Source organism: Sinohyriopsis cumingii, chromosome 11 (genome assembly GCF_028554795.1).
Source record: "Sinohyriopsis cumingii isolate HCF-2022 chromosome 11, ASM2855479v2, whole genome shotgun sequence".
In the NCBI taxonomy this organism is placed as follows: domain Eukaryota; kingdom Metazoa; phylum Mollusca; class Bivalvia; order Unionida; family Unionidae; genus Sinohyriopsis; species Sinohyriopsis cumingii.
Genome location: NC_142971.1, coordinates 71001246 through 71073334, shown reverse-complemented (window position 1 = coordinate 71073334; position 72089 = coordinate 71001246). Strand labels below are relative to the sequence as shown.

The 72089-nt window shown below is 36.7% G+C and overlaps 1 long non-coding RNA gene across 1 annotated transcript; it reads left to right on the top strand.

Moving 5' to 3' along the window:
• The first annotated feature begins 47491 nt into the window (after positions 1 to 47491).
• On the top strand, positions 47492 to 48727 carry LOC149788689 (uncharacterized). The gene is made up of 2 exons (XR_016424419.1): positions 47492 to 47630; positions 48310 to 48727. It is a non-coding gene; the product is annotated as an uncharacterized LOC149788689 (long non-coding RNA).
• The last annotated feature ends 23362 nt before the right edge of the window (positions 48728 to 72089 follow it).

Here is a 72089-nt window from a genome sequence, read left to right as displayed (position 1 = left end):
CGATGCATATTGATTGATAAACTGAAACAAAATTGGATGGAAATGTTATGAAATTGTATCAGAGCTTCCTTTTGTTGTGATCGAAACTCTACATTTTTTGTGCTCACATTTAAAAATGTATAGCTGCTATTTATAGCTTGAATGCTAGTGCCGTACACAAAATTAGAAATTGAGGTTGTAGATTATCCGATAATCCTAATCATATTAACAGTGATCAGGATAACCTCTATCCGAGTTTTTATTTGAACTTTAAAATAACACATTAATCCGTGTGTCAGAGACACACTATAGGGTAGTGAAAGTGGTTTTACTTAAACAATTTGCCGCTTGTCTGAAGTTAAAATAATATTGGAAAATAAGTGCTGTTTGTATTATTCAATTTACGTATACCTCTAGGTGAAAACTTATCATTTTAATTTCGTGTTTCTGTTTACGAAATAAAACATCCTTGTATGTGTCATTTACGTGTGCTACTTCAGTTACCTTTCTTCACCGTGACTTTATCAAAGATAGCAGAATCACCTATGGTTATTTCAGCTCAGAATCGCGATTGATTTTCGCGTCTACAGCGCTGTGAACTTTTACGTTAGTGCCCATATTTTTGCACTTAACAGCGTGGTTATAGAACCGTCGCGTGCCACAGATAAACAGAGAGCTTGTGGGGTTTTAAAAAAAAAATCATTTTAACGTAACTTCAACAATTTTAGTTACATAACTACACTGTCTGCAGCAACGGGGCGTCATGCTGCACGCATACAGAATCATATCCAACCTAATCACGTTATCGTGATACCAGGCCGACCAATCCTAACACTAACCTCTGAATGCTGAGCGCCATGCACGGTAGTTCTTAGTACCATTTTTATAATTTTTTGTATGTGATATGACGGGTTTCGAACCCGCGACCGCCGGCATTCGAGGCGGACCTTCTAACGACATAGGCCACGGGAGCGGTCCGCCAGATATAAATAACCATCGTTTGCCTCAACTAGTTTTAATAATAATAATAATAATAATAATAATAAACAACTTTCTTTAACGAGGATCCCACATTTTGTCGTGACTGATCCATCTGCCCTGTGGTCCTCAATTTTTGTAATTGGTTACGTTACAAAAACAAAAATCAAATCTTACACATGATCAGGTATCATCGGACGCTCATTCATGTATAGTTAACATGAAAGACTCTGTGTGACTATATTTGGAAACACTTACAAATATGAACAATAATCTATACACATGTACATACATTTCAGCATGGCCTAAGTCGTACGTATATACGTATATTGAAAAATATTTGGATATGTTAGTCATGGTTATAATGATAAAGTTTCTATTCAGAACCTTTAAGATGCCATTCTAGCTGGTCAAGAAGGAATTGTATAACTGATATTTTAAACGAAACAAGGGAATTCGAATTACGTATCCCCAGGGTAAGGAATTCCATATAGTAGGTGCTGATACATCAATTCACCAAACTATGTTAAATTTCTGCTTAATGTATGTTTATGATATAAACTGTATAATGAGCAGACGATGTTTCATTACACGTGCACGCAGAACCCCGATAACCGCATCGTGCTAGTGTGATATATGGACGACTATTTGAGAGATCTAGGACCAACATAAGGAATGTGTGTATACATAACACTCTTATTTTGCATGTACCAAAGCAGTGGTATTGTTCCGTACGTTTTTATAAAATGGTGTTGACATCATTCATGGGATAAACGAATTCGGTAATGTTAACTACATTTCTTGACGCTCTCGTGAACATTAGCAGAGATACAAATGAAATAATGTGAAATATGTTCTATTTGAGATAGGTTTTGAAATAGCTGCCATTAAATTCTCTACATCGATTCTAATACCTTATTTACAGGCATTTTATGAGGAAGTAGCAGTCAAATAATTCAAATCGAAAGAAAATAGACAAATGATGCATTGCTACCGTTATCTGAGATAGAAGTTGGATTCTTTTCAAAGTTAAATCTATTAAACGGCTGTCTTTCCTTTAGATAAAAAAAAAAAGCATAAACGGAAAAGTGGCAATCAAAAGTCAGATATCATCGCACATTCGCTGAGAATATGCAGGCAAGTGAGATAACATTGTACATGCACGGAAGAGATGCCAGAAATATAAAATCGTACATACACGGAAGAAATGCAGGAAATATAACATCGTACATGCAAGGAAGGGATGCATGCAATATAACGTCGTACGTACACGGAGATGTATGCAATATTTATAGGTTACTGCATTTGTATGGGAAAATAGGAACGAGTTTTTCGGAATGAATACTGCACGAACTTGTGAGTGCAGTATATCCTTCCGACAAAACGAGTTCCTATTTTCCCATACAAATGCAATAACCTTTTTATTATATGCTAATTTTTTTATTCAACCTAAGGTTTAATTATATAAACAAAATACACTACAAGAAACAACGTAAATGAATGAATGCCGTATTTCAAACTAAATACACAAGCGCATATTTGACATTACAAAATGACATCATTATTAATGCGCGCATAGCTCCGCCCAGATAAATTTGAACTTAGTCGCGCGCTCGACATAACTTTCGAAAGAAAATGGCGTGTCTAGTTAAAATTGAAATTTGCAGTCATATTGTGAATGAATGCACATTGCAGCGACTTTTCCATTTGATCTGGAGTGAATTTAATTTGGTATTTTGTTTCGATTCGACGAAAGTTTGTGATTTTGGACTGGATTCATCTGTGCAAATTATACATGAAATACATCGGATTGAAGTGGCGCGGGAGAAGCGTGTTTACGTCTGCAAATGTGTTTTTGTTTCTGTCACTGAATGTTTGAAATCATAACTTGGGGAAAATATGAAATATTTCAATTGCAATTTTCAAAAAGACGCTATGGAATTTAATGTGTATTTCATTTTGAGTGCAGTAAGGAGGATGCAATTGCACTTATCATCGAAATTACAGCACACTTTCGAAATGTGTGATCCAGATTGAAAACCTATGACATGGCTCATGTAATTCGGATTTGCAGAATTAAGAAAAAACATTTTGAGGAAATTCAGGATGTAAAACTGTAAGTATATTTTATTTTGCCATTCTTATCACCAGCTAAAGAAAACAGTATATGCCTTGTTATTTGAAAGGACCAAATCCGTCATTTATACAAGGTAGCTAGCCTAAATCCGTAACATTGTATCAACGCAAAATGTCAAGACATCTGGGGTTTTTTGCAGTCCACGAAACATGTTTTAGTTCATTCAGAAACAAATAAACAACCACAACGTAAAGAGCCTCTTGCGCGAGTGTACATGATTTGTTTACAAATCAAAAGTGCTGGCCTCTGAGTCCATTGTTTATTTACAAAATAAAGTAGTTCGTTTATTCACGTGAATGCTATATGTGTATTGTCGCGCGCGTTTAGTATCGGGGAATATTGAACGATTCTGTCAATGTAACGTTAACGGGGGAAAAAAATGAGCATATAATAAAACGTCGTACATACACGGAGATGCATGCAATATAACGTCGTACATACACGGAGATGCATGCAATATAACGTCGTACATACATAGAAGAGATGCAGGAAATATAACATCGTACATACACGGAGATGTATGCAATATAACGTCGTACATACACGGAGATGAATGCAATATTTATAGGTTACTGCATTTGTATGGGAAAATAGGAACGAGTTTCGGAATGAATACTGCACGAACTTGTGAGTGCAGTATATCCTTCCGACAAAACGAGTTCATATTCTCCCATGCAAATGCAGTAACCTTTTAATTATATGCTCATTTTTTAAATATTTTACCTAAGGTTTAATATATAAACAAAATACACTACAAGAAACAACGTAAATGAATGAATGCCGTATTCCAAACTAAATACACAAGCGCAGATTTGACATTACAAAATGACATCATTATTAATGCGCACATAGCTCCGCCCAGATAAATTTGAACTTAGTCGCGCGCTCGACATAACTTTCGAAAGAAAATGGCGTGTCTAGTTAAAATTGAAATTTGCAGTCATATTGTGAATGAATGCGCATTGCAATGACTTTTCCATTTGATCTGGAGTGAATATATTTTGGTACTTTGTTTCGATTCGACGAAAGTTTGTGTTTTTGGACTGGATTCATCTGTGCAAATTATACAAGAAATACATCGGATTAAAGTGGCGCGGGAGAAGCTTGTTTACGTCTGCAAATGTGTTTCTGTCATTGAATGTTTGAAATCATAACGTGGGAAAATATGAAATCTTTCAATTGCACTTTTCAAAAAGACGCTATGGAATTTAATGTGTATTTCACTTTTGAGTGCAGTAAGGAGGATGCAATTGCACTTATCATCGAAATTACAGCACACTTTCGAAACGTGTAATCCAGATTGAAAACCTATGACATGGCTCATGTAATTCAGATTTGCAGAATTAAGAAAAACATTTTGAAGAAATTCAGGATGTAAAACTGTAAGTATATTTTATTTTGCCATTCTTATCACCAGATAAAGAATACAGCATATTTCTTGTCACTTGCGTGTTATTTGTAAGGACATAATCGTTCGTATTTTATATAATGTAGCTATTCTAAATCCGTAACATTGTATCAACGTGTAATGTGCCAAAACAGCTGTTTTTTTGTTGTTGTTTTTTTTTTTTGTTATTTTTTGCAGTCCACGAAACATGTTTTAGTTCATTTAGAAACAAATTTAAATAACCACAACGTAAAGAGCCTCTTACGCGAGTATATATGATTTGTTTGCATATCAAAAGTGCTGGTGTCTGCGTCATTGTTTGTTTGCAATAGAAAGTAGTTCCTTTATTCACGTGAATGCTATATGTGTATTGTCGCGAGCGTTCCGACAATGTAAAGTAAACAGGGAAAAAAATGAGCATATAATACAACGTCGTACATACACGAAGATGCATGCAATATAACGCCGTACATACACGGAGATGCATGCAATATAACATAGTACATACACGGAGTTATCGTGAAATATAACATCATACATACACGGAGATGCATGCAATATAACGTCATACATACACGGAGATGCATGAAATATAACATCGTACATACATGGAGATGCATGCTTTTCGTGGGTTTTTGCTTCTTTTCTTGATACTAGAAAAGGCATTTGATACCGTGTGGTACAAAGGACTGCTTTTTAAATTATTCACGTTGGGAAGTACGGGTAAATCCCTTTTGATATTTTATAACATGTATACAAATTTACAGAGTAAAGTTCTTGTAAATGGGCACTTTTTAGATTGGTTCTCAATTGGCCAAGGAGTGAGACAAGGAGGTGTTTTGTCAACCTTGATGTACCCAATATTTATAAATGACTTGCTGCTACAGTTAGGAAATAGTGGATTTGGAGCAAAGATTGGATCATTAGCTGTGGGAAATCCAACCCTAGCTGATGATATTTCACTTTTGGCTATATATCCTAGCAATCTACAAAAGCTGTTAGATATAGCATACGACTACAGTAATAAGTGGCGATTCGAGCTTAGTGCCACAAAGTCATACATTATCATTTTCGGTCCCCAATACAAGAATTATTTCAATATGAAATGGTATCTTGGCCCATCATCTTTGCCGGTTACTGATTCGGCAACACACCTGGGTCACCGGATTAACTCAAAGCTGACGTCGCATGACGCAATACTCGATGCATGCAGGAAAAGGAAAAAATCTTTTCACGGTCTGTTTGGTATTGGCATTAAACCGAATGGTTTAAATCCTTTGGTTGCTGCAGATGTAATTAAAAAAGTAATTTTCCCTACAATGTTTTATGGAAGTGAATTATGGTGCAACATTTCAAAAAGTGACCTCGCTTTATTGGATAAAGCTATGAGGGATTTGTCAAATATTTACAAGGTTTTCCAATACATACAAGATCAGACATTGCTCTGGGAATGCTAGGATGGACATCAGCGCACTCCGAAATTGATAGAAGAAAATTGATGTTTTTACACAGATTGTGTTTGATGCCTAACAATGTACATACTAAACATGTGTTTAACGTTGCGTTATTTCACTTCATTTTGAGCGGATGCATGTCAAGCTACGGGTTAATTTCAAATTTATATTATACCTCAAACAAGTTTGACTTGCTCGGGTATCTAACTGATTATTTGCATTATACTGAAATTCCAGATGAACATAATTGGAAAGAAATTGTAAGGTCAAAAATTTTTGGTCTTGAAAATAACCTCTGGAGAGTTCGTATGTCTAATCAAGCAGATTTTGATAGATCGATACACGAATACTTACGACCTGCCTCAGTGTGGCAGTCGGCTAAAACCAGACAACACACTAAGGTATTTACATATATAGCTAAACTATGGGCTGCTGTTCCACAAACACAGCTTGATATGTGCATTAGATGTGGGAATGTTTATACAGACTTGATACTTCATTGTTGTGTTAGCTGTCCTTATATGTCGAACTTTAGAAATTCATTCTGGGATTTTCTTCCTGATAAATTTTCCCTGCACATTACGTTATTTAATACAGAAGATGAGCTGCAACTACAATATCTTTTAGGTAAAAGGTTACCCTCAGGAGTAATCGACAAAGAAAACTCCAAGCTATTCGTCCTGTATGCAAGGTACTGAAACTTGCAACTTATGCAGTTGACGAACACTTTGTTGACTAATATTGTGTAAGAATTTGTATTCTAATATATATATATATATATATATATATATATATATATATATATATATATATATATATATATATATATTATTTTTTTTTTTTTGTTGTTTATTTTTTTTGTTCAGTATTTATTGATTGTATTCAAATGATTTATTCTTATATCATGTAATCTTCCATGGAAGGAAATAAAGATGATGATGAATTACGTATCCCCAGGGTAAGGAATTCCATATAGTAGGTGCTGATACATCAATTCACCAAACTATGTTAAATATCTGCTTAATGCATGTTTACGATATAATCCGTATAATGAGCAGACGATGCTTCATTACACGTGGCACGCAGAACCCCGATAACCGCATCGTGCTAGTGTAATATATGGATGACTATTTGAGAGATCTAGGACCAACATAAGGAATGTGTGTATACATAACACTCTTACTTTGCCTGTACCAAAGCAGTGGTGTTGCTCCGCACGTTTTTTATAAAATGGTGTTGACATCATTCATGGGATAAACAAATTCGGTAACGTTAACTACATTTCTTGACGCTCTCGTGAACATTGGCACACATGAAATAATGTGAAATATGTTTTATTGGAGATGGGTTTTGAAATAGCTGCCATTAAATTCTCTACATCGATACTAATACCTTATGTACAGGCATTTTATGAGGAAGTAGCAGTCAAATAATTCAAATCGAAAGAAAATAGACAAACGATCCATTGCTACCGTTATCTGAGATAGAAGCTGGATTCTTTTCAAAGCTAAATCTATTAAACGGCTGTCTTGCCTTTAGATAAAAAAAAAAAACGTAAACGGAAAAGTGGCAATCAAAAGTCAGATATCATCGCACATTCGCTGAGAATATGCAGACAACAGTGAGATAACATCGTACATGCACGGAAGAGATGCAGGAAATATAACATCGTACATGCTAAGAAGAGAATGCAGAAAATATAACATCGTACATGCACGGAAGAGATGCAAGAAATATAACATCATACATACACCGAAGAGATGCAGGAAATATAACATCATACATGCACGGAAGAGATGCAGGAAATATAACATCGTACATGCACGGAAGAGAATGCAGAAAATATAACATCGTACATGCACGGAAGAGATGCAAGAAATATAACATCATACATGCAAGGAAGAGATGCAGGAAATATAACATCGTACATGCACGGAGATACAGGAAACATATATAACATCATACATGCACGGAGATGCAGGAAACATAACATCATACATACACTGAAGAGATGCAGGAAACATAACATCACACATGCACGGAGATGCAGGAAATATAACATCATACATGCACGGAGATGCAGGAAATATAACATCGTACATGTACGGAGATGCAGGAAATATAACATCATACATGCACGGAGATGCAGGAAATATAACATCATACATGCACGGAGATGCAGGAAATATAACATCTTATTATATGATCATTTTATTCCCCGTTAACTTTACATTGTCGGAATCGTTCAGTATTCCACGATACTGAACGCGCGCCATAATACATATATAGCATTCACGTGAATAAAGGAACTACTTTCTGTTGTAAACAAGCAATGACGCAGACACCAGCACTTTTGATTTGTAAACAAACCATATTCACTCGCGTAAGAGGCTCTTTACCGTGTGGTTATTTAAATTTGTTTCTGAATGAACTAAAACATGTTTCGAAGACTGCAAATAAAATAAAAGAAAACCCAAGCTCTTTTGGCACTTTCCGCGTTGATACAATGTTACGGATTTAGGCTAGCTACATTATATAAAAGACGGACGATCATGTCCTTACAAATAATATACAACTGACAAGGACTATACTGTATTCTTTATCTGGTGATAAGAATGGAAAAAATAAAATATACTTGCAGTTTTACATCCTAAATTTCCTCAAAATTTTTTTTCTTAATTCTGCAAATCCGAATTACATGAGCCATGTCATAGGTTTTCAATCTGGATTACACATTTCGAAAGTGTGCTGTAATTTCTGTGACAAGTGAAATTGCATCCTCCTTACTGAACTCAAAATGAAATACACATTAAATTCCATAGCGTCGTTTTGAAAATTGTAATTGAAAGACTTCATATTTTCCCATGTAATGATTTCAAACATTCAATGACAAAAACAGAAACACGTTTGCAGACGTAAATACGCTTCTCCCGCGCCACTTCATCCAACTCCAACTTCAATCAAATTATATTGACAAAGCAAGATATATTTTATTTAAGACACCGATGAATCGATTGTTTGAATGTACGATTTAACCAAAAATATGAGTTAATCAATAGGAAGCATACATTAGTAAATATAAAGCACTAATTACCCAATATGAAGCACTAATTAGCCAATATAACACGTTTCTTGATTATTAGTAATATGCAGCTAGAAGTCTCATTTTTAAAAGAAATATAGGTAATACCCATGTGGAAGCTTGAAAACAGTGAAATGTTATGGCGTAGTAAAGCAAAGTCAAAGTGTTGTTTTGTAATGTCATAGAATACACGCCTACAGAAATTTCCAGAGAATCTCATATATACATTACCGCACATAACTAACAATAACCTGCGTGTTTAAATATCAACTCCCAGTTGTTAAAATTCTGTGTAATTATTACTTAAACATGACAACAAACGACATCTTTACGGGAATTGTCAAGTCAATGTTTTCTAAAGGATTTTGATATTACAATATTGACTACAATATGGATTTTGCTGATTCTTTCCAAACAGTTGGAGACATATTTGGTTTTTTGATATTCTTAATAGCTCAACTTGTACATTAATAGGAAAAACTGTTTTAAAAAACATAATGCTCGAATACATTTTTCTAAACAGATACGGTTGTCTAGAATCAAATTGATAGACGAGATGCATACTGGTGGACTACCAGATACAATACTATCTATGCTGTCAGTACAAATTGAATATCATCTTGTTTACGAATACCATAAGCGTATTCAACAAAACTGTCTTCAGTGCAACACTCTCACCAGTAAGAGAATTTTGGTATCTGTACAGAATCATAGGCTAGATGCCTGACGTTATCGGGGTGAAGCTACACTATCATTCCTCAGGTTTTCTCACAGGCATTTCAAAATTGGATTCTATCATCCCTATCTGATAAACACGAGAGATCAACATAATTGATTGATGACTAAATTAACATACTGACTGACAGTTTGATTGATTGATGTTTATGATACAGATTAAGGCCTTCCAGGGCCATACATGTGAGACTAAAAAAAAATATTAGAAACTGATAAGGTGGGAAAATACCAGCGTTGCCATCATTCCAAATGAAAATACTCGAACAAGCAAGTAGTGAATGGAGATACCATATAGACTATGGGACTTTAATGTTAAACTAGGGTGTTTGTACCCTAGGGACAAAGGGAATTGTACATGGAAAAGTTTAGCTATAGAGGGAAAAAAGTATTGGGACTGTCTAGGGACAATAGGAATGGAACAGGTAAGGTGACATCACAGTACTGACAATTTGCAGCAATGTAGCACGAAGCTGACCTCAATCGGAGCAAACAGCGGGGGGGGGGGGGGGCGGGATCCTAGAACGCTTGGCAGGGACGGGACTGACGGGAAATCGAGAGATAACACAGACAACAGACTTTATACAAACATGAATAACTATACATCTAACTAAACAAAAGTTTAGGCAAGAAAGCAAACCTTTCTGAGGCATATATACAACAAACAACATTCAAACAACTATACAACTAACTAAAAAATAACAATTATACAGGAAAGCAAATCTTTTCGAGGCATATGAATGGCCCTGAAAAGGGCCTTTTCGATTCTTCTATTTTCTCCACTTTTCCCACCATTTCCTCACTTTTCCAATCATTCCCTTTTTATTGTTTTTCTCTTTCTCTGGCATCTAGTCAAGATCACCAACCAATCCAAATTTTTCCTGCGCCTTCATATAGTCTTGATTTAGTCCCTCAAACTCCTCTTTTTCCTTTTTGTTTCCATTATTTTTGTTTCTTTAGACCACCTGTCTCACTTCTTATTCTTTAGACCACCTGTCTCACTTCTTATTCTTTAGACCACCTGTCTCACTTCTTGTTCCATCACTTTTCTCATTAGTTATTCTGCTTTCTTTAGCTGTTTCGGCACCCACTTCACAAAGGACCACTCTGTTCAATGCAGTGTGTCTTCTAGAAAGCACCTGACTCTCACGACAGCATCAAGGGCTTCCTTCAAGGTGCCCTCTCTTACATATGGAGGTTGAATTAACCTCATAACTTTTCTATTTCCTCTTTTATCATTCCTTGTAAAAGACCACTGGCTACTTCCAGGCTAGTCACAAAGTCTGGGCTCCCTGGATGCAGGGGCGTATTAACCAATAAGCAGACTAAGCACGTGCTTAGGGCACCAGGGCCAAAGGGGGCACCACAAAGTTGAGAAAAGGGTGAAAAGAAAAAAAACGAATGAAGATTTGTAAAAAAAAGTTGATAAAACTAGTGCAAATTGATCATAATGTTCTATTTCTTGATCATGGTGCACCCTAGGGTTATCTTCCCAGATGTACGTGGAAAGGAGGGTGGGGACACCATGATTTGTCAGTGCTTAGGGCACCAGTGAGCCTTAATCCACCCCTGCCTGGATGCTTCCATTCCTTCTCAAGCCTTTCCACTAATAGGCTGAATCCATGATCTAATAACAACAGTCCTTCAGTTTGTTGAATAAATCTAATGTCATCTTCGTTTATTCGATGTTGAATGGCGCGAGCGAGGAACGTTTTGACTTTATATTTGTGAAGCACGGACACGAAGGAAAACACCCCATACACTCACTTCACATATTATCTTCCATCCACACAGGAAAGAATATAAAACAAACCTTACTATACTATCCACAAAAGCAAACTATACTATCCACCCACATGAAAGAAAAACAAATCAATCGCAATTAGAAGAAAAAAAAAACCTTACTATACTATCAACAAACCCCAAATATACTATCCACACACAGGAAAGGAGAAAGAAAAAATATCCACCTTATTATCATATCAACAAAACCAAAATATACTAACCACGCACGTTAAGGAGAAAGAAACAATCACAATTTTAATATCCACAAACGGGAAAGAGAAAAACAAACCCTTACTATACTATCCACACAGAAGGGAAGGGAAAATAACCACGCATATCCCATAAAGCGGTCGTTCTGCTCAAAGTGTAACTGATGTCCTTTCCCACTTTAGGTAACAATTGCACGCGTCGCACGTAGAGCCTGGCTTCTTGGATAATGGTTTTGTAATCGGCAGTTGGAGCCATAAGATGGAAAGCGGCACTACTACGATTCAGTCCCAGGCGGATATCCACTCCGTTCAGCAAATATTTCTCATGCAGCCACATGTCCAAACGCAAACGATCCACTAGTTCTAAACTAGGGCTTAGTTTAATTTTCTCTTGACGTAAATTTGTTTAGGTAACAATTGCACGCGTCGCACGTAGAGCCTGGCTTTTTGGATAATGGTTTTGTAATTGGCAGTTGGAGCCATAAGATGGAAAGCGGCACTACTACGATTCAGTCCCAGGCGGATATCCACTCCGTTCAGCAAATATTTCTCATGCAGCCACATGTCCAAACGCAAACGATCCACTAGTTCTAAACTAGGGCTTAGTTTAAGTTTCTCTTGACGTAAATTTGTTTGCCGTGTCAGGTTTCCATATGTCAAGTGATTTTCCAGGTACGCTCGATAAAGGTACGTATCCATAACAAAATCTAATACCTACCACTTTGTCCTCCGCAAACTTCACCAGCAGGCGACGATCTACTTTATGGTACTCGAGAGTGACATTTTTTGTTTTTGTCAAAAAAATATTTACCAATTTGTGCATTGAATCTGGTAGCAATTGCGTTCACCAGATATGACCACTAAAATAAATACTTGCAGAAAAATGCAACCCATAGCTGTACCATTTAATTAGACTATTCGGTGGCATTGGCTTAGCGTCTGCTGAAGTTACAACAGCTGAGTGAGTGATGAAGTATTCTTGTACTTGGTCGTCATAAACTTCGACCACAAAAGTGTTGTGCTTTGAAGTAATGTTTTTGATTTGTGTAGGGTGACTGATTTCTGCTAAAGTCACTTCCCAATGGGCTTTATGAACAAATTGGATCGCCTGAGGTAACTTGGCCCTGTAACAACACAAAATGTTATGGGTGTCACGGAATTATGTAGGAGTTATATCAATATGTATATGTTGACAAAAATGTACTCCGGTTTCGTTGCCGCGTACAGCGTCACCCGAGGGTGGTATATTTTTGGGGCTCTAGTTATTTCGAAATACTGAGCGAAACTCAGATCATGCTGCACGTGCGAATTGCCTACAGAGGGAAAACCTAAGTACCTAGCTGCGCATATATCTGTCACAGCTAGTGTACAAATAAAGCAAATTCTCTATAACCAAATTACATTACGACGAGTCTTGTCAGAAAGCTTACCCCTTTACGGGAGCAAATCTCCAGCTGTAGAGGTAATGCAATTTAAGTATTCTTTATTACTATTCGTTTTATATGACAGAATTGTTTCATACTTTAAATGTTTTAGAATTTATTTTAAATTCTACAGAGAGTCAACACCTAGATTATACAACGCCATATTATAAATACTATTGTCTGGTTCAAGTTAGCTATTTGATGTAACTGAACAGACAAATTGAATTTAGTTATACGCTGCATGCTTTGAACGATTCATGTAATGGGTAACGAATTCATGTGAGCGCATGCGCAACATATATATAAATGCAGAAGTACTTAACCGTGTCATATGTACTACACGGTTTAGTTGTTATAATTTTAGCTGCCTTATACATGGTTTGATGTGAAGTCACAGAACACTGTGCGGTTTCGTGTGACGTATACGATGTGTCTAATGACTTTGGATCAGAAGAGTGTACTGGTGTTCTCGATGCGAGGGACCAGGGCTTCGCGACCATTGGGTCTGTGCTAAATGTCAGGGCTCTCGAGGGATCCTTCAACAGACTGAGAGGGGCATACCGTGCGTGGGCGCTTCTCTGGCCATTGACTAGAGCGAGTGGAACGGGAGTTACGTCTTGGACATCAAATGGGCGCCACGATAGTTATTTATATGTGTGTGTGTGTGTGTGTGTGTGTTCCATATTATTTTCACTATTGCTATCTGAGCAAATTTAAATGCATTTGAATATCGTTATTTGAACGATACATTCAATTTTACATGCATTTCAATATCGTTATTTGAACGATACATTCAAATTTGCATGCATATCCACATCGGTATGTGAATGATACATACAAGACTTGGTTTATATTGGGGTGTAGATCATATACTTTTGTTTTGTTGATCGGTGATAGGCCTTAATTCATGTTTGTGTGAAATTCCATTTGTTAAGGTTCATGTTTGAGTTTTTTCTAGTTGAGTTAATTGTTGTTGATAGTTCCATGTTAGGAACTTTATCATTTTCCACATCCTTTTGTTTATAATGGTGTCAGATTTGTTAATATTTAATTTGCGTTTATAAATAAACATCTTATAAACGCAGTTGCTTTTGGTGTCTTCGCTGATCCAGTCCCAACCCGGCTTCATCTTGTGACAGTGGGGAAACACCTACATGGAACTGTCACTGGGTAAGATTAAGTAAGATTATGTTGTTCATAATTCCAGAGTTCTGTTGTTGTCCGAGGGGATACTGGAAGTCAGAGGAGTATGTAGCAGAGGATTATTGTGATGATTGTTGGTGACTGCAGGTTGGACGCAAGACTCCCGTTGTTTTTCCAAAGGGTGACTGACGATTTGGTGAGTGGGTAAATGTACAATCTTATGTGGTTCGTAGGTGGTGACTCTAAAATTTCCATCCTGTCCAAGGCTTCTTTCAATACCCCCAAAGTTCAGTCATTTCAAACGCTTTATTCATTTGTCTCAGTGGCATGGCCAAGTAGCCCATCGAATCTTTATACTGTACTTGTCCCACTTGCATGGAAGTGATTTTAGATTCGTTCAGTCTTTTTCGGAGTTTCTGTGCCTTGTTCTGTATAGCATCTCAAAATAAACTCTCCATCGTATCCTGAGAAATTGTGATCCATCACCGTGGCATGGCGATGACAATCTCCGTAACGTTCGGTGTCATCTTGGCTACATGTTTGGTCGATTGGGTCGAAGATCCATTGGGCAAAATCGGCTAGCGTGTTCGGTGCCCGAAATATGTTTCACGTCATCTAGGAATCTTGCTGCAGTGAAGGCAATGACCTCATATAGCCTATTGGATGCACTTATCGCACGCGCAATGAATCACGCAGAAATTAGGAATGTAAATGCCGGTCTCATATATGCATTCGAGATCGTAAAGATGATATTCCTTTTCTTCTGGTCATCTGCCTCCTCTTGTTTAGAATGGTATTTTTGAATGTAGCATTGATGTTCCAAGTCCACGTTTTGGCAACAAATGTGACATCGTTTCCTTCCTGATCATACGTGTACCTTGGCACTATTGGTACGTAAGCCTTGTCCACAAGTAAACCACGATCTCAGGAGTTTACAAGCACGTTTCTGCTGTGAACCTTATGCTTTTAGATGTTGTTGGTAACAGGCTGGACTGAGTAAAGTGCGCTGACAAGCAGGTCAGTGCACTCGTTCTTGTCCGTCGTCCGAGTAGGTTTGAGAAGACAAACATCCCTCACATTTCGATCCACAATGCTTGTGTTGCTCTCTATTGTTGTGGCCATAGTCACATTTCTTACAGTAATAACCATATCCCAGGAATCCGGTGATACTAGTGATTGCATTGAAATGTTCATCGTGATAATAGATGTTAATGTATTTTCCGTCTTTGAAATATTTGCCTCGAAATAACATTGGTCCGCGTACTTCTTGAAGATGTTCTTTCAAGGTGTAGCGTGGAGCTAGGACATATTGTATCTTTTGCATTTCAGCAATACCACAGGGTGTGTCTATGGATAGTCCCGCTTGCTTTTGCAGGGGTTCTGCTTCTCTTCGTTGTTTGTCTCGATTCGATTTTGGAATGTTCTTCCAATCTCTTTTCCAATCTACCGTGTCGTTCTGGTTAGAATAGGATCGTCCCACCACGATGACCCTAGCTAATCACATTTTGTTTTGAGGGTTGTTAATTCGGGCGATGCTCATTTTGGTGCTACGAAGATCCTCAATCAGTAACACCTTTTTGCATTCTTTCCCTGGACGGGGGAAGGGGAAGAGACACCTGGTCATGAACAGTGTGGGTTTTCCATCGGTGATGTGAAACTTATCGTTGGACTGTTGCAAGTGTTGAAGCTTGTCGATGACTTTGGAAGGTGTTAATTCTGCAAGGTGGCTAAACTTGATCCTAACGGGGTACTTTAAATTGTCGTTATGAATGGTAAGTCTCAAGCGATCGTTTTCTTTGGCTTGACATTGTCGTTTCAGTGTAGTTAACATGGCTTGGTTAAATCCCATGCTTTCTTCAATGGTTCCTTAGGTCTTGACATCTTTAAACTTCACCGTGTAAGTGTAAGCCATTGTTTAAAATTTTCTAGAGGAACGCTTTTCCGTCTCTAGAATGTGGTAGTAATTTTCAGGGTTTACTAATGATGGTGAACTTTGGCTGCATGTACTCTCTCTGGGTCTGGATTCTGGTTCACTTATATCATCTTCAAAATCACTGGCATGAATTTGTGCCAAGACCTCAACTACTGTACGAGGCAATAAATCACGTTTCTGCCTGTCACTTTCTTCTTTTTCCGAGACTTGATGAGATCGTTTCATCTTGACTGCAAAACGTCAAATGACTACATTGTAGATCATATGGGTCACTTTATATCCATGCCAAACCAGTGTATATATAAAGGATGCGTGCCTTCCCTTCCAATATTCTTTTCACTCTCAAACCGAGCAGAACTATGGAACAGCCCACACAGATCGAACATCTGATCAGAGCTTTGTGAGGTGTCATAAGAACATTTTCTTCAGACATGCCGACGGACTGCTCCTTTCGAGATAAAAGTCAAGATGATTGCTATATCTGTAAGGCATTTAACTACAGAGTTTCTAGACCGTAAAAAAAGCAAAACAGGTGTCAGAAGAAAGGGCAAAAGTCAATATACCTATCATCATTTTCAAGAAAGGAACATTGGTCAGCATAATGCCCTTAGAAACAACAAGAGCAAGAGGAAGAGAGGGGTTCTGAATAGGAAGAATAGGTAACCTCCCCAAAAGAAAGACCTCAGACACGTGCAGAAGAAGGAAATAGAAAACGAGGAGAAAGTGGGGAAAAAGAAGAAGAAAACACTGTGAAAGTGAAAAAATTAAAAAAACAGAGATAGTGAACAAGAACGTATAATAAGTGTATGTACGTTTTAAAGTGTTCTGTTGTGTTGTGAATTAGACTGTAAAATTTTTGTCACAGAATAGACCCGGCAGAAAAAGTTAGTGTCTCTTGGTTTTTATATTTTCGAATATGGACCTACACGCACGCACTCACTCACTCACACGTGTACATCATGGGTAAAAAAAAAAGTGTTTTTGAGTTTTAATTGATTTTGACAATTTAAATACCATCTCTTTTCGAGAGATTTGGGTGGCCCTGAAAAGGACCTTTGGGTATTTGTTTGTTTTTATTTTTTAAAAACTCGGGAACCGGACGTAATCATCTATAACTGCCTTAGGCCTTTGCCACGGACAAGGCCTACTTCTGGACTGGCTCCTGTTGATGACGATTTGGTAGAAATCACTAGGGTTGGTATCGAAGGCGTAGTAACAGGGGTGGGTTGTTTGGCATGGGAAGGTCTTTTTCTCATGGGTCGTAATAAAAATGTCTGATACTTAACTCTGCTAAAATGTCTAAAAGTACCGTCACCGTTAGGCTTTCACTGTCCTCCTTCTCTCTTAGACCTTGTTCTTTTCAGATGCTTCTTCTTGTCGTTTCCTTTTTACCTCTTCTTCTCGATGTTGCTGTTGAGGCAAAAAAGCTTGTTCTGCTTTCTGCTGTTGTAAGCATTTCTCCAATTCTTCTCTCTGACTCAGTTTAAAATCATCGACATGTGGTAAAGAAGGAGAACGTGGCTAATTTACTGGTATCGGAACAAGTTTTTGCGAAGAAGAAAGAAAATCGAATTAATCGCAATTAAATCAATCGACCTCTTCGGTGTTGGCTTTAGTAGTCGCACAACTATACCATAGCTTCTCGTCTCAACGGCCGGTCCACCCTAATTCATCGTTTTCTTAGTTTCAGTCATGCTTGAAAACTGTGTCACATGAAATGACTGCGCACAGACGCATGTATATAGGGAATGTGACGTCACAGAGCACTCTCTTCGGATAGGATGACCGACTCCGTGTTGTGACTGAATTTTGTAACGCGTGTTTCGATTGGCGAATAAGCTCAATCCGTTTCGATCCGCTCTTCGACTACAAATAAGCTCGTTCACTGCATTCCCGTCACCTGTTTTCCTCACAAGATGTAGGCCAACGTCGAATCATCTAACTCTCTTTTCCTCGGAATTTTTAAATAAGAACAAGAAAAAGGCTCGTGACTGAATGTGTTTTTACAAACTTCAATCAGTTGGGTTTTTTTATCAAACTCGGTACATTATAAGCATTATGATGCTATAATACTACAACACGTAACACAAAACCAGTGAAGTGTAACTTGTAGAGTAGCTTTCAATTTTCCGAAACTATACCAACAAATCCTTTTCTTTGATCTTAAGAATACATAATTTTCAAATTGTTAATTGCTTAAAAGAACAACACTTCCTTTCAATTCACTATACCATGTATAACTTTCAATTTGCCGACACAAATAGTATCCAAACTCTGCACATAACAGCACTGACTGAAACTCTGATTCCAAATAATTTAAAAGAATAACTTGTTACTATAATTAATATCACTTTTAACCTCGTATACAGATATGATATTTTTCAATGACAAAAAACAATGATACACATTGGAATAAATTAAGATATTTTAATCAAGTTCGTGTGATGTTGATTTTCAATCTTGCATAAGTGCTTAGGTACTTACACAATAGAACTAAAAACTTAAACATACTACCTACGTGTTTTCTATCACGTTCGTGTGACAGAGATTTTCGATCCGTTTTAGGATGTTAAGGTATTCAAAAATAGCTATGAAATGACTTGAAATATTCACCTGAAAATTATATAACTTTACTAAGTCACAATTGTAACGTAACAAACGAATAACTCTTGATAATGATGTCATCATAAATGTGCACTCTAAAGAGAAATTACTTGAGAGAGATTTAAGACTAACATAGAAAAACGTCATTCCCTATATCAAGTGCTAAGGTACTTTTCAAGTAAACACTTAAAGCACAAAAACAATGCGTAATGGAAGATTTCAATCCTTTTTTTAGGCACTAATGTGCAACAATACAAAAGTAATTGGACAACAATATGCCATGGGATATAGAAAAACTAGATAACAAATAACAAAATGCAACTCATACACTCCTTTTACAAAAATAATACGCATATAGACTTGCAACGCATATATATTTCCGGAAACAATTCAAAATTATACGCAGGCAGTACTAGATAAGAAAACAAACCATATAAGATTTGACCTAGATACTGCCGTCCATGCATGAAAAAGGGGATGTAATACAACAGAACACATATAAGCACACAACACATTGGACTAAAATAACTCTGTCAGAGTCACTAATCAGTATTAAAACAACAGGGGAATGGAAAGGAAAACTATCCTGGGACTTAAACAGTCCCCAGGGTAGATAGTACAACCCTAGGTTCCAAGTAAGGAAGGATAGAAACAGGACCCAATGCCAGCCCAGGCATAGGGAAGGGAGTACAACCGACCAAACTTTAAACTCTATCATATGATGAACAAAACTTAGACTAACCCTGACTAATGTGTTATCCTTATTCTTCTTGTAGACAAACAAACTTGTAACACCTAATGGGTGGCCATTGATACACAAAGCACAAAGCATCATTAGATAACCAGGGTGTCATTTCTAAGTCTTAACCAATTAAATGTGTTGGGATGAGACAAAATGTGTCAACATTGTAGAATCATATACTCTCCTATCGTCAATGATGTTCCGTACGGACTTATTCATGTATGTGAAATCGTTATGGACACTTTTCAGGATCACCGATACGAGCGTTTGGAAAAGAAGAATTTTTGTGGAGAGACAAGGCTGTTTGAAGAGAGTCCTTATCTACGGACCAGAAGTCAGAAGAAGTTTGAGGAAGAGAAGACCTATGCGATGCCCTCTGTGTTAACGGAATGATGTTAACATAACCCAAAGCCCACTTTCAGGGCCACTCATATGCCTCGAAAAGATTTGCTTTCTTGCCTAAAATTTTGTTTAGTTGTATAGTTGTTTATCTTTGTATAAAGTATATTGTTGTGTTATCTCTCTCCGTCAGGTCAGTCCCGTTCCCGCCAAGCGTTCTAGGTTCTCAGATTAAGGTCAGTTCGTTGCTATATTGTTGCTAATCGTCAGTACTGTGACGTCACCTTACCTGTTCCATTCATATTGTCCCTAGACAGTCCCAATACTTTTCCCTCTATAGTCCCACCCATCTTAAATTCATATTGTTCCTAGGGTACAAACACCATAGTTTAACATTAAAGTCCCATAGTCCCTAGGGTATCCCCATTCACTACTCATGCAGATAGAAAAGGTCATATATAATTAATTCAATTGATCTGAATCTATCCTAGTGCCCCTGTTGGGCTGGTGTCAATTGCGATTCCATATAATGGTCCCTCCATAACATATAATTAGACTTGATTTCAATGCTATAGCTTTAAAACGAGCTAACTCATTCTAACATTCAGCGGCAACTTTCACAACGTCGTTTACATCGCTGCTGATATTTGTAAAACTGTACCTCAAACTTTTAATATTTGCACCATAATATCACGGAATGAACGTTTTGAATGTATGCTTTCTTGCAAGTTCAGAAATGACAAACACAGCTGGCGTCCGGAAAATGTCATTCGGCATATATCCGATTCCATTGTTGAGGAAGTTGATGGTTGTGATTTGCATTGGATCTACTGGCATCGATATTTTGCTTGCTGATTCCAAAATAAAACATAAATAGTATAACATTTGTTATCACAATCACAGGATTACTGGTTATCCCAATAGTTTTAGTCATTTATCTAGCTCTAATATGATACACCTTGATGAACTTCACTGCAATGCTGTGTTAAAATGGTGCTACATATAATTAGAGATACACTAGGAAGATATCTGATTAGAAATCGCGTTCTTTGTTTTATTAATCGGCCCATATCATATCATCTAATAGCAATATAGATCATTCTCGTAGAATCCCATTTGTCATTGACGTAGGTAAATTATGTCTACCTACAAATCATTTGCTGCAAATGTCATTCCTCCATACGTGCCTTTCATGTTGACAAATACTTAACATGTGTCATTATTTTGATGTGTCCAACCAGTAAGACTCCAATAAATCCATCATAAACACGACTTTTCTTGGCTTCTGTTTGCCTCAACAGAATGTCATAGCTGGTTGGTTAATATCCCAACACATTATCTAATTTTTCGTTCATTTTTTTTCTTTTTGAAGGAGCAGATTTTGATGAAACTTTTATCTCATGATTTCATTTTACAAAGTCGAGAAACGTTTGAAATCCGACGTTCTCATCTCCTTGATTAAGATTATTTTGATCTATATGGTAATTTCCAAAGTAAATATATGTACTACCTTAAAGATTTATTTCAGAATGTTCAAATAGTGCACGCAATGACGCATTTTAAACGGTCATGTGGTTCTCATCTATTCAGTGAATGTTAACGAAGAAAACGTAAAGGATATCCTTTACAGACAGGAGAGTAAGCCTCCATTTTGTATGCTACGGCTATATTTTCTTCAGGAATTTCAAGAGTATACAGAAGAGAAACTATGGTGACTTTTATTCCACCGTGTACAAAAGCTATATACAAAGCAATACCTACGAAACTCTAACTTCCACTGTGTACAACAGATTATACAGAACAGTTACTATGCTGACGTGAATAAAATATTATTCTACCGTGAACAACAACTTTTACGGAATAATAAATATGCTTATCTAAGTTCCACTGTGCACAACAGATTATTCTAAACAATAATTATATTGATATAAATTCCACCGTATATATCAGCCTGTACACAAAAATAACTATAGTGATGTAGCTTCTACTGTGTACAACAACTCATAAAGAATAATAACTGTCATGATTTAAATTCCACGGTGAACAACAACTTTTGCAGAACAATAAATATGATCCTCTGAAATCCACTGTGTACAACAGAGTATACTGAACAATAATTATATTGATCTAAATTTCAACGCATACAACAGCTTGCATAGAACAGTAAGTATGCTGGTATATATTTCACCGTGTACAACAGAATATACAGAACATTCTATGGTTATCATAAACAAACATAATGCTGATCTAACTTTGACAGTCTACAACGGCTTATGTATACTAATAACTATGGTGATGTAAATTTCACTGTGTGCAACAGCTTCTATAAAACAGCAACAATAGCGGTGGTGAAATCCACTGCGTGCAACAGCTATTTAGAAAACATATGCAACGAGCAACACTAACGATTGTGAAATCCACGGTGTGCAGCAGCCATTTTTAGAAGAAAAAAAAAACAATGCAACGGTAAACACTTATTTTGTGGCCGATGTACCAATGTCTGGAAAAAATATTAGGAATGATATGCACTGTCTAGATTGTAGACAGGTTTAATGAAAAATTAATTTAGTTCACGATAACGGAATACTCGCAATAGTTGCTCTGTGATACGATATCTCATTATTATACGATCTCTCATTATGATACGATATCTCATTAAGATACGATCTCTCATTAGCATTCTGTTTGAAATTGAAGTTTTAATTTTCGTGAATATGTTTATAATTTTAAAGTAGATGGTTGTATGAGGTATTTAGTACTGGCTGGTAATTAAACAAAAACACATTACGTATTACGTTTTAATTATGTATATACATCTGAGTCTACAATGAAATCGGTCACGAAATACGGAGCTAGGGTTCCTAAACTTTGAAACGAATTGTATACACTTGCTGGATCTGGATGAAAAGACCCCAAGATATCTCCAGTCAGGTAGATTCCATTTTGGTTTCAATGTGGCAGTGTCCTTTTGTGTTATAATCAGTTGAACAGAACTGTATGGGTACAACCGAGTCCGGGTTTAAGGTGGAGCAAAATAAAGCAGTTCCTCCAGGACCCCGCCCAACGGAGGGCCATGCAGCACAGGGAAATATTAATTTGGGGAAGGGGGGATTTGCTACAAGGTATTAAACGCCGTAATCCGGCATTGTTTACAACGTTAAGTCATTGATTTGTATCGTCAAGTCGTGGATTAATTGAATCTGACAACGAATGAATCATGCGATCGCAAATTATACAAATTTGTCAGTTTCGTAAATGTAAATTGGATAAATATTATATAACAAGATCAATACAAGGAGCTGAAACGAAGTCAAACTGCCACTGCGTTCCTGATCTCTAACCGTGTATCCAAATACTTGTCAATCGGAAAGGCATTGGTGAATTAATTCTCACCCAAATTCAACTGGAAAATAACCAGTAATCCCTTTTAGAAGAAATCAGACCAAATTTCTGCTTGCCCGGGTTTTAATTTTCACACAAATCAGTGTCAGACTACTTCATGATTTTGCACATTCTTAACTTCTTGTAAACGTTAATGTTTCATTGGAATGTAACACATAGCGTGCAACTGAAGTGTCTTACTTCTTATAAAGTAGAGTTGAAGTGCAAATTAAATAGACCCCGAATTATTACCTTCGCATATCAGGGTGTGTATTGTTTGCTCTACTTGTTATTTTTTAAAAAATGAATATACCTGAAACTGTCGGAGCAAAATGTATATAGCTGTTACTGGAAAGTAAAATGAATAATCAAAAACATTTGAACAGCTTCATTTAATTTCCACCTTCACACATTTCTCCAATTTATGGGAAAATGTACTTTTCAAAAGCATGCTTCTCTTTCATCACCACTGAGGACTCAGTTTAATAACTGCAATGATTAACACTGTATCGATAATTCTGCACAAACTACGTTATATAAAGTCCATCCGTCTTTCAATTTAATTGTCATCGAATATGACTTTTCTGAAAAATGATAGCATTTTGTCATGTTAGTCTAATGTTACGAGCACAATCTCTTAAAATAAATAACAGAAAAGAGTGAAAAGCAGCAAGCTTTGTAAAATTCAACAAATGGTTTATTTCCCTAGAATGTAAAGGAAAAATGAGAAAATATAACTTACGGTATTGCGAATTAAATTTCAAAATAATCCAACATTCACAGACACAAGTCGTAATAATTTAAAATCCTGAATAAAATTCTGCAGAAATCCAAAATAAATCAAAAGCAAATCAATAGCTTGTAGAGTACTGAAGTGCCGATAGTCTTTTATATGAACTCGTTTTGTCGGATGGATATACTGTACTCCCAAGGTCGTGCAGTATTTCCATCCGAAAAGCGCGTTCATATTTTCCAGTACAAATGCAGTAAAACCTTTTATTATATGCTCATTTTCTTATTCTATCTAAAGCGTAGTTATGTAAACAAAAACACGCTACACGAAACAATTGCAATTATTAAAAAGACACTATGGAATTTAATGCTTATTTCATGTTGGGTGCACTAAGGAGGATGTAATTGCACTTATATCCGAAATTACAGTACAATTTTGAAATGTGTAATCAAAATTGAGAACCTATGACATGTAAGTCGGATTTGCAGAACTAAGAAAGTACATTTTTAGGAAATTCAGGATGTAAAACTGTAAGTATATTTTTCCATTCTTATTACCAGCTAAAGAAGACAGTTTATGCCTTGTCACTTGTAGATTATTTGTAAGGACCCTGTTTAGCGTCTTCTGTATAGCTAGCCTAAATCCGAAACTTTGTATCAAAAAAGTTAACGCGGAATGTGCCAAAGCAAGATAAACAGTTAATATACCAAAGCAACTCGTATGTGGCAGTCCACGACACATCTGCTTTACTTCATTTAGAAATAAATTTAATCAACCAAAACGTATATGGACCAATCAGAATCACATAAATTGATATGCTCACATGTTATAATATCAAAAATATGAAACTACACATATAATAGGAAATCTTAGCTACTATGTGATAAAGTATTTATATAGTATAGATATTGTGTGGATATTGTATGGATATATTATGAATATAGTATGGATATTGCGTGGGTATTATATGGTATGGTACGGATGTAGTACGGATATTGTATGGATAAGGTATGGTTAAAGTATGGGCATTGTATATGTATAGTATGGATCTTGCATGATTATAGCATGGGTGATGTATGGGTATGGATGGGTATGGTATGGATATAGTACGGATATTGTATGGATAAGGTATGGTTAAAGTATGGGCATTGTATATGTATAGTATGGATCTTGCATGATTATAACATGGGTGTTGTATGGGTATGGATGGGTATGGTATGTATATAGTATGGTTATTGTATGGATATTTTATGTGTATATTATGTATATTTGATTGATATATGTGTTTATTTATTTATTTATTTATTCTCTTTGGGAAAAATATATTTCATTGAAAAAATGGAGAGGAGTAAACAAATGAGAATTTATTTGTCATCGATAATTATAATATATAATCTTGAACATATATCGATAACTAAAATGTACTTAACCTTAAAAACATATCGATACTAATAATGTACCTTACCTTTAACACATATCTATAACTAAAACGTATCTCACCTTGAACACATATCGATTATTGTACTGTTCCTAACCTTGAACACACATCGATAATGACAACGTACCTAACCTTGATCACATATCGATAATGACAACGTACCTAACCTTGATCACATATCGATAATGACAACGTACCTAACCTTGATCACATATCGATAATGACAACGTACCTAACCTTGATCACATATCGATAATGACAACGTACCTAACCTTGACCACATATCGATAATGACAACGTACCTAACCTTGATCACACATCGATAATGACAACGTACCTAACCTTGATCACGCATCGATAATGACAACGTACCTAACCTTGATCACATATCGATAATGACAACGTACCTAACCTTGACCACATATCGATAATGACAACGTACCTAACCTTGACCACATATCGATAATGACAACGTACCTAACCTTGACCACATATCGATGACCACATAATGACCACATATCGATGATTGCAATGGATCTATCATTCATCATGTATGCAGAATACCGTTTTTGACCATACTTATCCCACCAAAAGAGTGAACATCATATTGCTTTTTGAGTGCTTCTATTGTTTGTATAAAATTTCAAAACTATCTTCGGCAGACTTAAACTTATAACCTTTCAATGGACAAAAGCAGGTTTTTGAAGTTCTCTTTGTTGGGGAAGCATCTTTTTTGCTGAATTTATACTTTGAGCTAAAATCCTCATGTGATGTGATGTGAATTTGATTTTTAACGTAGCTTTAACAATTTTTCAGTCATTTCGCTACGATGTCTGCAATGTGGCAGTTTATAGTGATGTCTAGCACTGGGGCATCATGCCGCAGACATGTAGCATGATGTCCCACCCAGTCACATTATCCTGACACCAGGCCGACCAGTCCTAACACTAACCTCTTAATGCTGAACGCCAAGCGAGGCAGCTGTTAGTACCATTTTTTAAGTCTCTGGTATGACTCGGCTGGGGATCGAACCCACGACCTCCCGCATCCGAGAAGGACGCTCTAACCACTAGGCCACCGGAGCGGTAGCTAAAATCCTACTTTTTAATTCAGTTGTTAGCTGTGTCCGTCGTAAGAACGTTTATGGATGTGTATATATTTGTACATTTGTTGCACATTTAACATTGCCATTAACCCTTTAAAAACGATCACGTCGTCAAGTTTACTTGGTCAAAAGAATTGTGGACAAAACCCTTGAAAAATATATCAGAGCAAAGATATATATCAAATATGAAAACGATGCAATGAAGTATATGTATTGTCCTGAGAGAAGTGTAGATATATTATTCAGTATTAAGACGATGATGATCCTTGGTGAAGATAAACTTATAAAAATGTCCGTGTGATTTAGGATTGTGAAACACATTGATTACAAATGTACCGTGCATTTAAGGTTTCTACCTGTAGACAAACTTAAGAATACTCAAGGGCATTATATACAAATGAAAGCGACGATTCCAGACAATGCCATATCTCTTCTAAATTTGTTGGGGGGGGGGGGCACCAGACAGATGTCCCCCCTACTTAACCAAAAAGTAATAAAGTTGTTTTATGTATGTGTGTTAACCCCCTGATATGTTGTTTGTATTCTTTAGAAAAGGATTCCGATCAAAATATGTTTTGGAGTAATTTTGTCGGGGTATTTGTTCTTTAGCCCTAGTGTTTTCTACAGGTTAGATTTTCCGAATCGGTTTCATTCACCGTCTTCGAAATTTCATCCCTGATTTTCTAGTTGACCTTGGCTGGAGGTCTCCTACATCCCGTGTATGCTATTGTGTATGATGCTATATTGTTTGTATGCTATATGGTATATTTGTTGGGATAGCCTTCTATTCCAAATTTTGACCAATTTTTTTTTCTCCCTTTTTCTTTCTCTTTTTGTTAATTTTTTTAAAAAAATAGTTATTTTGTTTTTGTTTTGAATTTTGCTAATGAAACGGTGCACTATTTTTAAAGAAAAAGCACATCCTATTGTTTTAAATGCGTGTTCAAGTGTGTCGTTTCATCGTTATAACGTATTACAAGCAGTTTGGTAGTTTGTATTCGAGTCAGGATCCACACTCTTTTTATTTAGCTGTGTTTTACATGGATCGAACTAGACCTCCCTTTATTTATTTAATATTGTCCAGAAAGTCTAAAGATTTTTGTTACTTGCCACTTATAGCGTGGACTAGTTCCCCATACAGTTGGAGCTGTATGGATTTTTAGATAGAGAGACATAGTTAAAGATTTTGATAATAGTGTTTGTTTTTTTGTATATGTGTTTGGTCTGCTTATGTACTACATGGGGTATTTCCAAGACTCTTTCCTGAGCCTTTCCACTTCGCGTAGCGCCATGTGATATAGCCCCAGGAATTCCTCGTCTTGTAATTTCCCATGTAGTTAATATGTATAGTGACGTTCTATTGTTGTGCTACTAAGAGGTGCAGAGAGAGAAAGAGATGTTAATTGAAAAAAAAAAAAAAAGAAGAAGAAAAAGGAAAACAAAAAGGACTCTCAATGGGGGAAGAAACTTTTAGGAGACTCGCTGTCCTTTTAAGGTATTATCCCAACGGGATATAATCATAGCTTCACCTCCTTTTACTTCTCTTACTATCTCCCTATTGTTATAATTTTTGCACATTCTCTCATTGTTGCTGCGATGTAGCTTGTTATCATATAAGGGTATTTTTGGTAAAGTTTCCATCAAGAAACAAAATGTTTTCTTTCTTATAGCTATCGTTTTTGCATATTTCTTGTATGATTTTCAACCTATTTCCTTTCGATTTTTCGTATCTCTTCTAAAGGTCCATGTTTTCCTTAAAAATATCTGGATCTCACCAAACAACAAAATATTTTGGTAACGTTCACATCGATGCTGCAAACACCTGGCAAACATGTCTTGTTAAATACTGAGCAAATACACAAAAATACATGAACACCACCTGGAAAATAAATTCACTCTTGACTTTAGTATATACAGAGATTTTACTCAAGCCAATTAACTATATATCTTTACCTGAGTATACATCAATTAACTGTATGCTTTTGCGCGAGTATATGACATTGATTTCACTGAAAACTATTTACGTTCTATTATTACCTCAGTATATACAGTGATTTCAATGAAGCCAATTAAGTTTCTATCTTGACATTAGTGTATACAGTGATTTTACTCTAGCCAATTGACTTTCTATCTTTACCTGTGTATATACCAATTAACTTTATGTCTTGTATATGTATATGGCGATGATTTCACTGAAAACTATTAACATTATATTAGTACCTGAGTATATACAGTGATTTCACTGAAAATCATAAACTTTCTATCTTAATCTTAGTATATACAGTGTTTTTACTCCAGCCAATTAACTTTCTATCTTGACCTTAGTAGACCTATATTCAGTGTTTTTACTCAGACCAGTAGACCTATATTCAGTGTTTTTACTCAGACCAGTTAACTTTCTACCTTGACCTTAATGTATGCAAAACATTTACTCAAGCCAATTATTTCTGTCTTGATCTTAGCATATCAGTGTTTTTACTCCAGCCAATTAACTTTCTATCTTGACCTGAGCATATGCAGTGTGTTTACCCAAGTCAATTAAATTTCTATCTTGACCTTAGTATATAGTGTTTTTACTCATGCCAGTACACTTTCTATGTTGACTGAGTATGTGCAGTGAATTTACTCAAGCCAATACACTTTCTATCTTGACCTTTGTATAAGCAGTACTTACACCTAGGCCAATTAATAGTCTGTCTTGACCTTAGTATAAGCAGTGATTTTACTCAAGCCAATTAACTTTCCATCTTTACCCGAGTATATACAGTGCTTTTGCTCCAGCGAATTACCTTTCTATCTTGACCATAGTGCATACAGTGATTTTACTCAAGCCAATTAAGTTTATATCTTTACATGAGTAAGTATACACCAATTAACTTCATGCTTTTGCGTGCGTATATGGCGGTGATTTCACAGAAAACTATTAACTTTATATCTTTATAATTATAATATGGCAATAATTTTACCGAAACCAATTACATTTTTAACTTTACCTGATTATACCGCAGTAATGTCACTGAAAACAATTAACTTTCTATCTTGACGTGGTTATATGGCAGTGATATTATTGAAACGAATTAGCTTTCTATCTTTACCTGATTATATGGCATGGATTTCACTTAAACATGTTAAAGTTCTATCTTTACCAGAGTATGTGCAGTGAATTAACTGAATTAACTAATTTTCTATATTTACCTGATTATATGGCAGTAATTTCACTGAAACCAATTAACTTTCTTTCTTTCTGTACCTGATTATATTTTATCAGATTTGGAGCATGCGCATTTGGTTATAGCGCCCCGTTTTAAGGAATTTTTAGATTTTTGTGATTACTTGTTTATTGTAACTCGGTGCAGTGGAAATATTCCTAAACCCGAAATAATTAAATAATTAGGCAATTACTAGGAGTCAACGTCACGGATTGAAGTGTTAATGAGTTTCCATGATACCATGGTTTACTTTTAGTGAATTAAGGTCAGAGCCGCATGAGTGTCCCTGGCATACCATAGTCCCTAATCAAATCTAGTGACGTACAGTGGTCGTGTGACGCCAGGTGCAGTATTTGAGGTAGGAGATTAGTGAATTACACAATGGAATAAATAAGAAGGGACTCCGCAGATCCCGTTGATGTTGCCATAGTGGCAAATACGATGCAGTTTTACAGGCGAAATGTAGCCAGAAACCATGATTTGACTGGCCTATGGTGGCGTTGTAAAAATTGTTCCCTGTGCTAGGGGATAGTTCTTTAATTTCTACGGCGTGAACTGCAGACGATTCGAAAAGCTGATGAAGAGAAACTATGCAGATGTGCGGTTGATAGACAATTGGAGAGATGTGAGATATGTGGTGCTGCACATATTAGAGTAAAATTTATGTATAGAATGGACACGTTGGGCTTTCTAATCTATAAGTGAAGTCGTATGGAAGTCTTTGGAAATTTTGGGTAAACTTATGACTTCTAGCGGAATCGCGCCAGGGTTTGACACCTCTCGGTCCAGTAAATACCCCTGGCTTGTCACAATATGGCAGTGATTTCAGTGAAACCAGATAACGTTCTATCTTTTCCTGAATGTATACATTGGTTTCACTGACGGTAATTAACTTTCTATATTCACCTGAGTATATGGCAGTGATTTCACTAAAAACGGTTAGCGTTCTATCTTTACCTGAGTTTATACAGTGATTTCACTGAAGCTAATTAAATTTCAATTTGTACCTGACTATATGGCAGTGATTTCACTGAAACAGGTTAGTTGTCTTTATTATTAGTGTTTTCGCACAAATCTCCCGCCTGTTCCATCCAGCGAGAGTTGTTGTTTTGCCATTTTTCAGCGCTTGATTTACTATCTATAGCGGACACGATAACTGACGGACTAAGAACCCGTGGAAAACATCCAGAAGAACCAACAACCCACGGGAAACTTACTGGCAAGCTTTCTCATATACCCACAATGGCCGAGCCCGAGACTCGATCCCACGCTGAAAGAGGTGAGACGGCATTGATTGCTAAACGCGATCTCTTTATATCACTCGAACACAGGTCTATGGCACCTTTTATAGATATATTGTAAACCATAAACATTCAAAAATCATTTAAAGATTATTTGAATGACTCAGCAAAATTGATATAGCTATGAAATACACTCCGCACAATTGATACAGTCATGAAATACAATCAGAACAATCGATGTAGTCATGAAATACACTCAGTACAATTTATACAGTCATGAAATACACTCAGTACAAATGATAGTCATGAAATACACTCAGTACAATTGATAGTCATGATATACACTCAGAACAATCGATGTAGTAATGAAATACACTCAGTACAATTGATACAGTCATGAAATACACTCAGTACAATTGATACAGTCGTGAAATACACTCCGCACAAGTGATACAGTCATGAAATACACTCAGAACAATCAATATAGTCATGAAATACACTCCGCATAATTGATACAGTCATGAAATACACTCAGCACAATTGATGCAGTCATGAAATACACTCAGAACAATCGATGTAGTCATGAAATACACTCAGTACAATTGTCACAGTCGTGAAATACACTCCGCACAAGTGATACAGTCATGAAATACACTCAGAACAATCAATATAGTCATGAAATACACTCCGCACAATTGATACAGTCATGAAATACACTCAGAACAATCGATGTAGTCATGAAATACACTCAGTACAATTGATACAGTCATGAAATACACTCAGAACAATCGATGTAGTCATGAAATGCACTCAGTACAATCGATACAGTCATGAAATACACTCCGCACAATTGATACAGTCATGAAATACACTCAGTACAATTGATACAGTGATGAAATACACTCAGAACAATCGATGTAATCATGAAATGCACTCAGTACAATTGATACAGTCATGAAACACACTCAGAACAATCGATATAGTCATGAAGTACACTCCGCACAATTGAAACAGTCATGAAATACACTCCGCACAATTGATACAGTCATGAAATACACTCCGCACAATTGATACAGTCATGAACTACACTCAGAACAATCGATGTAGTCATGAAATACACTCAGTACAATTGATACAGTCATGAAATACACTCAGTACAATTGATACAGTCATTTAAATACACTCAGAACAATCGATGTAGTCATGAAATGCTTTCAGTACAATTGATACAGTCATGAAATACACTCAGTAAAATTGATACAGTCATGAAATACACTCAGAACAATCGATGTAGTCATGAAATACACTCAGTACAGTTGAAACAGTCATGGAAAATACACTCAGATCAATTGATGTAGTCATGAAATACATTCAGTACAATTGATATAACCATGAAATACACTCCGCACAATTGATACAGTCATGAAATACACTCAGTACAATTGATACAGACATGAAATACACTCAGCACAATTGATACAGTCATGTAATACACTCAGAACAATCGATGTAGTCATGAAACACACTCAGTACAATTGATATGACCATGAAATACATTTAGAAACATTTCAGTCTTATAACATGTCCCTTTTAAGTTTTCATGGATTAAACAAGGCCTACGTTATAAAGCTTACTCACTACTCCAGTACAAACTTCTCATTTCTCATTTTCATTCAGTTCTTTTCTCCTGCAACAATTAGATTTGTATTTTTTCCATTGACCTATTATTTCTAAATGCATCTGAAAACATTCCGATATATATATATATATATATATATATATATATATATATATATATATATATATATATATATATATATATATATATATATATATATATGTGTGTGTGTGTGTATATATGTGTGTGTATGTGTGTATGTGTGTGTGTGTATGTGTGTGTGTGTGTGTGTATGTGTGTGTTTGAAATTGTCTGCAGTAATTGAATGATGACTTGTCATATTCCTCACTGCCTCCATCTAAATGACGGGTTGCTCATTTATATTTATTTATTTATTTATTACTGGTTTTATATCATATATGTCTTCGCCAAGACACACTGTCGACATGTCACAGTAACTATCAAATTATGTTATAGTACAGACGATGTGTAACACACTAGATACTACAGGAGTATCTGAGAGCTCGTGGTAATATAAAAATGGATTAACTCATTGTGCAATCGTAAGGGATCAAATTTGCTGCAAGAGTTGTTGGCCTCTTGGGTTTTCACTGGACGTATGTTGTTCTCGCTGCGTTTTATCTTGTTATATGTCATTATGATATTTATTTTATAGAGAAGAGTTGACGATTTCGTTAATACCCATACTTAACTGCCCGTATATCCGTTTTAAATAACAGGGTGTGTTAAACGATCGTACTGAAAGGTATACACACAAATAAACATTGAATGGAGGTTAATTTACTCTTAAATTGCTGTGTTATTTTAGTCACTTGGTACAGCAGGTGTGGACTGTTTGCAATGTCATTGTTGAACCTTCTGGATACGATGTCTTCTAACCTAAAGACGAAGATCGTTATCTTTCGATTTGTATGGAGTTGGTATGCATCATTTAGCAGCAAAAGTGATGATAATAAATCGTTAAGTACCATTTATTGAAACGAATGATAAGTCGAAGAGAAATTGTGTGGACATTTGTATTATTTTAACTGACTAGAACCCATATTCACTATATATACAAAAAAAAACATTCAACATGAACTTTGAATACAGACTCATACTACTCGTATAATTAGAGAATACTTATATATATATATACAGACATATATACGTGGAAACACAAGTAAATACAGAGAGCATCCACTTTTATACTATGTATGAAATTAAAAACAGTGTAACATGTTTGCGTTTAAGTTTATATTGGTAGATAATACACGAATGCAATATACAAACAAAATTGGCACAAATGATTTTTCATTAAATACGATCACGACTCTGCATTTGCAATCTAGCAATCTTCATAATTTCTTTTTTAAAATCCAGAACAAACTACAAACTAATTAAATTTTAGATATATGTCATTACTGAAACCCTATAAAAAAATGTATGCTCTTGTGACCTTTAGAACTCACGGCCTTATATTGTTAGCAGGACATCATCTAAGGACTTGAACATCATCGTATGTCAATTTATCGTTATTAATGGTGTATTAAGAATGATGGTTTTGAGTTTTAGAAATTGGAAAGTTGTGAAATGATCGGTGACTGACAAGGGCAACAGACATTACCTCTTTAATGTGCCAATCAGATCTACTTATCATAGTCAGATCTCTACTTCTATCACATTAGCACATTGTAATACCAGACATTACAGCAACCACAGTTCTAGTATTATATCTTAAACGACTAGATTGCAAGATAAATATGGCATGTTTACTTTCGATGAAGTATTACAAACCTGGGCTCATTCCATTAATAATTGAACCACAAATGCGACCCCCGTGGCGTCATTAAACAGCGGTTCCCACAGATGAAATTTCCCACAATTAACTACCACCAATCGATCTGAAATAAATTCGCTGTCGTAATTGACTCTCCCTTTCTATACGCTAGACAAAAGTCCTGATACATCCTCGGTCTGTTGACTACATCATATAAGTTGCTGGTAAGGACAACATTGTCAAATTTACTTTGTGTAAGATAGCTTTTTAAAAATGTATCTTATCTAAGACAGTTTTGGTAAGCTTACCTTTTAAACGACAGTTTTCGTAGTCTTATTCGGTGTACGACAGCTTTATTTAGCTTACCTTGTGTAAGACAGCTTTGGAAAAGTTAACTGGTGTAAGACAACTTTGAAAAATTTACCTGGTGTAAGGAAGCCCTGGTAAATGTCCATGGTGTAAGAAAGCTCTAGTGTAACATAGCTTTTTTTAAAAATTTATCTGGTGTGTGACAGCTTTGTTAAACGTGTCTGGTATAAGAAGGCTTTGGTGCTGTGGTGAAAGATAGCCTTGGTAAATATACATCGAGAAAGACAGCCTTAAGTTACCATGTCAGGAATCACGTCACAATTAATAATTCTAGTTCAGTGCCCACGAATGTAGTTCTAGTCTATTTTTAGAACATTTTTTCCTCTCTCATTTTGGTGGTGATAAAAGAGTTTTATTTATGCATTTTTGGTACGGATTTAAAGGTAATTGTTTATACTTGATAATATGAGCTCAGGGTATTGTTGTCTGTGTGTATTTTGGCGACAGTGCACAGTGAGTAATAAGGCCTTGGTGATGATCCGGAAGTGAAATCTGTGTTTGTTTACATGCTGTTATGTTGACAGTCCAGCATCTCAAAAAATAGCAGGTCAACCTTTGACAAGAACTTCACCATGAAGTCATCTTTGACGGTATTTTAGATTAACATATGATTTGCATTGATTGTCACAGAGTGAAAAGGTCAGTACTGAGAAACAAATGTAGAGAACATAAAGTAAAATTAATTGTGTTCTATGTCCTGTCAGGGCAGTATTGGAGTAAAGTTTAAATTGGTATAAAATCTTTATTGTTAATGAGTTCGGTAGTTATTGTTTCAAAATAAAATCCATTAATGTCTGAAATTCCAGGAATTAAGATTTGTATTATTTGAGTAACTACACGAAATATACACCCAAAGGATTTTTTATATATTTTACGTCTGTTTCTTTTCGTTATCAATCACTCGTGACTAGCCAATCAATATATTCTATATTTCATCTTCATCCATTTTAAGATGGTTTCCATTTTTTAAAATTTAGTTAGTACATAAAATTGTCAAACAATATCGTTTCTAATGTTCACGAACTGCATTGGCATTCCTTTTCGATTCACCATTTCTATCGTACACTATTTCTTTCAGTATGTACCTCACCTTTACTCAAGAAATCCAACTATCCCCACTCTTTGCAAATATAAAAAATGACGACAAGAATGCTACGGAGAACGAACCACAAACCAAAGCATCAGAGTTTTTACGTTTTGTTTCTTGACATTTTTGTTGCATTTTTTTTAAACAAATGCTAAGTGTGACCTAGGTCAGGTAGGGGAATATAAAATCTTGTTTACAGGAAAAGGTTATTCATTCATGATGAAATATCTGGGCTGAATCAGTTGGATTTTTGTTGTGTCTTGTATATCATTTATGATGGAATTTATTTATTCAAATTATTTTACTTCCAGTTATTCTTCTCTGGAAATGACAATTTTGGGTAATAGTTACTTGAATTTGGAGTGAAATTTCAAATAAAGATATAATCCTGGATTTGTATTATTGTGTTTCAATAAATGCCTGTTATCACATCAGTACGACACATGCCACTGCAGGCATATCAAACCTTCCAGCCATGGAGTACCACTAAGGTTTATTCAGAACTTTAAATATTAGAACTTGTTTTCAAAATTCTATGAAAAGTGGGATTTATTTCGAAATAACAGAAGTCATGTTTAGAGTTTTCACTTCGTAATCTATGGAAATACATTATTTCCCGAATTTGACAAAACCTATCCGTTCTTACTCTTACTGTTGCATATTTTGCGACCATATTTTCATAATAATAATTGAATCTGACTGGGCAGCTTTCTCATTCTTATTTCTTGTGTTCGTGTTGTAACATTAAGTCTGCAGACGTGCATGTGTTGTATTTATATATTATTTGAAAGGAAAAACATTTGGCGGGATTATTCAGTGGAAATATAAAGTGCTCATTGGACTCTAACGATATTTGGGAAATGTTGTGAATTATTAAAAAGAGTTATGGACGATGCTATTTTAACACGTCATAACATTTGGCAGACCAATCTATTCTTGGATCTGGAATTTATATAGAACATTTCGTTTTTTGTTTTTTTACCTTGATAGAACTTTCTTGGGATTGTTTTGGATTCAGACCATAATACTGAAAGTTCCTCTTAAATTTTCATTTCATAATATTTATTAATTAAACTGTTATGCTGTACAAAATTGATTGGCTTTGCTTCTTTCTGTGGCATTGCTTATGACCACAGAGTCCTAGCAAACCTGCTAGCGGAAACAGTTTGCAAAGTGTCCACTTCACATTGTGAGTATATATATATATATATATATATATATATATATATATATATATATATATATATATATATATATATATATATATATATATATATATATATATATGCAGCATGGTTTTCACTGAATGTCTGCTGCTAACAAGACCATACTGATGATTTCAATTATTACGGGTGGTTGGTAAATATGTACAGGTGTACCACAGGGGGACATTATTATCAAAGCCAATTAACCTATCCTGCGGGCCATATGAATGACACTATATCAACAGATTTTGAGACGAATCTTGAAATATGGCTGAGTGCACATTGTGTCAAGAAAGAAAGCGATGTAAACAAAATGGAGCTATAATTCTTTGATAAGCTTTGATGGATTATTCCAACGTAAAACACTGACGCTCTTAATTCCCTTAGTGTTGACACGCTTAAATAAACTGAGCAGCGGCTTACGACGGTAGACTACTACATCGGTTGCAACACGTGCCATGCCCTCAAGACCTCTGTTTGGAGACAAAACGAACAATACACAGGGATATTGTATAAGAATAAACAGCAGCTTAAAACATAATCTCATACATTTTTATGTCGGTGTTTACATTAAACTTGTCTGTACTCAACAACTCTAACATGATAATGTTTACATTTTAATCTGGTTGACACCGTTTCCGCTGTAAATACCATTTTACCTTTTGCTGACACTTGTGACAATACAAAAACAGTACACGTAACATATCTTTTATATATACGTGACAGTGATGGCAACAAATTAATTTCGAAATGTTTGTTCTCGGTAAACCATTGCATCACGCGTTACCTATCAAGAAGAACAGCATAGGGTGAGCAATATTCGGAATGGTTCTTTGTGTGATATATGGAAAAATGGAATGATTTTAAGATTGTATTATTTTTGTAATGGATCAAATAAGACCGTTGTCATATTGTGCTGAAAAGACTTTCTTACGTAGTATATCTTCCTTTCCGTTTCTTCATATAATCCTTTCCACCCATGACATGGGCGTGGTTTCTTTTTGGGGCTGGCGGGGTTTGTTTCATTTAAAAATAACTTTCATTACTTTCATTGTGAGTTATTTGTCCAGAATGCATTTAACATCCTTATGATTTATCATGTACATATGGTAAACGACAGGGATTAAAAAAATAATGTATGATACAATTTTATAATATCCGTGAGTTTGTTGCCCCGAATAGGATCATAAGTGTTCTTTCAAAATATCACCTTACTGTATATGCGGACTGGTTATTTAATATCGATTTGTGCACACACACACAAAAAAAAGAATCCAGTCCAAACAATTAAATGCCAACTATACTTCCTCATTACAAGCCGTATAACTAACCACAGTAACATCCATCATGTTGATAACAAGACACTAGGAAGAAAATGCGAATATCTGAAAGGCAATTAACGCCAATATCCATATGAATTTAACACACTGTATGTATCATAGCATGGAAGCCTTGTCATAGTCGAAGAGGAAGCCAGACACGCACACACAAATGGTAGACAAAAGAATGAAACAATAAAGACTTCAATGTACAATATCCGAAGTATTTGCCAGCTGTGGTTATGCCGGTACAAGCTTGCATTTTAAGAAGTGTGTGTATATGTGTGCGTGTGAGTGTATGTGTGTTATTTGGATTTTAACGTAGCTTTGACAATTTTTTCAGTCATGTCGCTACAATGTCTGCAGTGTGGCAGTTTATTGTGATGTCTGGCACTGAGGCATCAGTGCTGAGCGCAGCTGCAAGAACCATTTTTATGTCTTTCGTATGAATCGGACTGGACTAGAAACAGAGACCTCCCGCATCAGAGGCGGACGCTCTAACCACTTAGGACACCCGAGCGGTCTGCATGTTTGCTTCCTTCGCACATGAAAATCGTCATGAATCATGTGCCGAAAACTCGCGTTCAACCATCCATACAATCCATACCAGCCATACCATCCATACCACCCATACCATCCATACCATACATCCATACCACCCATACCATCCATACCATACATCCATACCATACATCCATACCACTCATACCATCCATACCATACATCCATACCACCCATACCATCCATACCATACATCCATACCACCCATACCATCCATACCATCCATACCATACATACATACCATACATCCATACCATCCAGTTTTATAATAATTGCGAAATCAAAGCACTTCAACAAATCTATGTTTTAACTATTACTGGCAGAAAATCACGTGAATGCAACATGCACAGAAAAGCAACCTTTCACGAAACCGGGATCCAGGCAATATAATGACATGACGAACTTGTGAAAAATGCCCCAACTTAATTTAATACCGGGTATCACAGTTATCTTGGTGCTAGTGCTACATTAGAAAGACTCGATGAACCGAACCTAATTTGGATGAAGTGCTTTCAATTTTCATAATTTCCTTCTATAAAAGATTTACAAGTGTAAAACCCCATAAGGAAATTAATCCGCTGTTTCCTACCGATGAATGTGTCACAAACCCATAGGGTCATTAGCCAACGGTTTCCCATAGAAGAATGGGCTTCAGTTGCCATTAGGACATTAATTTCCTACGGAAGAATAGGCCGATTTGGAACACTTCCCAACGATTAAACACCATTTTGAGTCGTCGGTTGCTTTGCTTCGGCCTGGTCTGTTGAACACAGGATATTAGTAACAATAATGACAAAGTTGGTAAACTGACCTTGACCTTGTGTGGAATAGCTTACTGAGTATGTACACTGTATATTAAACGACATTTCTCGATACATTCATAGCAATATGTCATCACCCACGTGACATTAAATACATTATTGTCATCTTTAAACGGATATAACAGTACGTCATTAAATACGATACGAGCAAAATGCTGTTCCCTGTGCATTTTGCATGTAATTCTCCACTCAGAGATTAGCAATGTTTAATTTAGTCTCATATTTGCTAAGATAAAGACACAAGGTGTATAATAGGTCCCTTAATAATTAAAAGAGACATTTGACAGTAAGGACCGAGTTCCCCATTGTCAATACATTATATGCCTAGCTTATAGGCATGCCGCCCCCCCACCCCCCACTTCTGGAATGAACTCAACAGTAACAGATCTTAATGGAACGAGGCATGATGGACTAGAATGCATTCTATCAAAACCTGCGTTATAAAGAGAAAATGTCATTAAAAAATATAACAATTAAATTTACCAGTAAGTCAAATTTTCTTTCGTTCACAACTTTCATCCAATATTTAAGACGGCCCTTGATTTAGGAAATGAAGAAGGCTGCATACTTTTGTTTAATTCTTTTAGATTGAAGACTTTTGCGATGCCTATTTTATATCATTTAAGAGATCACCTTCACGCGAGGCCTTTGACGGCTTACAGGGGGAATATTAGCTCGTTGCTAAATCGTAAATTACTTGATACGTTTATGCAGGTATTGTTTGCCTTTAATCATTGCTAAACAACATGCAATACAAAGAATTTGAAGTCGTTAAAAATGTGAATTCGTGAGAGCTTATCAGTTAGTGAGTGCTTATTAGTTGGAGAGAGCTTATTATTTGGTGAGTGCTTATCAGTTGGTGAGTGCTTATTAATGAGTGCTTATCAGTTGTGGCACTTATTAGTTGGTGAGTGCCTATTAGTTGGTGAATGCCTATTAGTTGGTGAGAGCTTATTAGTTGGTGAGTGCTTATCAGTTGGTGACGGCTTATTATATGGTGAGTGCTTATCATTTGGTGAGTGCTTATCAGTTGGTGAGTGCTTATTAGTTGGTGAGTGGTTATTAGTTGGTGAGTGCTTATCAGTTGATGAATACTTATGAGTTGGCGAGTGCTTTTAATTTGGTGAGTGCTTATTATATGGTGAGTGCTTATCATTTGGTGAGTGCTTATCAGTTGGTGAGTGTTGATTGGTAGGTGATTGCTTATTAGTTCCTGAGTGCTTCTCAGTTGATGATTGCTTATCAGTTAGTGAGTGCTTATCAGTTAGTGAGTGCTTATCAGTAAGTGAGTACTTATCAGTTGGTGAGTGCTTATTAATTGGTTAGTGCTTATCAATTGGTAAGTGTTTTTCGGTTGGTGAGTGTTGATTAGTAGGTCATCGCTTATTAGTGCTGAGTGCTTATCAGTTCATGATTGCTTATTAATTGGTGAGTCTTTATCAGTTGGTGATTGCTTACGAGTTAGTGAGTGCTTATCGGTTAGTGAGTGCTTATCAGTTAGTGAGCACTTATCGGTTGGTGAGTGCTTATTAGTTGGTTAGCGCTTATCAGTTAGTGAGTGCTTATCGTTTGGTTGCTTATCAGTTAGTGAGTGATTATCGGTTAGTGAGTGCTTATCAGTTAGTGAGTGCTTATCGGTTGTAGAGTGCATATTAGTTGGTGAGTGCTTATTGGATAGTAAGTGCTTATTAGTTGGTGAGTGCTTATTAGTTGGTTAGTGCTTATCAGTTAGTGAGTGCTTATCGGTTGGTGAATGCCTATTAGTTGGTGAGTGCTTATTACTTTGTGAGTACTTATTAGTTGGTGAGTGATAATTATATGGTGAGTGCTTATCATTTGGTGAGTGATTATCACTTGGTGAGTGCTTATCAATTAGTGAATGCTTATCAGTTGGTGAATGATTATTAGTTTGTGAGTACTTATCAGCTGATGAATGCTTATTAGTTGGTGATTGCTTATCAGTTGGTGAGTGCTTATCGGTTTGTGAGTGCTTATCAGTTAGTGAGTGATTATCGGTTGGTGAGTGCTTATTAGTTGGTGAGTGCTTTTCAGGTAGTGAGTGATTATCAGTTGGTGAGGGTTCATTAGTTGGTGAGTGCTTACCATTTGGTAAGTGCTTATCAGCTCGTGAGTGCTTATTAGTTGGTGAGTGGTTATTAGTTGGTGATTGCTTATTAGTTGGCGAGTGCTTATCAGTTGATGAATGCTTATTAGTTGGTGAGTGCTTATTTGTTGGTGAGTGCTTATCGGTTAGTGAGTGCTTATTATATGGTGAGTGCTTATCATTTGGTAAGTGCTTATCAGTGGTGAGTGCTTATCAGTTAGTGAGCGCTTATTAGTTAGTGAGTGTTGATTAGTAGGTGATTGCTTATTAGTTGATGAGTGCTCATAAGTTGACGATTGCTTATTAGTTGGTGAGTACTTATCAGTTGGTGATTGCTTATCAGTTAGTGAGTACTTATCGGTTAGTGAGTGTTTATCAGTTAGTGAGTGCTTATCGGTTGGTGAGTGATTATTAGTTTGTTAGCGCTTATCAGTTAGTGAGTGCTTATCGGTTGGTGAGTGTTGATTAGTAGGTGATTGCATATTAGCTGCTGAGTGCTTATCAGTTCATGATTGCTTATTAGTTGGTGAGTCTTTATCAGTTGGTGATTGCTTACCAGTTAGTGAGTGCTTATCGGTTAGTGAGTGCTTATCAGTTAGTGAGTACTTATCGGTTGGTGAGTGCTTATTAGTTGGTTAGCGCTTATCAGTTAGTGAGTGTTTATCGTTTGGTGAGTGCTTATCAGTGAGTGCTTATCGGTTAGTGAGTGCTTATCAGTTAGTGAGTGCTTATCGGTTGTAGAGTGCATATTAGTTGGTGAGTGCTTATCGGTTAGTGAGTGCTTATTAGTTGGTGAGTGCTTATCGGTTAGTGAGTGCTTATCAGTTAGTGAGTGCTTATCGGTTGGTGAGTGCTTATTAGTTTTTGAGTGCTTATCGCTTAGTGAGTGCTTATCAGTTAGTGAGTGCTTATCAATTAGTGAGTGCTCATCGGTTGTTGAGTGCTTATTAGTTGGTGAGTGCTTATCCGTTAGTGAGTGCTTATCGGTTGGTGAGTGCTTATTAGTTGATGAGTGCTTATTAGTTGGTGAGTGCTTATCAGTTAGTGAGTGCTTATTAGTTGGTGGGTGCTTATCAGTTAGTGAATGTTTATCGGTTGGTGAGTTCTTATCAGTTAGTGAGTGCTTTTCGGCGAATTTCGGCTTTGAACCATGATTTGACTAGCCTAACGAAGCGTAGTAATATTAGTTCCCTGTATTAGGTGGTTGATAAGTATAGTTTTATGGCGTGAAATACTGACGCTGAGTTGCAGAAAGTTAATGAAGTGAACCCGTTTAAACATGCGGTTAATAGACAATTGGGATTTTGTGAGATATGTGGTCTCGTATTCATTGAGTAAAATTATTATATAATGGACACATTAGACTTTCTAGTATACAAAATGAATTGTAAAGAGGTGTCTGGAAACTTATGACTTTTAGCGGAATCGCGCCAGAGTTTGACATCTCTCGGTCAAGTGAACCCCTTGGATTGTTGCAAAATTAGCCATTTTAATTCCAACTTTAGAAAACTATACCGTTTGGTTTAATTTTGGCCTTTTAATGGCCTCATAGAAACAAATTCTGTTTTTCAATTTTAAATCTTTAGACTGGCCATTTTATTGGACTGACGACGCTAAACTTGGTCTTTAGCATGGTGTTTGAAGGTACTCAAAGGATTGGTCTCAAACAGAAAAAGCAGTCTATATGTCAAAATGTACCATCACTTCAAAAGGAATTTCACCATTTAGGCCAAACTACTACACATTTGCAAAAGCGAAAAGAACTGACAACACAAATATAAAATAGGTTGAAATTGGTTTTGATCGGACGATTTCTCCAGACTGGTGTTACATCGCCATTGTAACTATATGATATGCGTCAAACGAGTTTGTTTTTCGTTCTGGGGCTTCTCCTTGGTCAGTTGCCTGATTAACGACATTCAACGAAATAAATTTAAATCCTAAAATCCGTGTAATACCCTATACTGGTTTTACACAGTTGATCTAACACCGTCTTTGTTTGCCATGGGAAGTAGTAAATTACTGAGAGAACATAACCGAATATATGTTGTGTTTTGTTTTGTTTTTAAATTGTGAAACACGATTACCCTTCCTGGATACAACGGCTACAGTCTGGTGCAGCATTTAACCGCAAGAACGCCATACAAGTATATTTTAGCATGATTATATTACCTCAAAAATAAATTTCTAGATGGTTGTGACGCTTTGTATTGGCGATTCACAGTCCGTCCTGTCTCACCCATTGTATTACGAATTCATGAGCGTCTTCTTGAATGTTTGTTGTCCCGAAACGGATCTTGAACTTCAGTTATAAACTCATTAATGAGTGAGCTACCTTAACGAACAACGAGAAAGTCAGCCAAGCTGCATTTTTTGCCAAGGAAATCTGCAAATGGACGAAAATAATGACGATTACAGCTTATCAGACATTTAACAGAGTGGTCAGCAAGTTTTAGTTTTCGCATTGTTACCGGACTGGTAAGAGCTTTCTTTACGACTCATCGTTCTTCAGGTGTTGAAGCTAGAAAAACAAATAGATATAAGTACTAGTGACATATCCTTTAAAAGTGGCATGCGAGATAGGCGTTTTGCCGGAAATATTACTTTCTCTGAATACTTAGAAATTACTGAGAAATTAGTAACAATGTGTTAGATCTCTATTTTTGGATGAACACGAGGTTACATAATAACGATACAACATAAAAAAGTACGATAGGTGCAACATTACCAATCCGACCAGTCCTAACAATAACCTCTTAATGCTGAGCGCCAAGCAAGGCAGCTGCCTAGTACCATCCTAATAAGTCTTTGGTATGACTCGACCGGTGTTTGAACCCGAATACAGGACTGTTTTGTTTAACAAAAGTTTGTGTGTAACGGAAATCGTGGCCTTACACGTACGCGGACTTGCCTCTCTTGAAGCTTGCCACAGACGTTATATAATTTACGCAGACTTGTCAACCCCAGCTTGTTTCGTCCATGAACTACTCAGTCCACTATGGCCATTTCACACTAGGTCCCTTTACATCGTGCACCTTACAGTCGGCGGACCAGATTCGGCTCGCGACCTGGTTTTATTCTTTTATTACATCATAGGGTGTGGCTTTAAAAATCCTGCCCACGCTTTGGAGCACGTTTTATATGCTTGTTTTAAATGCACTGAACATTAATTTCGTACCTGATAAGTCTTGATTCAGTCAGCATGAAAAGGGCGTGAATACAGTGTAAGGCACCAACTGATAACAATCAGTTATTGGCGGCTTTAATTATCTAGCAAATTAATCGATTCACTAGTGAGTATTGGAGACTGGATCTGGCTTACATTTTATTGAATATTAATAGCATTTTCAGTTAAGACCCTGACACGTCAAGGCACGAAGCACAACGCCGACTTGAGTGAAAAACGATTATGTAAAGAGCAGTAATGCACGTGAACATGTCGACTTTAGCTTCATAACCATTAGTATTAACAAGACCCATAAACCACGTGTTTGTACATCAGTATACTATTTGCCTTATAAAGGAAGGTTGTATGTTAGAAGTAAGAGCAGATGATATCAATGACTACGAAGTTACATTTCGATTTCATACAGACTCACAGTAGGCGACACTACCAAGTATAGAAATTAAACGATGTCGTTCCGACCTTTGAGCTTTTTATGAGAATAACTGTGCATAAATGTATTGTTTTGGGCTGACAAGCAATACAAATTCCTAGTGCATGCTAATGGATCAATATTTATATTTTATTTGTTGTTTAATTTCTAACTTACTGGTTTTTGTCAGTGTCACTACGGATATTTAGTACTGAGGCAATTGGAGTAAAGTACCTTGCCAAAGGCACGCACTGGAAGCCAACATGGGTTGATCCGATGCTTGAATTCGAAGAGGCACCGTTTCCGGTCGCGACTCATGAACGTTAGTCAAAGCGAAAGCGACCGCTACTCAACTGCTTTTGGATGCAGACATTCTCATTCCTGCATTTTCGATCATTTTGAAAAATGCAACATTTGTATTGCTTCTAAAACTATCTGCTCTTTTCTTATTTAACGCAGATCCAGTAGTAACTGCATGGCTTGTAAAAGTACATTGTGGACACCGACCCTGTGTAAAAAGGACAAGTAGCCCCAATTGTTAGGTCTATGCCATTATGTTGCTGTCAGACCAGACCATGACAAGTCCTCTATATTCCAGCATCTACTCCTTTTCTTTTTGTGTAAGAATGTTCAGCTTCGTCAATATATTGTTCCGTAGTATATGTAAAATTTAATTGAATTAAAAAGTCTCTTAAAATGAGTTATGTGACCGAAAAATGACTAACACATTTATTAGCTGTTTTCAATTTGTTGTTCTGAGGTTGAACGATGTAGGCTGCTTGAAAACATCTAATTTGCTTTGACATCAGAATGAACTCTCTATCTTTGTGATGGTGACAAAATTGCAAGGAATACGTAAATAAATAAGGGTAATGAAGCAAATTAACAAATAAATATGGCCAACCTGAATGAATCCGATGAAAGAAAACCAAACCTATCTATCATGCGAAAGATAAACAATGAGGTCGTACACACACACAGATATATATATATATATATATATATATATATATATATATATATATATATATATATATATATATATATATATATATATATATATATATAATAATAATAATAATAATAATAATAATAATAATAATGAGGACTTTGTATAGCGCCTAATCTTTAGAAGCTCTAAGCGCTTTACAACATTAGACAACACCTATAGGATAAGAAACATAATAATATTATTACAAAAACAAAGAACATGAAATTAGAAAAACATTAAAAAATAAGAAACTTGCTGAGAATATTTCAGGTAGGAAACATTATTAGGTCTTTAAGTTTATTCTTGCAGTCGAAAAAAGCGAGTTTTGACAGCCCTCTTGAATGTGATCACTGTGTCTTTGTGTCTACGTTCAGTGGGCAAATCATTCCACGTTGCTGGGCCCTGGTATGAAAAAGAACACTGTCCATATGACTTTGTTTTCATAGTGGGAACAATGAGAATCTATCTATCTATCTATATATATATATATATATATATATATATATATATAGAGAGAGAGAGAGAGAGAGAGAGAGAGAGAGAGAGAGAGACAGACAGACAGACAGACAGACAGACAGAGACAGACAGACAGACAGAGATTGTCACTTTCCTAAGCCCCATCTATAGAGTCATGTATAAGCTTTAATCTGCATGTCTTGGGAATATTACAGCAGCGTTGTTTGATCTCTAAACATTGCCGCGGGGCTAGTGTTGAACTCATACGCAAGGTGACCATGACCAGGCAGGGACCGGAAACTTGAGTTGGTGAAGGCGACCAGTCGCAACTCTTAACAAAGGCTTCACGTCATCACACCTATATGTTAAAAGTTTGTTCAAGGATAAAAAGGTAAGTCCACGGGTGAATGAGGCCTGTTCTTATCCTTTGCACATTGACAGACAGCGAGAGGGACATTGTCCGCTAAATTTGATTGGATCGGTCCACATCGATATACAATCGAAAACTGAGATGGGGGCATGATTACAATTTAGACCCAAATGATACCTTCCGAATCGTAAGATCAATTTGGTATTCGCCTAGGAGGATATCTGATCAATAGGGTTTATTCTAAGACGAAACCACTCGTAATTTGGCGGTAGACCTTTGAGATAAATTCTAAGGAAAGACAAAGCTTCAGAAAGGTATGTTATTTGCTGGATATTTCCAGAATATTATGGCATCATACCTGTACCTTTTTGTAGTATGTAAAATTAATTACTAGGATCGTTTAGTATGTAGAATTATATTTGCAATTTTTTCATTTACATTCGTATTTGATACATTGGCTTGAGCCTTACTTAGATAATTATTAGATGCGAGGTGGAGTTATGTAGATTGTTAGCTTGTGGTCAGAATTAATCTTGTATTTCGCTATTAGGTTACTTTGTAGTAAACCAGTGCATTTATTAATGCATTATGTTATAATTTATACAGGCTTGAACCGTGAATCTGGAAAATGGTTGAATCATGTAACATTAGTTCCTATGGATGTATGCATGTATCATAGCATGGATATTGAATATTTGCATACTTTCTATGAGTTGTAAGGTAATGAAAGGCATCTAAATATTCTGATATTGTTTAGTGTAACGAGATTAGGAATATGGACTGAGGTGACACAATTTATTGATGTATGTATAAGAAGTAATTTATACCGTGCTGTATTATGACGTTTGTTTTAGCGGACAAAAACGTATGGGTATCTTGATGTGAATGAATGTGCGAGTGAAGAAATTGAATAGCCGTTATCTCATGATATGCTGTATGTAGCATGAGATGATGGGGCTGAAGAAACATATTGTACCGTCCTTGTTTTCACAGAAAGCTTTTTAGGGGACAGAGAACATCCGGTTCCATTGAGTTCCAAGTCTTCAGGAGTTGGGGACGGAATGGAGACTCTGGGCGAGACAGTCGAAGTCGACAGAAGGTAGTCGTGGAGGAGAAAGTAGAGGAGGAGGAGAAGTAGCCTAGAGAATGTGGATGAGGAGGAGAAGGAGTCTAGAAACAGTCGAGAGGGAGAAGGAATTTCGAGAAAGGTCGGGGAGGAAGAGGAGAAGGAATCGGGAGAAATAGGAGAGAGAAAGGATACAACAGGTGAGCATAAATACCAGGACAGACGAAAATCAATCTCACACTGCAAATCAAGTGATGCAACAGGCTTATTAAAGGGTCGAGTGGAAGGAGTGTAATTGGAAGTTTGAGTCATTTGATTACTGAATTGTTATTAAATTGTTGTTCACTGACTTTAAGCTGTTTTGTATATTTAACCATCCAACCGTCAGAAATGCTCACTGGGGGATCAGAGCTTTACATCTATCTTTCACTAAATTTAATTTTCAACAAGTAAGAGTTTGGGTGGGACTTCTATAGTAGTTAAATATAATATTGGGAGCACTCCCACCCATATACAATCGTCACACACACACACACACACACACACACACACACACACTATAATTCCTACAAGTGAATTCATTCTAAAACGTTATAAAATAGTGGATGTACGCTATCGTAGTGGCGTATCAAATTTCCACACATACAAAGCACGCTATCAGATGAATGTTTTGTCATTGTTTCCTGAACACTTCTTTGTAAAGTGCCTTCATAAATATGTATTATTGGGAGAGAAGATAATACAGCATACATAAATATTTATTGACATGAACCATACATTTTTTCTTCCAAGAACACATAATTGAAATGAAAATGTGGCATGCTTAGGTAAAGAAACATGATCATCGAAAGGTAGACGAACTTAAACACGTTAATATTTCAAAGTATTTGTTCTTCAAACCTTATCTATCTTAAAAAAGGAATTCAACAAAATATGTTATTGTTTATGGTTTAACTGCAGTACGATCGTATCCAAAGATCTCCATAGACTGAGTTGTAATGTATAGAAATATTTACATTTGAATGAAATAACTGAAACGTTTAATGTTAATAACCTTGAAAATAGATGGTGATTTATGTAAAACGTTATGCGAATTAACTTACCGGAAATATGGTGATTTATGTAAAAGATATATTAAACAATATCACTATTACATTAAGCAATGTTAATATACTAGATAAGAAAATAATAGAAAGTTTTCACCTAAGTAATTGTGTCAATAGATATCTAGACATGATCATTACTTGTAACGCCAAGAGTTTTGGGTGATCAATATAACTCTCAAATGAATATTATTCTGTATCATTGTAATTTACATCATATACACGTGTAAATTTATAGTATTCTGTATCATTGTAATTTACATCATATACACGTGTAAATTTATAGTATTCTGTACCATTGCAATTTACATCATATACACGTGTAAATTTATAGTATTCTGTATCATTGTAATTTACATCATATACACGTGTAAATTTATAGTATTCTGTACCATTTTAATTTACATCATCTACACGTGTAAATTTATAGTATTCTGTATCATTGCAATTTACATCATATACACGTGTAAATTTATATTATTCTGTATCATTGTAATTTACATCATATACACGTGTAAATTTATATTATTCTGTATCATTGTAATTTACATCATATACACGTGTAAATTTATATTATTCTGTATCATTGTAATTTACATCATATACACGTGTAAATTTATAGTATTCTGTATCATTGTAATTTACATCATATACACGTGTAAATTTATAGTATTCTGTATCATTGTAATTTACATCATATACACGTGTAAATTTATAGTATTCTGTATCATTGTAATTTACATCATATACACGTGTAAATTTATAGTATTCTGTATCATTGTAATTTACATCATATACACGTGTAAATTTATATTATTCTGTATCATTGTAATTTATATCATATACACGTGTAAATTTATAGTATTCTGTACCATTTTAATTTACATCATCTACACGTGTAAATTTATATTATTCTGTATCATTGTAATATATATATATATATATATATATATATATATATATATATATATATATATATATATATATATATATATATATATATATATATATATATATATATATATATATCATATACACGTGTAAATTTATAGTATTCTGTATCATTGTAATTTATATCATATACACGTGTAAATTTCTTGTGCTTCCGGTATTCAGTATAGTATGAAGCGATATGAATACCAAACATAAATACATAAGAATGATAAATATGAGTCAACATGAATACTAAATTAGAATCAACATGAATACTAAATTAGAATCAACATGAATACTGAATATGAATCAACATGAATGCTAGAAAAGAATCAACATGAATACTAAATATGAATCAACATGAATGATAAATATAAATCAACATGAATACTAAATATGAATCAACATGAATACTAAATATGAATCAACATGAATATTAAATTAGAATCAACATGAATACTAAACATGAATAAACATGAATGCTAAATATGAATCAACATGAATACTAAATATGAATCAACATGAATGCTAGAAAAGAATCAACATGAATACTAAATTAGAATCAACAGGAATACTAAATTAGAACAACATGAATACTAAATACGAATCAACAGGAATACAAAATTAGAATCAGCATTAATACTAAATACGAATCAACATGAATATTAAATTAGAATCAACATGAATACTAAATATGAATCAACAGGAATACTAAATTAGTATCATTATGAATACTAAATATGAATAAAAATGAACACTAAATATGAATCAACGTGAATACTAAATATGAATCAACATGAATACTAAATTAGAATCAAAAGAAATACTAAATTTGTGTCATTATGAATCCTAAAAAGGAATCAATATCAATGCTAAATAAGAATCAAAATGAATACTAAATATCTATCATTGCGAATACTAAATATGAATCAATAGGAATGCTACATAATAATCAATATGAATACTAAATAATAATCAATATGAATAATAAATAATAATCAACGTGAATACTAAATAATAATCAATATGAATACTAAATAATAATCAATATGAATAATAAATAATAATCAAGGTGAATACTAAATATATATCAATATGAATACTAAATAATAATCAATATGAATAATAAATAATAATCAACGTGAATACTAAATATGTATCAACATGAATATTAAATATGAATCAGGATGAACATTTGCTTTCAGTGTGAGTAAGCAGTCAAGTCTAAACGTAAATTGCAAGTTTTTGGTTGGCGCAGGACGACAATGCATATAAATGTGAGCAGGTGATTTTGGAAACGTTGCTTGCACTATATTTACATTTGTTTGTTGCAAGTGCATCTATTGGCAGAAAACGAGAAAAACTATGTTTAGTTTCGTATATGTAGTGTTCAAGATGGTGCGTAATCTATGATAGTATTATATAGACTATGTCTAAACTGGTGCTTAGTATATAATTATTTTGGTACATTTAACATGTAACTAATGAACTCGGTTTAGTCAGTACTGTAGAAAAATGAAGACCGTATATATCTCGATCTTACAATAGTAAACTCCTTGAATGTTGCATTCATACGTAGATAGATATTTCCATTCATGACTTTAGCAGCGTCTTACGCAATTCAAATGTTGGGAGAGCAATACATCGACAAATTAAACAGAACACCGTTACAATCTGCTTGAAAGTCGAGTCGAATAATAAAGAACGTGAACCATGATCCGCCATCGAATATTGCTCTGGCAGATCAGGATATGTATTGATTGCTAATTACTTCTGATTGCGTTATTTAATAGTCCTGATTACTTCTGATTGCGTTATTTAATAGTCCTGATTATTTCTGATTGCGTTATTTAATAGTCCTGATTATTTCTGATTGCGTTATTTAATAGTCCTTATTACTTCTGATTGCGTTATTTAATAGTCCTTATTACTTCTGATTGCGTTATTTAATAGTCCTTATTACTTCTGATTGCGTTATTTAATAGTCCTGATTACTCCTGATTGCCTTATTTAATAGTCCTGATTACTCCTGATTGCCTTATTTAATAGTCCTGATTACTCCTGATTGCCTTATTTAATAGTTCTGATTACTCCGAGCAAACTTCATAGGCCCACTCATGCTCGTCCATTTTATGGCGGTATATCTGGGTCTGTGCAGTTTGCAGTTGCACGCAGCATATCAACGAGCATGTAGCTGAGTACACATGTCCTTTTTTAATCGACCAGCAGGTCAAATATGCAGAAAATCTTCCAAATGTAAATTGTCTTATTCTGTTTAGAACATTGTAGATTAAAAATCGGTTTCTTAGATTTAAGAGTAGTGTATCCCTTTAATTTCATCCAACAGAATTCTTTAAATTTACTGTTATAATGAATTAAGTAATGTATTTTCGAAACTTCAACTGCTATATTAGGATCATTGGGTTAGGTTCTGTCTTCGTTATTATTACGTCACTGTTGAACGAGTCGACTAGCCGACGGCGTGCATGTGTATTGATTGGAAGTCTATATCAAGTACAATTTACGGCCTATGTACAATGTACGGTGACACATTGAGTTCAAAAAGGGTGAGAGAAAAAACAGTTTTCCTTGTATCCTTTCTTAAATATGCAGAAAATATGGATTTTCCGTTTGTAATGTGTCAGACGATGAAGTATTATGGTGAGATTTACGATTAGACCCGACGCCGAATTACAAATTATAAAATCATCAAAAATCACTGTAAACGTTGAGAAAATGATTTTGCACGTATCATAATGGTAATCATCATGGGGAAAAACGAGTAAAAGGGTGAAGTGGATAAATGTTGTATATTAAAAATGTAATTCGTCTTCTTTTAATGGATACATAAATTTAAACGGCAAGCATTTATCTTCGTCAGGCCATTGATTTGCAGGTTACGAAGAGTAACTGAGAGTAGCAGATATATTAAAAGAAAGATGCCGAAATGTTGTGCTTTGAGATAACGAGGTGTCTTCTAATGGGGCTGCGGAGCTTATTTACCAATTAAAAGACTTTCCTTTTAGTTTGGAACAAGTATTATTGGTAATTCTAACTACAGACATGAATTTGATGCATTGATTTTCTCTATGTAGCTAGCACAATATATAGGTATAAAAAATTCTCATTTCTACGTTTTTATAATTCTTTACAACAATTGTCATCTTTATTCTCGATCTAACCGCTCCGGTGGCCTAGTGGTTAGAACGCCCGCCTTGGATAAGGGAGGTCGTGGGTTCGATCCCCGGCCGAGTCATATCAAGACTTACGAAACGGCACTTACAGCTGTCTCGCTTGGCGCTCAGCATGAAGAAGCTAGTGTTAGACTGGTCGGCCTGGTGTCAGGATAATGTGACTGGGTGGGACATCATGCTTCATGTCTGCGGCATGATGCCCCAGTGCTAGACATCACTATAAACTGTCACACTGCAGGCATCGTAGCGATATGACTGACAAATTGTTAAAGCTACGTTACAAATCTAAATCACACACACACACACACAGATACACACATATTCTCGATCTAAAGATGATCCCGTTGTCTGTGCGTCTAGTTTTAGTCTCTAACTAGAGATGACCGCTTCGGTGGCCTAGTGGTTAGAGCGAACGCCTCGGATGAGGGAGGTCGTGGGTTCGAACCCCGGCCGACTAACAAATTTAGTACTAACATCTGCCTCGCAAGGCGCTCAGCATTAAGAGGTTAGTCTTAGGACTGGTTGGCCTGGTGTCAGGATAATGTGACTGGAAGGGACATCATACTACATGTCTGCGGCATGATGCCCCAGTGCTAGACATCACTATAAACTGCCACACTGCGGACATCGTAACGATGTGACTGAAACACTGTTAAAGCTACATTCAGTATCCTAATCACACACACACACACACACACACAACTGTACATCTATTTCTAGTTTCTATACATTTATGACAACATTGACTGTGCTAGTTCTAGTTTATTTCCATTGATGACAACATTGAGTATACATCTAGTTCTAGTTTCTATCCATTGATGACAACATTGACTACGTCTAGTTCTAGTTTCTATCCATTGATGACAACATTGACTACGTCTAGTTCTAGTTTCTATCAATTGATGACAACATTGACTGTACATATAGTTCTAGTTTCTATCCATTCATGACAACTGTACATCTAGTTCTACTTTCTATCCATTAATGACAACATAGACTGCACTAGTACTAGTTTCTATGCATTGATGACAACATTGACTGTACGTCTAGTTTTAATTTCTATCCACTGATGACAACATTGACTATACGTCTATTTCCAGTTTCTATCCATTGATGACAGCATTTATTATACATCTAGTTCTAGTTTATATCTATTGACTGTACGTCTAGTTCTAGTTTCAGTCGATTGATGACAACATTGACTGTACGTCTAATTCTAGTCTCTCCTCTTTGATTACGCACACACACACACACACACAAACACGCATATATATATATATATATATATATATATATATATATATATATATATATATACTATCTCTCCATTGGGGACCCTGAGTGGTCGAATGGTCTAAAGCGCTCTCAGTTACGGATCACTGCCATCTCACCTCTGTCTGCGTGAGTTCGAGTCTCGGATTCAGCCAATGTGGGTATGTGAGAAAGCTTGCCAGGAGCTTCTCGTGGGTCGGTGGTTCTTTCAGGGGATTCTCCCGGGTTCTTCCTCCACCATTAATACTGGCCACCATGTATAGCCTATCGTGTGCTGAAAAATGGCGTTAAACCTTACAACAACAACAACTGTATCTGCATTTATATATATATATATATATATATATATATATATATATATATATATATATATATATATATATATATATATATATATATAAATGGGGCTCATTAACCTTGAGTGATCGCCCATCTAGGAGAAGGTAAACTCCGACTTCAAACCTTCGCTGCCTTGCGACTATACCTTTTCATCTCCGCAACTCCCGCGACGTTGCTGGTACCATAATGTATCAGCTTGACCTTTACCCTTTGATCCATCAGCTGAGTGGAGAGGGGGAATCAGCTGCATGGGCAAACGTTGATTCTCTATATCAGGCTTGTGCCCTGGAGAGGACACTCCAGCTTCGCCTCACAGCGTAGACACAACAGTTTACCGAGTCAGACACCAGGGGTTGCTTCTGACGGTAGGAGAAACCAACATCATGTCTCACTTGACAGCTACCGCCTGCATCAAGTTGGACAGCCCCCAGCCAATAAGGTGCCGTCCCGCCACAGTTCGCCCGCCTTGCTGGGTGCGTAGGGCTTAAGATACGCGAGTGTAACTGACAAGTGGATTGCAGCTAATGCACCAAGATATATATATATATATATATATATATATATATATATATATATATATATATATATATATATATATATATATATATACATACTAAGGAGAGAGAGACACACATTTTTTGGCAATATTATCATTTATCCATCCTATGTCACATTAAGGCGTATGTAGAATTGAAGATTTCATTAATGTATGCTAGAGAAATGTAAGTACGACAATAACATAAGTATATGATCAATAGTTCCTTTATTAAGGATCTTTAAAATAGAATATATCAATGCTGTATAGGAAATTCTCACACCTCAAGGCTGTGTCATGAAACGTCATCTAATTTACTTTATCTTCAAAATCGAAATGGTATTACCTGGGGAATATTGTGGTAGAATAGTATGATAGAGATGTGTACGATACGATGAAATGACAAATAAAGAAGATTTTGTCATTAAATTATTTATAAAAAAAGTGTGATTGGGGTCCCCCTTTTTCCCCGCCAGGTTTGGCGATTAGCCTGCTGATAAGGGCTAAACCATTTAAAGGTCAAGGTCATGTATACGTGATGTAAAGATAGTAAGATGCAAAGACCATCTCATACCATATACTATCTATCTGTTTGAAACCATCTAGTCGTAGTTTGAAGTATTTTCAAGGATACTTCTATATCTGCTTTCTAATCTATGGAAATATTTTAAGATCTACATGAGAATTTCAAAATATTCATAACTTTGTTTCATATTTAGGTAATCTGTGTGTCCTTCGTCCTGGCATTAAGCCCCGGATGTAGCTAACCTAATAACCCTTGAAGGATTGTCAGCCGTTTGCTTGCACTTCAAGCATGGGACAATACTTACATATGAAAGAAAGAAAGAATGGTAAATAGAGACCATAAAAGAGTCACGGGTATTTGAATTCTTGTCAACACGGTAATATGAATACATGTGAACACGGTCAAATATAACACTACCAACACGGTAATATGAATACATGTGAACACGGTCAAATATAACACTACCAACACGATAATATGAATACATGTGAACACGGTCAAATATAACACTACCAACACGGTAATATGAATACATGTGAACACGGTCAACTATAACACTACCAACACGGTAATATGAATCCTTGTCAAGATGGTAATATGAATATATGTCAACACGATAATACAAGTATATGCTAACATGGCAGTATGAATGCATGCCAACACGGTAGCATGAATACATGTTAACACGGTAATATAAATACATATCAACATGGTAATATGATTTCATGTTAACACGGTAATATGAATACATGTCAACACGGTAATATGAATACATGGTAACATGATAATATGAATACATATCAAGATGGTAATATGAATACAAGTTAACACGGTAATATGAATACATGTCACCATGGTAATATGAATAAAGGTCAACTTGATAATATTAATACATGTCAACACCGTAATATGAATACATGTCCACATGGTAAAATACAACACTATCAAATCAGTAGTATGAATCCTTGTCATCATGGTAATATGAACACATGTTAACTCGTTAATATGAAAACATTTCAACACGGTGATATGAATACATGTCAATGCGACAAAATGCATGCAAAATCGGTAATATGAATACATGTCCACACGGGGAAATAAATACATGTCACTACGATACTATAAATACATGTCAAAACGGTAATATATGCCAAAACGGTAACATGAACACATGCCAATACGGTAAAATGAATATATGTCACCACGGTGATATAAATACATATCAAAACAATAATATTATTGCACGTAAACACGGTAATATGAACACGTCAACATGGTACAATAAATGCATGTCAGCACGATAATATAAATACATGCCAACACAATAATACAAATACATGCCAACAAGGTAGTATAAATATATATCAACACGGTAGTATAAATATGTCAACATGGGGTTCTTCCTCCACCATTATTACTGACTGCCATGTATAGCCTATCGTGTGTTGAAAAATGGCGTTAAACCCTACAACATCATAAATAAATAATTGTCAGCACGGCAATATTAATACATCTCAACACGATATAGTATGTACAAGTCAACACGATAAAATGAATACATCTCAACACGATATAGTATGTACAAGTCAACACGATAAAATAAATACATCTCAACACGATATAGTATGTACAAGTCAACACGATAAAATAAATACATCTCAACACGACAATATAAGATGATCTTTTATGTATCCTAATATAGTGTTTAATGGTTAAAATTTGCCCAGGAGTAAATTGTTTCCTTGAATATGAACTGGCAGCATATACAAATGCGTTTTGTTTGTCTCTTAATTTTAAACATTAAAAGAAAGACAAGTTCGTGAAATAATGTCAATACGATTCTTTTAACATTTAAATATCAACGACGAAAAAAGAAACAACACAAAGTTCTACCAACGTAACCTATACAGGAACCAAAACTGACCTTATGTCAAACATCAGGCATATTAGCTTATGTGACGTTATGATGAAACAACTTGACCTGAATTGCCCTAACAATAAAAACACATTATCTACTATAGACACAAATGTACGCGAATTCATACAAACCCGAAATCTACTATCCACGCAACCTATGCGCATCCAAACAAGTACCACCACCACCCCACACACACAGAGAAATATCAGGAAAGGAGTGAGTCTTTATAGTCACATTACTCCACATTCGCTCAAACTGGCAACTTGATAAGCATCTATTTTCTAGATCTGGTTAGCCCTGAGAAGGGATGTTTTTTAGAACTTCATACGCGCCAGGTTAATGGTGACATCTCCCAGGCCGGACACCACAGACACATCGGAGGCTCCAGTCGTTGTTCCAATTGATTTCAGTGGTTGGAAGCGCAGAAGGAGATGTGTGGCCTCATCAGCTCATCAGCGCGGACTTGAATGAAGACATTCCCTGATATCAAAACTCACAAGACCCATATCATCGCCAAAACAATATGGAACGAGCGGACCTAAAAGAAACGCTCCTTTTGACTTATTTTTACTTACAAACACAAAAACACACACTATTTGACAATACTTATATTATTTTTTTATGTAAATAAAAAAAGAAACGAAGTGCTTATAGACACACTTTTAACTTTTTGACATAAAACAAAGAAACGATGTGCTTATTGACACACTGTTTTAACGTAGAGACAAACACAAATACGCAGAATTTAGCAATTAGACTAGTGGGTCTTTTCCATAGTATTGGGGTTGCTCTGAAAAGGGCTATTTTTGGGGACTAGGGTTTATGGCAATCTTTTATCGTCTAAGATTGCGTCCCGTCTGGCGTCAGGCTTTCCCTCCAGATAGGGCCTGTTTCTATGGAAAGAGAAGGAGACCTCTTTCCTGTCTACACGGCAGTCAAGAAATGCACTGTCTGGTTCCTGCTGTTGATGTTGTTCTCTCTGCTCTCTTCGCTTCTGAAGTATGTACTTTTCCGTCCATTCTTCTTGTTCTTTCTTGATTTCCTGTCTGAAGGGCTCTTCTGATAGGACTTCTGTCATTTTCAACATTTTGACATTCTCTATCTTTTCAGAATTGGATATCAGGCTTTGCCTGACACGATGCAAATGCACGTAGGCTTCGTTTAATTTAGCTAAATTAGAAGGCATCTTCATAGGTTGACGAGTCAACAATGGATGGTCAGAGTGAAAACTGCTTCGCTTTATATGGTTCAAGCGCAGACGTGATAGAAAACATCCCTACAAAAAAAATTCAAAACATCACTCTTTCATTCAAACAACAGCATCCAACAATTAACCATAAAACATCTATTTCAAGCAACCAAACAAATATTTTTTCAAATAGCAAATTATTTTTTACAAGGTTGACAACGTTTTGAAGTCAAGTCAGACTTCCACTGAAGGAAGTCATTGAACCATTGATGTACACTAAGTTTCCTAGATAAAGACAAAAGATAGCCATAATGGTCACAAAACCATCGATCTACTTTGTTGTCGTTTCTAGACGAGTGACGATCAAAATAAGTCACTAAATATTCTAAAGAATATCCAAGACTTCGTTGATGAAGAAAATACATACAATATTGTCCACACACCATGAAATCTGTGCTTTGTAATTTTACATTATTGAATCGAGTCGTGTGTGTATTTCTTATCATAAAGTCGATGATGTTGTCTTCCAAAGGTGGTAATCCATAGGAAACAATTACTCCAAATAACCATCACGGGGAAAGTAGACGGCTATCCAGTGGGTTCCTGTGAGATGACCGTCGTCCGTGTTGATGACATAAGCTTGATGGTCTTGAGGTTTGTGATGAAGTCGTTCATCTTTAGCACACCCGACAGGATTCCAAGAAATAGTGTGAGAAATATGGTTCAAAAGAAATTTTGTTTCCCAGTTATCCATTTTTGTGTATTGTTCGATACGTTGAAGTGCTGAAAGTTGAAAGGATTTTGTTGGGGTGGTGTTGTAGATCTTGCAGAGAAGAACTGGGTGAAGGGGTGTTACTGTTATAGTGGCGGCTGAGGCTATGTTGAAGGGCATGATAGTCATTTCTTTTTATAATCGATGACTTGCGAAGCGTCGATCCCAGAATTAAAACGGGGATTTGGTGGTCCAGTTCGGTAAGTAATCATTGTCGAAAGTGCGTTTTGTTTTGCCAATGCGCACATAACCTCCTGCTTCCAACACTCTAACTTTCTTGGGGACTGTCCTCGTCGGGCACGTTACTGAACAGGCGCTCAAAAACAGTCATTTCGTTGTCAGGGGTCACTTTCTGGTGGGCACATCCGATGCTCCGATGGTAAGATTGGTTGTACGCTTGAACCAATTACGCTAAGACGTCCATGTACAAAGGATGTGTTGATGCGTAAAAAAATCCTCTAGCGTTCGTTCAAGGTGTGTTGAAAACGTTCCATGATGCTGTCGTTGGTTTTGGGATTCTCGGTAGCAAAAAATGAATGTCTCGTTTCTTTAAGTCTTTTTGGAAAGCTTGGTTCAGAAATTCGGTGCCTTTGTCGGTTTGCCATCGAAAAGAGTGATGACCACATCGTTTCAATGCCAGTTTGAGGGCTCGCACTAAACTCGCTGTTCGATTTGAAAGTCAATGGCACGACCCAGGCAAATTTAGAAAAGACGTCATGACAGAAAATAAATATTTGTTGTTACGGTGTGCACTTCCTTGGGCATTCAGGAGCACAAAAGCCTTAACCGTTGCTCTTTTTTATACTGAAAAGCGTCGCCACTGCTTGTCTTTAAGTCGTATCAACTTGATAACAATCATCATACGTCATGCAGGGGCTAGCAACGGACTAAACTCTGGACGGTTCTTGCTTGCAAAAATCCAGTAAACTCTGTAACATGTTCGATCTCTCTTTGACTTTGATTTTATAAGCAGCTACTTTGTGAGCAGCTGCTACTGCAGGTAAAGAGAAGGAGTGTGTCGCCGCTGGAGGAGAATATTTTGGAGACGCGTGTTTCCATTGTTTCATCAAATCAGGTATAAGGGCTGTCAAATTGGGTTTGGCAGGCATCACCAGCAACGGAAACGTGGAAGAACCCGAGGGTACTGGAGACGCTGTTACCATCGCTGTATGTCGTGGTTTGCGAATGTAATGTTGCACTCTGGTCGAAGTGCCTATCTTGCTAGCAGAAGCTGTTTTCTGCGAGAGTTTCTTTTTCTGGGGATGTGACCTGGTCTTGACACTATAGCTATTTCTCTTTTGGGTCCGTTTATCTTCATTTGCGAATGGCTGTTTTCTTGGGAAGGACTTTGGGGGCATTGGAATCCCATTTTAAGAGGGAGCGAATTATGACACCTAGAGAACCGCTACCTCCAGGTTTCAAAATGATTTGCATTTTGGTTTGAGTGTCGACGCGAGGATCGGCCAGTTGGGTCAAGTGTTTGGTTTGATGAAGGATGTGAATGATGCCTTGCAGTAATTGACATGATATCACTTTAAACCATCGTAAGACTTCTTTGAGACTGGCTTCTAAGACACGTATTTCTGGATTTGTTTCGCGACTGTTACCGTATAAGGCACGAATCAATTTGACGGGAAGATGATTCTGAAGTTACGTCATGTTGACGAGGTGTGGGACAGACCAACAGTTCTGAGGTTTCTATATATTTTTGTTGTTGGTGTTGTTGTTAAGTCCATGACGGGGACGTGTATACGACAGGCCCTCCGTCTTGGCACCAGTGATGAAACAGATGGGTACAAAAATCGCAAATCCACGAGTAAATAGGCGAGTGGAGTTTGAGTGGCATCGTCGTACGCATGAGTCAGCCAAGGCGTTCCTAAATGTTTGGTTAAGACTTGCACTTGCGATTTAAATCTAGGGTTTTTAAACAAGCCCACGTAATCAGCAATGAGACTGATGGTACAATGGGCTTTACTTTGTTGAAACACATTTTAAATGATGTAAATGACACTGGCATTAAGATGATGCTCTTTGCGCGTAAATAACAGTTTAATTTCTACTTCGTCCTTTCCTAACATGTCTAAAATGACCAGATAGGTTTCACTAGGTTCAGACACGATCCCGTGTCTTGGTGAGAACTGCCTTCCACAAACACGATGGAATAGTATTCACTTACTCGCAAGAGACTGTACGCCGATTACGACTCTTTGTAACACAACTAGATCCGTTGCGGTGAACGAATGATCAAATTATGTTTATGTTCGATCATACGTTTGACAAATGCGGTTTAGCCTGAAGCGCTGGGTCCAGCAATTAACATGTTCAAGGGATGGAGAAGGTACAAGGCTTCCCAACTCGCACTGTCTAAGTTGTATTTGATGACTTTGAAAGTGGAGGAAGAGGGAGCAGAGATAGCAGAGGTAGCCATAGTAGTGTAGGAATGTCACTTTTGACACGAAGACAGATAATACCAAAGGTTTTAGACTTTTTCAGGACGCGTTTATTGATTTTGTTTAATAATTGAACGACAGGAACGACACATGAACATAAAAGCCAAATGGTTAAGTACAGCACTAAGATGCACATCAAAACGATCAAAGTGGAATATAAACAAGGGACTGTACAACATGTTTTTGGTAACAAGCGTGTCCTATGGACAGTGTGTAATGTTCTTACAGTCTCTACGTTGGGTACGGTCACACAGGTGTCCTCCCAGAATGGCTTTCGGGAATGTCCATGAAAGTCTTGTCCTGAAGGGAGTGGTTGTCTTAGATGATGGGTTCTTTTTCTATTGACAATGTCACTAACACCGGTTGAAAACTACATTTTGGATTGAACGTTTGAATTTAAGATCTCAACTATTGAGAATAATTAGCCACTTCTTTGGTGCATGCCTCGATTCCTCAACATTTCCAGTCACGTACATTTGTCCAGTGAGGTTGCAAGTCACAAGCTACAGATAAATCATCGTACACATCTTCAGTACCTAAAAGTTCACGAATTTTTTTTTCCCTAAGCGGTCGAGAAGTATACAGATGAAAGTGCAAGGCATGAAACAGAATGAATCTCTCGTGGACATTAAAAGGGACCACTTTCGTGCTTTATTTGGTGGTAAGTACAGTTCCTAAAGAGTCCACAAGGAATCAGCTGGTAAACGAAATCCCAAAATAACAGGTCACTAGGACATACACCACACGTCGACCCAAATCCATGGGACACAGTTCTCGTAATACATGCTGGTAATCCTCCACAATTTGAATAGTCTCCTTGATTACCTGGAACGGAATCTATTATATCACAACTGATAACGGTCGTGGCATGGTAGCCAGTTTTTATACCTCTTTGTTTCGGAGGCAATAAGTGTACTTTCTGCACAGAGATGATCGTACTCCAGTAACGAATCTAAATTGTTTAGTCACTAAGTTTACATTGTGTAAAAGATTTTGGTAAGCATTAAACTCTTCTTCTGGAATTAGTTGCAGTAGGTCTACCTTAAGTTATGTACAATCAGTAACAAACCAATCCTTCTCCCCCACGGGTAGTTGATTAATGTCTGACCACTGGAACACATTCATCTGCATCAGTCCGATTATAGTATTCACGTACCAGTAATTAAAACTTCGATGACGCAACGGATGCAAGGGTTCTTTGCGTTGAACTTGTATTTTGAGCAACTCCACAGGAAAACCAAGAATTTTCTCTTGTACAGTATCCATGATCACGTCAGTCAGTATTTATACCCATGTTGGGGTCACTTCTAATTGTCCTTTATTTTATTTAAAATCTTCTCCTAGAGCGAAAGAAATGCACACAGTGAGTGCTTCTGACCACTGCCATTGAGGGTAATAGTCAAGAATGATAATAAAATATTTTAATGTACACGAAGTGACACACCGCAACTTAAGCACTTGGCCTTATCCCCTTCGCCCAAGTAGAAAAATCCGGCTCTGGCTAATTCTTTGGGGATAGGTCCTCTCAGATATTTAGGCCACTTTCCTTGGAACTTTTGAAAACGACTTTCAAAGTCGCATAATTCAGGCAAACGCACAGGGAACGAATATTCGTCTTTCACAGGTACGTTTCGATGATGGTACCGTGAAATCCGTCGGAGGGTTCTCAGGGTTGGATGACATCCGAAGTTTGGTAGACGCATGGTCTCAGGTGGAGGTCGACATCCACCATGAAAACCAGTAAACAGTCAACGATAACGAGTGGCATGCTTTCGCATCCGTCAGGTTTGACACGCACAGCATCACGTCTAATGGTAGGTTATGTAGTAGTGGTGGTAGTAGTCATAGCAAATTTCCCATGATATTATACTGAATTGCTGATGTCACAGCGTACGGCATCCCTGCAATCGCAAGGTACAGCATCGCACTCCACTTGTGAATCTCCGATCTTGAATAATATCTCTTTAAAAGTATTCACCTTTCTCGCTTGGTCTTTGTAATTATAATGAACTATCTATCTGGAACGTTGTCCCTTTTTATATCCTGACCAATATCGACGTGACCGTACGGTAAAGTGAAGTGATTGGGAAGCCGCACTCGCTTCTTGTACACGATTTAATACACTTTTTCTAAAGGTCGACTGATAATTTTGGGAGTGGTTAAACGTACAATCTTGTGTGGTTCGAAGGTGGTCACATTAAAGTTTCCATCCTGTTCAGACTGCAAAGCTTCTTTCAGCACAACAAAGTTCAACACTCGACTGGTTCGATAATTGGCAGTCAATCCTTTCACTTCACACTCCGTGTGCACTTCACTTTGTTTGTCCCGGTAATCGTAGCCGCAAATTTTAGGAACGCCACTAGCAAACCTTAGAATCTTGTCGTCGGGGTGCTCGTCCGTCCAGGCTCCTAAACACTCTCCTTCGATTTGAGGGCAACAGTGACCCATGCTATTGATGTAGATTCAACTGTCCGTGTCAAAATACAACACGCGATCTCCAAACAGTTCTAAAATTTCTTACAATTTTAAGCGAGCATGGGCTGTCACGTATGCCGCAATGATGACATTTCCAAATTCGTCGGCTTTTACATAGTCAATTACTCCATTTCTTCTTCGTAATTGACTAAGATCAAATCCGATGTCCACGTGTTTCGTGTATATGGTTTTGCCGTGAATCATCTGGAAATAGTGGGAAGTTTCTATCAAATACTCCGTCTTGGATAAACACGGTCGCTGTGCCATTTTGCCACACAAGCAATTTAACATCACTTTGGCAAATGATTGCCTTCTTTCGTTGTTCTCCACGTGATCTAATATGATGCCTCCCTGCTCCAGGGGATTTCTCTTTGAATTTATTTTGGTTATCGGAGCGTGGCACCAGTAAGAATAGCCACTGGCTTCTTGCTTCAGTTACAAAAAGGCATCCAACTACGGCATAAGGGAAGCGTCAGTTTTCCTTGGCAATTGTGAGGTAAAACGGAATGATACAAAACGGTGGGAGGCAAGACTTTACATTTAATCAATCCTTAGTATTGTCCAATGTTGTCCAGGTCGATGTGTTCAGTCAGCACTTGAGGGTACATTGCGTGAAAGTGACAATATTTTTGCACACGTATGAATACAGAGAACACACATCCAAGTATTTGGATTCCTTCTTCTTTCTCTTCGTCGGCGTGGTACAGCAAACAGGTGGCATTCGTCCGTCCTCCGTACAAACTGTACCGCGGGTTCAGTGGGTCCATCAACTTGTAACTTTCCACGATGCATTTAAACTCAGTATCGGTTTTCAAGCGGTGATCGTACTCGTGTTCCCTCATTTCCACCACTTGGTATCCTTGCTGTTGTAACTGAAAGCCCCGCTGACAAGTCGCTTGGTAAAAGTCTTACATGGTCCCTTGTACAAATTGATTTTTTAATTGAGGGTATCACATGAGAGATCCGTGGAATAAGAAACCGTTAAACTCGTACACGGTCTTGGGATTTTCTAAGTCCCAGCCATCCACCGATGACTTTCGCCTCCTCCGTTGCGGAATTGTTGGATCCATCTGTCATTCTTGTCGCACAAGTAAATTAGCCATCGTAGGGCTTTGACGGAGTATTGACGTTTGACAAATTTGGTCGTTTGATGGTTTATGATAGCCAGTGTGTTTCCGGGCATAAATCGGCATGAATCTGCGGTACATTAAGGAACTCGCTTTGGCAATGGTGCGTGTTTTTTTGTTAAGGATCGATCCTTCCGTGCTCCATGAACAAATTTTCCACAGCAACGCCGTAAAATGTCCTTGTCCGATCGAAAATAACCCGTCTTCCTGAAAGCAGAAGGGGTCCGAGGCGTGAGTCATGTACCGAACGTAGAAAGCTTTTCGTTGTTAGGTATGCATGTTGTCGGGATTGTGGTAGTGGGGTAGAACGGCGTGTTGATTGGCTTCAGTACTGAAAATGTGAGGAGAAAATCCTTTGGCTGTTTCTGTCATTCCAAACGTTTTAGACATTTGGCTCAATGGCATTGTCAAGTAACTCATCAAATCTTTAAACTGCACTTGTCCCACTTGCATGGAAATGATTTTAGCTCCGTTGAAAGTGACTTTAGGACGTTGGGTACTTTGGTCCGTATAGTATCTCAAAACAAACGGTCCATCGTACCCCGAGAAATTGTGATCAGCACCGTGGCATGGTGATGACAATCTCGGTAATGTTTGATATCCTCTTGGCTCCGCGTTTCGTCTATGGGGTCTAAGAACCATTGTGAGAAATCAGCTAGCTTGTTCGGTCCCCGAAAAGATTTTTCACGTCCTCCAGGAACCTTGAGGCAATGAGGACATGAGTAAAGATAAGCTTTGGATGCACTTCTCGCGCGCTCGATGAGCCACGCTTAAATTAGGCATGTGAATGCTGGTCTCTTGCATGCATTCGAAATTGAAAAAGATGAAATAGTCTTTCTTCTGGTCATCATCCGTTTCATGCTTGGAATGGTATTTCCGAATGTAACATTTGTGTTCCATGTCCACGATTTGGTGAAAATGTGACATCGTTTCTTTCCAGCACATTATGGCTACGTATAATTTGTCCACAAGAAGAGCACAATCTCCGCAGTTGACGAGGACGTTTCTGTTGTGAACCTTGCGTCTTCAGATGTTGTTGGTAACAGGCAAGGCTGACAAACGATCACCGACAAGCAATGCAATGCACTCATTATTGTCCTTCGTCAAGACAGGGTTTAGTGGACACGTATCCCTCACTTTTCGATCCGCAATGCTTGTGTTACTCTCAATTTTATAACCACAGTCACATTTCGCACAATAATAACTATTCCAAGAACTGTGTGATACTGGTGATGGCATCAAAATGTTCATCGTGATGATATTCGTGAATGTATTTTCCATCTTTAAAATCTTTGCCGAGAAACAGCTGAGGTCTGCGCGTGTCTTGAGTCTGCACTTTCAAAGTGTAGCGTGGAGCCAGGACATCATGCAATTTTTGCATTTCAGGAATGCTATATTTTAAACACTATGGGTCCCTTTACCAATGTCAGACCAATGTCTTCCCTTCCAGTATTCATTTCACTTTCAAACCTACCAGAACGATGGAAGATCCAACACAGATATAAATTCTGATCAGAGCTTTGCGAGGTGTCATACGAAAGTTTTCTTCAGACAATACGACGAATTGCTTCACCTCCTTTCGAGATAAAAGTCAAGATACTTACTATATCTGTAAGAAGAAAAGGCATTTGGGCTACAGAATGATCAGACCGTCAAAAAAGCAAGACAGGTGTCAGAAGAGACAAATGTCAAGATACCTGTTATCGTTGTCAAGAGAAAGGACATTGATCTTCAGACTACCCTAAGAAACAACATGAGCAAGAGGAAGAGAGAGGTTCCGAACAGGAAAAAGAAGAGGTATCCTCCCAAAATGAAGAACCCAGACACGTCCAGAAAAAAGAAAAATGAGAAGGAAAAAAGTCGAGGAAAAATTAAGGAAGAAGAAGAAAAAACTATGAGAGCCAAGAAATTCAGTGAGTAAACAAGGACACAGAAGACGTTTATGAACTTTGTAAAGTACTGTATCGTGAATCGAATTGTAAAATTTGTACCAGAAAAGACCAGAGAGATAATGTAAGTGTCTCTTGGTTTTGATTTTTAGAATAAAGACCTTCACTCACGCACTCACACACGTACATCATGGATAAAATAAAAAGGAATTTGAGTTTTAATAGATTTTGGCAAAGTGAATGCTTTCTCTTTTCGAGACAATTGGGTTGCCCTGAAAGGAACCATTGGGTGTTGTAACGTAGTCGAGCTGACCCTTTGAGACCGGGCAGGGTTTTAAAGAAACAATAAACACGTTCGTGGATGACAAATGACAATATATTAAACACTGGTACTAATGATATGAAAATAACACAGAAAAGCATACAAAATGAATATGAAACACATATGAAATATACTTTGACTACTATGTCACATTCATGTAGTCAAAAAGTTCTAGCAACTCCATATAAACTTCATGTATACAAATATCTCCAGCAAACTTTCATATAAACAAATGCTTGTTGCAAACCTATATAATCAACTACTGGTTGCAAACATTTATGTAGTCAGACACTACTGTCATAATTCACATGTAGTCAAACCACTACTTGTTATTATGCTTTACTTGTAGTCAATACACTACTTGTTATTGTGCTTTACTTGTAGTCAGTACACTACTTGATTGGAAAATACATGTTGACACGGCCTTCTCTCTGGCACGGTCCCTTTCCACTCCGCACTTGTACCCGTACGTTGGCACTGAGTTGGTGGGTTATACTGGTAATGGTACACCAGACGTCATGGTATCCACAAACCCATCCGGCTGCTCATAACCAGCGAGCTGAATATAGAAAATAAACACACCTTTCCAATAGTCTAATTTAATTGGAATGGGTTTTGTTGCAACTACTTTAAGAATATACGAAAGGTGCGAAGTATGACATAGGAACGCTATGCAATAAAAATAAATATACGTAATGCTATGACATTAATACATACATAATATGTTTTCGAAATTAGTCGTGATAGCGACTAGATGAAATTAACTCGCTACCACATTGCCTAGGTTATATCTTAATAAACGAATTGCAAATACGATAAACGATGTGACCATATAATACAACAATGAACGTGCTTTTACGAAACTGAATAATTATTGTAAATAATAAAAAGAGTTGACTAAAAAACATTCGACTCACCCAACTGTTTGGCTCTAACTAAATTACAATGGCACCTGCACGACAGCTGAATATGTTTAGAGCTTCCCTCTATATTGGCTGTGCCCTTTAATATCTCTACCCGATATATATAGTAGTGCGCAATAATATATTATTTCGCACGTGCCGCGCGAGCAATAAAAGCGTCACGCGATAAGACGAAAAATTGCATTTAAAGAAATATTACGGCGCGTGAAACAAGACAACCTGATTAAATGAAAAGTATGGAAGACTAAACGAGCCATATCGGGCATTTCGTAACAGGTGTTTATTTTTTAATTTATAAAAAGAAAACTCAGGAACTGGAAGCATCATCTTTAACTGCCTTAAGCCTTTGCCACAGCCAATGCCTACTTCTGGACCCGCTTATGTCGATGATTTAGTATAAATCACTAGGGGCGGTATCTCAGGAGTAGTAACAGGGTTGGGGTGTTTGGCTCGGGAAGGTCTTTTTCTCTTGGGCCGTAGTAAAGAAGTCTGATACATTTGTTTCAGATTCCTTAACTATGCCAAAATGTCTAATAGTACCGTCACCGTTTGTTTTTCAGTGTCCTCCTTCAGTCCTAGACCTTATTTTTTCTCTGCTGCTTCTTCTTATTCGTGTCGTTTCCTTCTTCGTGCTGTTGTTGTTGAAGGAGACAATCTTATTCTGCTTCTTTTTGCTGCTGCAAAAACGTCTCCAATTTCTTCTTTCTGTCTTTATTTAAAATCCTCGACGTGTGGTAAGGAAGGAGAAGGTGGCGAAGGTGATGGTACCGGAACAAAGTATTGCGAAGAAGAGAGAAAATCGACTAAATCCTAATTAAAATTGGTCTCTTCTGGAAGTAGGACCGTGCTGTCTTTGATAGGCTCTGCTATGACATCACTTCTCGTCTCATGGCCGGTGCACCCCAATTCATCGTCTTCTAAGTTTCCGTCATGTTTGAAAACTACGTCGGATTGAGACGCTAGCACATCTATATAGAAAATGTGACATTACAGGCAGCTCTCGTCAGATGGAAAGACAGACTACACACTGTGACTGAATTTTGTAACGCGTGTTAGGATTGGTGAAAGGTCTCAACCCCCTTGGATCCGCTCTTCCATTATAAATAGCCCCGGTTCACTTCATTCCCTTCACCGGTTCTCATCACAAGATGTGGACTAATGTTGAATCATCTACTCTCGTATTGTCAATGCTGCTCCGTACGAACTTACCAATGTATGTCAGATCGTCATGGACAATCATCCGGATCACCGATACGAGCATTTGAAGAAGAAACAAAAGGATCTACGTGAAGAGTTGTTGTTGTTGTTGTTGTAGTTGTTGTGGGGTTTAACGCCATTTTTCAGCACACGATAGGCTATGCATGGCGGCCAGTATTAATGGTGGAGGAAGAACCCTGGAAAACCCCGGGAAGAATTACCGACCCACGAGAAGCTACTGGCGAGCTTTCTCACATACCCACGTTAGCCGAATCCTAGACTCGAACCCACGGAGACATAGGTGAGATGGCAGTGATCCGTAACGGAGAGCGCTTTAGACCACTCGGCCACTAGGGGCCCCCTACGTGAAGAGACAAGGCTGTTTGAAGAAAGTCCTCATCAACGGTCCAAAAGTGAGAAGAAGTTTGAGGAAGAGAAGAAGACCTATGCGATGCCTTCTATGTTACCGAAATTGTGTTAACAAAACACCAACGGCCCTTTTCAGGGCCACTCATATGCGTTGAAAAGATTTGCTTTATTGCCTAAATATTTTTTAGTCGATTTTATATTTTAGGTGTGATAGACTGATGTTCATCGATTAATGTATATGTGTTATATATGTATATGTCTCTACTGTATTTGTCTGTCTCTAGATTAGTGCGCATTCAGGTCACACCCTTGCCGCATTGTTGCAATGTACAGTACAGTGACGTCACCTCACCTGTTCCATTCCTATTAAGCCCAACTTTCCTTTGTCCGTAAACAGGCCCAATAGTCCCCATGCTAAATTCCCAATGTCCGTAAACAGCCCCAGGGTGATCTGAAAGACCTTGTCCATAAACAGGCCCAAGGGGGGTCGGTAATTTATTTTCTCATTGTCCAAAAACACATACACCCCTTCACTACTATCCTTAAACTCTAATAAAGCATCAAATCTAAAATTTGTACGATGATATATTGTGAACTCGAATGCTAACATTTTCCACTGTACTGCACTTTCAAAGTGTAAATAACTGATGTAAGTTAGGAACAAATAGCTGAAGAGGAGATAACTATGGTTTAATGAATTTATCGGGATCTTCTCAAAAAATGAAAACGTTCAAGCGATGAAGGAAAATATTAACATGCTACATACAAACATTTACATCTTTATATCAGGATACACCATCCCATTGTGAATGGAAAATACACCATCCCATTGTGAATGGAAAATACACCATCCCACTGTGAATGGAAAATACACCGTCCCATTGTGAATGGAAAATATTTTAACTTAATCTGCAAATGCAGCGTCCATAAAGGTAAAGAGAAAAGGTTAATAGGCATGTACGATTACGTAGATTTGCACATCCCGATTTAGTACTAATCTGAGTGACTACGGGTAGTACAAGTAAATGTTGAAATCAATGCGTACGTTTTGGAAATATATCGCCAGGTAGGTCAAGGTGAGAAATTAACTAGTTGCAGAACAAACATACCACTATATTGAACGTATTCAAATTTTGTTCTCTGTGCTACGTTTCACTGTCGGACTCTAGTCCAACATA